The following is a 72,089-nucleotide window of genomic DNA, read 5'->3' as shown; positions in this document are numbered from 1 at the left end:
AGATATGCCTTTACCCCGTTTTTGGCTTGCCTCTCAGAGGTCCTTTTGTTAGATCACCTCATACCACTGAGATAGGTGCGGCAATAACCAGCAGAATCATTCCCATAGATGAGTTACCCTATACTTGTGCAGCTTGTGAGGACTGCTTTTGTGACCATATGATGGACGGGCTTATGGAAGTGTAAAGAGTTCTTCTATCTTTACTGTATAAGTCCCGTGAATGAATAAAGTTTAAATCTTGTTCTTATTTTGAATCTTGCTCTCTTTAAGACTTTTCTTGGTGGTTAATCGTGATTAAAATTTTTCTCTAAGTCTCATATTCGTGCATCTTGCGAAATTATTCCAAGTTGCGAGATGAGGACATCTCGCGTTTTTTAAGTGGGGTAGAATGTAAGATTCCTCCCCCAACCCCTTTTTGATGTCTAGGATATTTCCCTGTAATCAATTCCTTTTCTAAAATATAAGAGATCTTGTTTGTGGCTGTTTTAACCTAGAGAGAGAAAATATTCTAGAGAGAGAATATTCAGATTTTGAATATTTTTGGATAGAAAAATATCTCTTATAATTCAGATGAGTTTTTCTGAAACAGAAATTTAAAAAGAATTTTCCAATGTGCAATTGGAATTAATTGGAAATAGGTATAAAGAACCTTAGCCTAAGGGTCTAGATTTTCAGAAATCTTTAGACTATGGTCCAATTAAGGTTTCTATGGGCCAATAGCATCAATCCATGTGTAGGGAGGAGATAAATCCAAATTGTAAAAAGAAAATACCCAAAAATGAGTAAATGCTCACATGAGGTGAAGAGTTGAAAATGTACAAGGTTTATTAGTAAAAAAACTATGAGCAATATTAAAAATATGAGATATTTTGGGAATAATGATTTTATTATGACACATATGTAAGGAAGGGGAGTCCCTTAAATGCTCACATAAGATGAAGAGTTGAAAATGTACAAGATTTATTAGTAAAAAACTATGAGCAATATTAAAATGATTCCATTATGACACATATGTAAGGAAGGAGAGTTCTTTAAAGGAGGTGCATATTTCACATAAGATGAAGAGTTGAAAATGTACAAGGGTTATTAATAAAAAACTATGAGCAATATTAAAAATATGAGATATTTTTGGAATAATGATTTTATTATGACACATATGTAAGGAAGGGGAGTCCCTTAAATGCTCACATAAGATGAAGAGTTGAAAATGTACAAGGCTTATTAGTAAAAAACTATGAGCAATATTAAAATGATTCCATTATGACACATATGTAAGGAAGGGGAATTCTTTAAAGGAGGTGCATATTTCACATGCTTGAATGAGTTTTAAACTCATAAAAATTAAGATATTTCATCTCTCCTCTCTCCTCATTCAAGTCTAGTTCCAAAAAGTTAGCTTAATTGACCTAAAAATGGTCAAAAAGTGACCAAACTGACTTGGAAAATTCTAGAATCAGTTTGTTTGGTTAGGAGCTCAAATTTTCCTATAAATAGAAGCCTCCCCTTGTTGAAAAAAAAAACATAGAGTCTTATGCTTTGTTACTCTACTCCACCTAAGCCAAATTAGATAGTGTCTTATGCTTTGTTACTCTACTCCACCTAAGCCAAATTAGATAGTATCTTATGCTTTGTTACTCTACTCCACCTAAGCCAAAGCATATAGAGTCTTATGCCTTGTTACTCTACTCCACCTAAGCCAAAGCATATAGAGTCTTATGCCTTGTTACTCTACTCCACCTAAGCCAAGAACTGTGAATTCTTTAATAATTCACTAGTTTTTGACACTTCTCTCTCTCTTCAATCCCCATTGGTGACTCCATCAACATACTAAACCAATTGATTGGTTGGGGGCCTCTACCGTGAATAAAGAATCAAGCAAATCATGAGGTAAGTATATTGAATTTTGATCTTTTCTATAATTACTCAATGATTCTCTCTTCTCAACCCCTCTCAAGCTTGAGAAGTTTAATTGGTATGGTTTTTTAAATGCTATTGAAGTTAATTGGTGAATAGTAGTGAAGAGTTACATAATTTAATAAATGCTATAGAAGTTAATTTCCATTTATATTTAAATTCTAATGGTTTTTATGTAATTTCTCTCTCTCACTCAAGAAATGGTCATACTCATGACCCATTCTCCATCCAAATGAAGCTTTTCATAAAGCTTTTCCTTAATCCAAGATTAAGCTATGCTTGAGGCCAAATTAATGGCTTTTTTCTATGCTTTTAGTTTATGTATGTTGATGATTCAATCCATTAGGGATTGATGATCCAATTAGAGACCATTCTAATTATTTTCTTAATGATCCAATTAGAGACCATTATGGATTGATGATCCAATTAGAGACCATTCTAATTATTTTCTTAATGATCCAATTAGAGACCATTATGGATTGATGATCCAATTAGAGACCATTCTAATTATTTTCTTAATGATCCAATTAGAGACCATTATGGATTGATGATCCAATTAGAGACCATTCTAATTATTTTCTTAATGATCCAATTAGAGACCATTATGGATTGATGATCCAATTAGAGACCATTCTAATTATTTTCTTAATGATCCAATTAGAGACCATTATGGATTGGTGATCCAATTAGAGACCATTCTAATTATTTTATTAATGATCCAATTAGAGACCATTACGGATTGATGATCCAATTAGAGACCATTCTAATTATTTCCTTAATGATAAGCCTTATCCCTTAGAAAAAAAATTGAGATTTATCAGTCATAGTAGCGGAACTATGGCAAAATTTTTATAGAAATTACGCATAAAATAATTTCATTCAAAGCCTAAAAAGAGGACTTCCTACCATATCCTAGGAACTATCATCCTAGATTAATTAAAAGAATATTATTATGCATGGAGATATGGATGTTTGCATGTAGATGTAGAGGTATGGATGTGAGTGTGAATGTGGAGGTGGATGTATGCATGTAGATGTAGATGTATAGATGTAGATGTGGATGTGGAGGTGGGTGGATGCATGTAGATGTAGATGTATAGATGTAGGTGAGAATGGAGATGTGGATGTATACATGTAGATGTAGATGTATAGATGTAGATGTGAATAGAGATGTGGATGTATGCATGTAGATGTAGATGTATAGATGTAGGTGAGAATGGAGATGTGGATGTATACATGTAGATGTAGATGTATAGATGTAGATGTGAATAGAGATGTGGATGTATACATGTAGATGTAGATGTATAGATGTGGATGTGGATGTGGAGGTGGGTGGATGCATGAAGATGTAGATGTATAGATGTAGATGAGAATGGAGATGTGGATGTATATATGTAGATGTAGATGTATAGATGTAGATGTGAATAGAGATGTGGATGTATACATGTAGATGTAGATGTATAGATGTAGATGGGAATGGAGATGTGGATGTATGCATGTAGATGTAGGTGTATAGACGTAGATGTGGATGTATGCATGTAGATGTAGATGTATAGATGTGGATGTGAATGTGGAGGTGGATGTATGCATGTAGATGTAGATGTATGGAGGTGAATGTGAATGTGGATGTGGATGTATGCATAGGGATGTAGATGTATGCATGTAGATGTGAATGTACGCATATAGTTGTGGATGTATGGATGTGAATATACGATTGTGATGTGAGGGAATCTGAAGTGATGAGATGGAAATGATGTGATGGGATGAGTATACATATAAATGGAATATGGAATAAGTAATGTAGATTGAGGAGGGATAATGTGGAAAAATGAAAGTTAAAATAGAAATTGTATTGTAAACTGTTTGTAAATGCTGTTTGTAAATGCTGTTTGTAAATGATTGTTTTATGTCAAGAATGCTGGGGGGAGCATTTTGACCGTCTTGTGATTAAGGTCGTGATGAGAAAGTTGCAACTGCTGACGGGGAGTCAATGAAGGATGTCTCGCGTAGCAAGGTCGGCCGAGGTCTTGACCAGCCTCGGTGCGATTAAAATGGTGAGCTTCCGGTACGGTGGATGAGGGGCCAAGGAAGCGGCCTATGCGTGAAGCGCTAGGTTACCTGCGAAGGATCCTAGAGGGTGCTGACCATACGGTGCTCGGGCTCTGGGTTGCCTAGGATACCCACGCGTGCGTCGAGGAAGATATTGGAACAGAGTTGGAGTTGTTTTCTGAAATCGAGCATGGATCTGGTTGATTGACCTTGCTGGTCTTCAATGGATGAGTCCATGGCTCCTTATATGGATCCGTTGGTTGATCTTGCTGATCTTCAACGAGAGTCCATCTTGATAAGTGATTATATTACCGAGTATTATGGGCTAGGAACTATCGAAACGGCTCCTGAGCGTTCTAGTTGCCAATGATGCCATAGATACTCTGATGAAGGAATGATGGAAAATTAAGAATCAATTGGATAAATTGGAAGATGGTGATCAATGATACTATGGTTTTATTAAAGGATTGTTTTAAACTGGTTGAATCTGGTTGAAAAAGGCAAATTCATATTGGTGGGTGTGTGAGTGGTGTGACTAGTTTTATTTTGCATGAACATCCGGCTAGGGGGCCTTGGAACTCTTTTCCTTGGTACCCGGGACAAAACCTAACCAAATTCTTAATTGGATCCCATCACTACAGTGGTTGGGCGGTTGGCTAACCCATGGGACTGGATGGGGTTAGGCTGGACTGATGGATCCGTAAATCGAGACTCAAACTTTTGTTTTTACGATAGAAAAAAAAAATCCCAGACAGTAACTGTTCTATGGATAGAAATCAACGGCTGTGCCTCTTGAATGGGGAAAAAAGCGTTGATCCCAATGATCCAAGTGCAAGTTTCTTCCTTGAACTGACTAAGTATTTTATAGATGTAATTGGATCATCTCGATCAGAAATGATCTTGACTACGTTAGAGTAAAAAGTTATCCTAGTGGAATCGCCCGTGTTTCCGGTTAAGAAAGTTTTTCCGGGTTCGGTTTTAGAACAACCGATGGATTAGTCTCTTATCCGGATATCCGTGGGCGAGGCCCCGAGTGTGGGACCCCTGTCCCGTGCGAGAAGTGCTACTTCCGCTGCCAGTATCCCGAATCCGTTGCTCGGTGGGAACAGGGATCTTACAAACACGATATTCTGCCTTTGAGGAGGATAATGCAATAGTGGGTTGCTTTTTACTACTCAAGGAAATAGCACCAGAACCAAGTGTAAACCAATAACATGCAGTCGATTGGTGAGTGTTGATATCACCAACCTAGTGAGAATCAGAATAGCCAACTAACCGATCCCCCTTCCACCAATAGAAGATACCCCGATCAAGAAAATTATTCAAATAGTGCAGGATGCACTGGCAGGTGGGATTTGTGAGGGTCAGCTGAAAATGAACTCAAGACACAAACAAAAAAGTAAACATCCAATCTAGAATGAGTAATCCAAATCAAAGATTTGACAATCTACCTTTATAGAGCATGATCACATGGTGGTGAAGCAAATCTTAGCATTAGGGTCCATCGAAGAAGAGATGGAACCATGCACCTTGAAATGCTATAAAATCTCCTTTGCAATACTTGCGTTGAGAGAGAAAAATACCCTGAGGAGTCTACCAAACTTCAAAACCAAGGAAAAATGAAGAACTCAAGGTTGATCAACTCAAACTCATGGCTAAGATCAGCCACCATGACAAATCAAATCCCACTCTTATGACTTCCTATAAAGATCAAGCCATCCACATACACAATGATAATGACAAATAAGACCATCTTTAACAAATAAGACCATCTTTAACAAAAATGTAAAGATTGGAACATGAATGTGATCACCAAAGACCAACCACCAATGACCAATCTTCAGAAAGAAGGTGTCAATGCACTAGTACCACACACGATGAGCCTACTTCAATCCATATAGATCTTTACAAAGTTGGTACACAATATGCTCTTTTCTTTTTGCAGCAACAATATCAAGTGGTTGCTCAACATAGACCTCCTCTTGAAGGTCACCATTAAGAAGAGCAGATTTGACATCCATCTACAAAATAGGCCACCCATGATGGGTAAGAAGAGCCAAAATAATCCTAATGGTAGTAATCGACACTCTAGGAATAAAAGCCTCATCAAAATCAACACGAACTCTCTAGGAGTAGCCCTTCACAACAAGATGTTCTTCGTGTTTGTCTAAAGTTCCATCGTCATAATACTTGCTCTTATAGACCCAACGAACTTTGATTACCTTGCATTGAGGTGGACGTGGTACAAGAACCCAAGTACTATTGTGCTTAATGGAATCAAGCTCTGTCTGCGCATAGTAATAATCCAAGGTGGAGAAGAAAGTGTCTCCTCAGAGAGGAAGGCTCAGTAGAGGTGAAGGAAGAATGGTAGACATCAAGGCAAAATTCAGAAAGTGATTATCCTCAACAGCATGCTTTTAGACCGAGTAACATGATGAGAATGGCTTCCACTAGATTTAGGAAATTGACGAAGGCCTGAATCTTTCATAGTCTCATATAACCAACGAGGAACCCTCTTGGTGAGGATCCTCCTCAATAACCTCTATATTTGAATCTAAAGAAGCCCCCTTTGAAACCAAAGGTGGTAGAGGAGCTGAGACAAGAGGCAGAGGAGCAGCCAAAGTAGAAGGCTGAGCTAAAGGAGAAGGACCCGGAGATAAAGTTGAAGGTAGAGGAAGAAGCTCACTCTTATAAGGTACATGAAGGACACTCATCAAAAATAACATCATAACATCATGATTGATGGTGGCTAGTAAGTTGTAGTTGCAGGATCCCAAAGTTCATAGGCCTTGGATATAGAATTATACCCAAGGAAAATGTGCGGCATGGATTTAGAATCCAACTTAGAGTGATGCTCTTTAGTTACATGCACATAAGCCTTGCAACCAAATATTGGGAGATAAGCACAAGAGGGTTTGATGCCCAATAATGCCTCATACGAGTTTTACCTATGGTACAACTGATGTAGGCAATCTATTCCAAATGTGAACTCCAATAGCTGATGCCTCAGCCTATAATTTCTTGGCCAAGCCACTATGCTCAAGTATAGTCCTCGACCCATCTCAATGACAGACTAATTCTTACATCCACAAAAAACCCATTCTAGGATGGAGGATAAGTTGTAGTAAACTAGCATCGTGAATGCAAAGATTCTTCAAATACTTGTCAAACTCATGTGAGAGAAACTCTCCCCCTTTATCAATACACAAAGATTTTGCCTTCTTGGAGTCCCATTGTTTTTCCCACTTTGACTTTCCAATCATGAAATATGGATAAAGATTGATCCTTAGAGTGAAGAAAGAAAGCCCAAGTATACTTGGAGTAGTCAGTCGTCGTCAACAATAATCATCATATGTAAAGAGCCTTATTCGAAGATTTTGTAGACATAGGACAACACAAGTCTACATGAACAAGCTCGAGTGGTTTGGTAGATATGTGCGATGCCTCCTTAGGGAAAGGTAATCGATGTTGCTTGCCATGGAGAAATGGTTGTGCACACACCAACTGGGGTACTGATGGATGATTAAGCATCAACCAAACCATGTTTATATGCCTATTGCAAATAAAAGAAGCTCAAGTGGCAAAAGCATGTATGCCATAACACAGAATCTGTAGACGTAGAATGCAAGGCCAAAGTAGAGGTGCATAAAATAGGAATAGTACCAGCACCTTTAATGGAAATTGTAAAAGAGTCATCGAGACTGATGTCCCTTGGTTGCTTAGAGAAGGAAGAACACCAATCATGATGATTAGTGTATGAGAAGTTGTGCTACTATCTATAATCCAAGCATGAAACCTGAAAGAGATGAAAGTTGATGAAAGTCAAAGTGGGGCTATCAATGTAGATAAACAACTGATCAATAGTAGTTGAAGTAGATGTAGACACCTCAAAGCCATATCACCTCAGTTTTTGCAGTAGAACAAACAACACGATATTCTGCCTTTGAGGAGGATAATGCAATAGTGGGTTGCTTTTTACTACTCAAGGAAATAGCACCAAAACCACGTGTAAACCAATAACATGCAGTCGATTGGTGAGTGTTGATATCACCAACCTAGTGAGAATCAGAATAGCCAACTAACCGATCCCCCTTCCACCAATAGAAGATACCCCGATCAAGAAAATTATTCAAATAGTGCAGGATGCACTGGCAGGTGGGATTTGTGAGGGTCAGCTGAAAATGAACTCAAGACACAAACAAAAAAGTAAACATCCAATCTAGAATGAGTAATCCAAATCAAAGATTTGACAATCTACCTTTATAGAGCATGATCACATGGTGGTGAAGCAAATCTTAGCATTAGGGTCCATCGAAGAAGAGATGGAACCATGCACCTTGAAATGCTATAAAATCTCCTTTGCAATACTTGTGTTGAGAGAGAAAAATACCCTGAGGAGTCTACCAGACTTCAAAACCAAGGAAAAATGAAGAACTCAAGGTTGATCAACTCAAACTCATGGCTAAGATCAGCCACCATGACAAATAAAATCCCACTCTTATGACTTCCTATAAAGATCAAGCCATCCACATACACAATGATAATGACAAATAAGACCATCTTTAACAAATAAGACCATCTTTAACAAAAATGTAAAGATTGGAACATGAATGTGATCACCAAAGACCAACCACCAATGACCAATCTTCAGAAAGAAGGTGTCAATGCACTAGTACCACACACGATGAGCCTACTTCAATCCATATAGATCTTTACAAAGTTGGTACACAATATGCTCTTTTCTTTTTGCAGCAACAATATCAAGTGGTTGCTCAACATAGACCTCCTCTTGAAGGTCACCATTAAGAAGAGCAGATTTGACATCCATCTACAAAATAGGCCACCCATGATGGGTAAGAAGAGCCAAAATAATCCTAATGGTAGTAATCGACACTCTAGGAATAAAAGCCTCATCAAAATCAACACGAACTCTCTAGGAGTAGCCCTTCACAACAAGATGTTCTTCGTGTTTGTCTAAAGTTCCATCGTCATAATACTTGCTCTTATAGACCCAACGAACTTTGATTACCTTGCATTGAGGTGGACGTGGTACAAGAACCCAAGTACTATTGTGCTTAATGGAATCAAGCTCTGTCTGCGTATAGTAATAATCCAAGGTGGAGAAGAAAGTGTCTCCTCAGAGAGGAAGGCTCAGTAGAGGTGAAGGAAGAATGGTAGACATCAAGGCAAAATTCAGAAAGTGATTATCCTCAACAGCATGCTTTTAGACCGAGTAACATGATGAGAATGGCTTCCACTAGATTTAGGAAATTGACGAAGGCCTGAATCTTTCATAGTCTCATATAACCAACGAGGAACCCTCTTGGTGAGGATCCTCCTCAATAACCTCTATATTTGAATCTAAAGAAGCCCCCTTTGAAACCAAAGGTGGTAGAGGAGCTGAGACAAGAGGCAGAGGAGCAGCCAAAGTAGAAGGCTGAGCTAAAGGAGAAGGACCCGATGATAAAGTTGAAGGTAGAGGAAGAAGCTCACTCTTATAAGGTACATGAAGGACACTCATCAAAAATAACATCATAACATCATGATTGATGGTGGCTAGTAAGTTGTAGTTGCAGGATCCCAAAGTTCATAGGCCTTGGATATAGAATTATACCCAAGGAAAATGTGCGGCATGGATTTAGAATCCAACTTAGAGTGATGCTCTTTAGTTACATGCACATAAGCCTTGCAACCAAATATTGGGAGATAAGCACAAGAGGGTTTGATGCCCAATAATGCCTCATACGAGTTTTACCTATGGTACAACTGATGTAGGCAATCTATTCCAAATGTGAACTCCAATAGCTGATGCTTCAGCCTATAATTTCTTGGCCAAGCCACTATGCTCAAGTATAGTCCTCGACCCATCTCAATGACAGACTAATTCTTACATCCACAAAAAACCCATTCTAGGATGGAGGATAAGTTGTAGTAAACTAGCATCGTGAATGCAAAGATTCTTCAAATACTTGTCAAACTCATGTGAGAGAAACTCTCCCCCTTTATCAATACACAAAGATTTTGCCTTCTTGGAGTCCCATTGTTTTTCCCACTTTGACTTTCCAATCATGAAATATGGATAAAGATTGATCCTTAGAGTGAAGAAAGAAAGCCCAAGTATACTTGGAGTAGTCAGTCGTCGTCAACAATAATCATCATATGTAAAGAGCCTTATTCGAAGATTTTGTAGACATAGGACAACACAAGTCTACATGAACAAGCTCGAGTGGTTTGGTAGATATGTGCGATGCCTCCTTAGGGAAAGGTAATCGATGTTGCTTGCCATGGAGAAATGGTTGTGCACACACCAACTGGGGTACTGATGGATGATTAAGCATCAACCAAACCATGTTTATATGCCTATTGCAAATAAAAGAAGCTCAAGTGGCAAAAGCATGTATGCCATAACACAGAATCTGTAGACGTAGAATGCAAGGCCAAAGTAGAGGTGCATAAAATAGGAATAGTACCAGCACCTTTGATGGAAATTGTAAAAGAGTCATCGAGACTGATGTCCCTTGGTTGCTTAGAGAAGGAAGAACACCAATCATGATGATTAGTGTATGAGAAGTTGTGCTACTATCTATAATCCAAGCATGAAACCTGAAAGAGATGAAAGTTGATGAAAGTCAAAGTGGGGCTATCAATGTAGATAAACAACTGATCAATAGTAGTTGAAGTAGATGTAGACACCTCAAAGCCATATCACCTCAGTTTTTGCAGTAGAACAAACAACACGATATTCTGCCTTTGACGAGGATAATGCAATAGTGGGTTGCTTTTTACTACTCAAGGAAATAGCACCAAAACCACGTGTAAACCAATAACATGCAGTCGATTGGTGAGTGTTGATATCACCAACCTAGTGAGAATCAGAATAGCCAACTAACCGATCCCCCTTCCACCAATAGAAGATACCCTGATCAAGAAAATTATTCAAATAGTGCAGGATGCACTGGCAGGTGGGATTTGTGAGGGTCAGCTGAAAATGAACTCAAGACACAAACAAAAAAGTAAACATCCAATCTAGAATGAGTAATCCAAATCAAAGATTTGACAATCTACCTTTATAGAGCATGATCACATGGTGGTGAAGCAAATCTTAGCATTAGGGTCCATCGAAGAAGAGATGGAACCATGCACCTTGAAATGCTATAAAATCTTCTTTGCAATACTTGTGTTGAGAGAGAAAAATACCCTGAGGAGTCTACCAAACTTCAAAACCAAGGAAAAATGAAGAACTCAAGGTTGATCAACTCAAACTCATGGCTAAGATCAGCCACCATGACAAATAAAATCCCACTCTTATGACTTCCTATAAAGATCAAGCCATCCACATACACAATGATAATGACAAATAAGACCATCTTTAACAAATAAGACCATCTTTAACAAAAATGTAAAGATTGGAACATGAATGTGATCACCAAAGACCAACCACCAATGACCAATCTTCAGAAAGAAGGTGTCAATGCACTAGTACCACACACGATGAGCCTACTTCAATCCATATAGATCTTTACAAAGTTGGTACACAATATGCTCTTTTCTTTTTGCAGCAACAATATCAAGTGGTTGCTCAACATAGACCTCCTCTTGAAGGTCACCATTAAGAAGAGCAGATTTGACATCCATCTACAAAATAGGCCACCCATGATGGGTAAGAAGAGCCAAAATAATCCTAATGGTAGTAATCGACACTGTAGGAATAAAAGCCTCATCAAAATCAACACGAACTCTCTAGGAGTAGCCCTTCACAACAAGATGTTCTTCGTGTTTGTCTAAAGTTCCATCGTCATAATACTTGCTCTTATAGACCCAACGAACTTTGATTACCTTGCATTGAGGGGGACGTGGTACAAGAACCCAAGTACTATTGTGCTTAATGGAATCAAGCTCTGTCTGCGCATAGTAATAATCCAAGGTGGAGAAGAAAGTGTCTCCTCAGAGAGGAAGGCTCAGTAGAGGTGAAGGAAGAATGGTAGACATCAAGGAAAAAATTCAGAAAGTGATTATCCTCAACAGCATGCTTTTAGACCGAGTAACATGATGAGAATGGCTTCCACTAGATTTAGGAAATTGACGAAGGCCTGAATCTTTCATAGTCTCATATAACCAACGAGGAACCCTCTTGGTGAGGATCCTCCTCAATAACCTCTATATTTGAATCTAAAGAAGCCCCCTTTGAAACCAAAGGTGGTAGAGGAGCTGAGACAAGAGGCAGAGGAGCAGCCAAAGTAGAAGGCTGAGCTAAAGGAGAAGGACCCGGAGATAAAGTTGAAGGTAGAGGAAGAAGCTCACTCTTATAAGGTACATGAAGGACACTCATCAAAAATAACATCATAACATCATGATTGATGGTGGCTAGTAAGTTGTAGTTGCAGGATCCCAAAGTTTATAGGCCTTGGATATAGAATTATACCCAAGGAAAATGTGCGGCATGGATTTAGAATCCAACTTAGAGTGATGCTCTTTAGTTACATGCACATAAGCCTTGCAACCAAATATTGGGAGATAAGCACAAGAGGGTTTGATGCCCAATAATGCCTCATACGAGTTTTACCTATGGTACAACTGATGTAGGCAATCTATTCCAAATGTGAACTCCAATAGCTGATGCCTCAGCCTATAATTTCTTGGCCAAGCCACTATGCTCAAGTATAGTCCTCGACCCATCTCAATGACAGACTAATTCTTACATCCACAAAAAACCCATCCTAGGATGGAGGATAAGTTGTAGTAAACTAGCATCGCGAATGCAAAGATTCTTCAAATACTTGTCAAACTCATGTGAGAGAAACTCTCCCCCTTTATCAATACACAAAGATTTTGCCTTCTTGGAGTCCCATTGTTTTTCCCACTTTGACTTTCCAATCATGAAATATGGATAAAGATTGATCCTTAGAGTGAAGAAAGAAAGCCCAAGTATACTTGGAGTAGTCAGTCGTCGTCAACAATAATCATCATATGTAAAGAGCCTTATTCGAAGATTTTGTAGACATAGGACAACACAAGTCTACATGAACAAGCTCGAGTGGTTTGGTAGATATGTGCGATGCCTCCTTAGGGAAAGGTAATCGATGTTGCTTGCCATGGAGAAATGGTTGTGCACACACCAACAACTGGGGTACTGATGGATGATTAAGCATCAACCAAACCATGTTTATATGCCTATTGCAAATAAAAGAAGCTCAAGTGGCAAAAGCATGAATGCCATAACACAGAATCTGTAGACGTAGAATGCAAGGCCAAAGTAGAGGTGCATAAAATAGGAATAGTACCAGCACCTTTGATGGAAATTGTAAAAGAGTCATCGAGACTGATGTCCCTTGGTTGCTTAGAGAAGGAAGAACACCAATCATGATGATTAGTGTATGAGAAGTTGTGCTACTATCTATAATCCAAGCATGAAACCTGAAAGAGATGAAAGTTGATGAAAGTCAAAGTGGGGCTATCAATGTAGATAAACAACTGATCAATAGTAGTTGAAGTAGATGTAGACACCTCAAAGCCATATCACCTCAGTTTTTGCAGTAGAACAAACAACACGATATTCTGCCTTTGACGAGGATAATGCAATAGTGGGTTGCTTTTTACTACTCAAGGAAATAGCACCAAAACCACGTGTAAACCAATAACATGCAGTCGATTGGTGAGTGTTGATATCACCAACCTAGTGAGAATCAGAATAGCCAACTAACCGATCCCCCTTCCACCAATAGAAGATACCCCGATCAAGAAAATTATTCAAATAGTGCAGGATGCACTGGCAGGTGGGATTTGTGAGGGTCAGCTGAAAATGAACTCAAGACACAAACAAAAAAGTAAACATCCAATCTAGAATGAGTAATCCAAATCAAAGATTTGACAATCTACCTTTATAGAGCATGATCACATGGTGGTGAAGCAAATCTTAGCATTAGGGTCCATCGAAGAAGAGATGGAACCATGCACCTTGAAATGCTATAAAATCTCCTTTGCAATACTTGTGTTGAGAGAGAAAAATACCCTGAGGAGTCTACCAAACTTCAAAACCAAGGAAAAATGAAGAACTCAAGGTTGATCAACTCAAACTCATGGCTAAGATCAGCCACCATGACAAATAAAATCCCACTCTTATGACTTCCTATAAAGATCAAGCCATCCACATACACAATGATAATGACAAATAAGACCATCTTTAACAAATAAGACCATCTTTAACAAAAATGTAAAGATTGGAACATGAATGTGATGCGGCATGGATTTAGAATCCAACTTAGAGTGATGCTCTTTAGTTACATGCACATAAGCCTTGCAACCAAATATTGGGAGATAAGCACAAGAGGGTTTGATGCCCAATAATGCCTCATACGAGTTTTACCTATGGTACAACTGATGTAGGCAATCTATTCCAAATGTGAACTCCAATAGCTGATGCCTCAGCCTATAATTTCTTGGCCAAGCCACTATGCTCAAGTATAGTCCTCGACCCATCTCAATGACAGACTAATTCTTACATCCACAAAAAACCCATTCTAGGATGGAGGATAAGTTGTAGTAAACTAGCATCGCGAATGCAAAGATTCTTCAAATACTTGTCAAACTCATGTGAGAGAAACTCTCCCCCTTTATCAATACACAAAGATTTTGCCTTCTTGGAGTCCCATTGTTTTTCCCACTTTGACTTTCCAATCATGAAATATGGATAAAGATTGATCCTTAGACTGAAGAAAGAAAGCCCAAGTATACTTGGAGTAGTCAGTCGTCAACAATAATCATCATATGTAAAGAGCCTTATTCAAAGATTTTGTAGACATAGGACAACACAAGTCTACATGAACAAGCTCGAGTGGTTTGGTAGATATGTGCGATGCCTCCTTAGGGAAAGGTAATCGATGTTGCTTGCCATGGAGAAATGGTTGTGCACACACCAACTGGGGTACTGATGGATGATTAAGCATCAACCAAACCATGTTTATATGCCTATTGCAAATAAAAGAAGCTCAAGTGGCAAAAGCATGCATGCCATAACACAGAATCTGTAGACGTAGAATGCAAGGCCAAAGTAGAGGTGCATAAAATAGGAATAGTACCAGCACCTTTGATGGAAATTGTAAAAGAGTCATCGAGACTGATGTCCCCTGGTTGCTTAGAGAAGGAAGAACACCAATCATGATGATTAGTGTGTGAGAAGTTGTGCTACTATCTATAATCCAAGCATGAAACCTGAAAGAGATGAAAGTTGATGAAAGTCAAAGTGGGGCTATCAATGTAGATAAACAACTGATCAATAGTAGTTGAAGTAGATGTAGACACCTCAAAGCCATATCACCTCAGATTTTGCAGTAGAACAAACAACACGATATTCTGCCTTTGAGGAGGATAATGCAATAGTGGGTTGCTTTTTACTACTCAAGGAAATAGCACCAGAACCACGTGTAAACCAATAACATGCAGTCGATTGGTGAGTGTTGATATCACCAACCTAGTGAGAATCAGAATAGCCAACTAACCGATCCCCCTTCCACCAATAGAAGATACCCCGATCAAGAAAATTATTCAAATAGTGCAGGATGCACTGGCAGGTGGGATTTGTGAGGGTCAGCTGAAAATGAACTCAAGACACAAACAAAAAAGTAAACATCCAATCTAGAATGAGTAATCCAAATCAAAGATTTGACAATCTACCTTTATAGAGCATGATCACATGGTGGTGAAGCAAATCTTAGCATTAGGGTCCATCGAAGAAGAGATGGAACCATGCACCTTGAAATGCTATAAAATCTCCTTTGCAATACTTGCGTTGAGAGAGAAAAATACCCTGAGGAGTCTACCAAACTTCAAAACCAAGGAAAAATGAAGAACTCAAGGTTGATCAACTCAAACTCATGGCTAAGATCAGCCACCATGACAAACAAAATCCCACTCTTATGACTTCCTATAAAGATCAAGCCATCCACATACACAATGATAATGACAAATAAGACCATCTTTAACAAATAAGACCATCTTTAACAAAAATGTAAAGATTGGAACATGAATGTGATGCGGCATGGATTTAGAATCCAACTTAGAGTGATGCTCTTTAGTTACATGCACATAAGCCTTGCAACCAAATATTGGGAGATAAGCACAAGAGGGTTTTATGCCCAATAATGCCTCATACGAGTTTTACCTATGGTACAACTGATGTAGGCAATCTATTCCAAATGTGAACTCCAATAGCTGATGCCTCAGCCTATAATTTCTTGGCCAAGCCACTATGCTCAAGTATAGTCCTCGACCCATCTCAATGATAGACTAATTCTTACATCCAAAAAAAACCCATTCTAGGATGGAGGATAAGTTGTAGTAAACTAGCATCGTGAATGCAAAGATTCTTCAAATACTTGTCAAACTCATGTGAGAGAAACTCTCCCCCTTTATCAATACACAAAGATTTTGCCTTCTTGGAGTCCCATTGTTTTTCCACTTTGACTTTCCAATCATGAAATATGGATAAAGATTGATCCTTAGACTGAAGAAAGAAAGCCCAAGTATACTTGGAGTAGTCAGTCGTCAACAATAATCATCATATGTAAAGAGCCTTATTCAAAGATTTTGTAGACATAGGACAACACAAGTCTACATGAACAAGCTCGAGTGGTTTGGTAGATATGTGCGATGCCTCCTTAGGGAAAGGTAATCGATGTTGGTTGCCATGGAGAAATGGTTGTGCACACACCAACTGGGGTACTGATGGATGATTAAGCATCAACCAAACCATGTTTATATGCCTATTGCAAATAAAAGAAGCTCAAGTGGCAAAAGCATGCATGCCATAACACAAAATCTGTAGACGTAGAATGCAAGGCCAAAGTAGAGGTGCATAAAATAGGAATAGTACCAGCACCTTTGATGGAAATTGTAAAAGAGTCATCGAGACTGATGTCCCCTGGTTGCTTAGAGAAGGAAGAACACCAATCATGATGATTAGTGTGTGAGAAGTTGTGCTACTATCTATAATCCAAGCATGAAACCTGAAAGAGATGAAAGTTGATGAAAGTCAAAGTGGGGCTATCAATGTAGATAAAAAACTGATCAATAGTAGTTGAAGTAGATGTAGACACCTCAAAGCCATATCACCTCAGTTTTTGCAGTAGAACAAACAACACGATATTCTGCCTTTGAGAAGGATAATGCAATAGTGGGTTGCTTTTTACTACTCAAGGAAATAGCACCAGAACCAAGTGTAAACCAATAACATGTAGTCGATTGGTGAGTGTTGATATCACCAACCTAGTGAGAATCAGAATAGCCAACTAATCGATCCCCCTTCCACCAATAGAAGATACCCCGATCAAGAAAATTATTCAAATAGTGCAGGATGCACTGGCAGGTGGGATTTGTGAGGGTCAGCTGAAAATGAACTCAAGACACAAACAAAAAAGTAAACATCCAATCTAGAATGAGTAATCCAAATCAAAGATTTGACAATCTACCTTTATAGAGCATGATCACATGGTGGTGAAGCAAATCTTAGCATTAGGGTCCATCGAAGAAGAGATGGAACCATGCACCTTGAAATGCTATAAAATCTCATTTGCAATACTTGCGTTGAGAGAGAAAAATACCCTGAGGAGTCTACCAAACTTCAAAACCAAGGAAAAATGAAGAACTCAAGGTTGATCAACTCAAACTCATGGCTAAGATCAGCCACCATGACAAACAAAATCCCACTCTTATGACTTCCTATAAAGATCAAGCCATCCACATACACAATGATAATGACAAATAAGACCATCTTTAACAAATAAGACCATCTTTAACAAAAATGTAAAGATTGGAACATGAATGTGATCACCAAAGACCAACCACCAATGACCAATCTTCAGAAAGAAGGTGTCAATGCACTAGTACCACACACGATGAGCCTACTTCAATCCATATAGATCTTTACAAAGTTGGTACACAATATGCTCTTTTCTTTTTGCAGCAACAATATCAAGTGGTTGCTCAACATAGACCTCCTCTTGAATGTCACCATTAAGAAGAGCAGATTTGACATCCATCTACAAAATAGGCCACCCATGATGGGTAAGAAGAGCCAAAATAATCCTAATGGTAGTAATCGACACTGTAGGAATAAAAGCCTCATCAAAATCAACACGAACTCTCTAGGAGTAGCCCTTCACAAAACAAGATGTTCTTTGTGTTTGTCTAAAGTTCCATCGTCATAATACTTGCTCTTATAGACCCAACGAACTTTGATTACCTTGCATTGAGGTGGACGTGGTACAAGAACCCAAGTACTATTGTGCTTAATGGAATCAAGCTCTGTCTGCGCATAGTAATAATCCAAGGTGGAGAAGAAAGTGTCTCCTCAGAGAGGAAGGCTCAGTAGAGGTGAAGGAAGAATGGTAGACATCAAGGCAAAATTCAGAAAGTGATTATCCTCAACAGCATGCTTTTAGACCGAGTAACATGATGAGAATGGCTTCCACTAGATTTAGGAAATTGACGAAGGCCTGAATCTTTCATAGTCTCATATAACCAACGAGGAACCCTCTTGGTGAGGATCCTCCTCAATAACCTCTATATTTGAATCTAAAGAAGCCCCCTTTGAAACCAAAGGTGGTAGAGGAGCTGAGACAAGAGGCAGAGGAGCAGCCAAAGTAGAAGGCTGAGCTAAAGGAGAAGGACCCGGAGATGAAGTTGAAGGTAGAGGAAGAAGCTCACTCTTATAAGGTACATGAAGGACACTCATCAAAAATAACATCATAACATCATGATTGATGGTGGCTAGTAAGTTGTAGTTGCAGGATCCCAAAGTTCATAGGCCTTGGATATAGAATTATACCCAAGGAAAATGTGCGGCATGGATTTAGAATCCAACTTAGAGTGATGCTCTTTAGTTACATGCACATAAGCCTTGCAACCAAATATTGGGAGATAAGCACAAGAGGGTTTGATGCCCAATAATGCCTCATACGAGTTTTACCTATGGTACAACTGATGTAGGCAATCTATTCCAAATGTGAACTCCAATAGCTGATGCTTCAGCCTATAATTTCTTGGCCAAGCCACTATGCTCAAGTATAGTCTTCGACCCATCTCAATGACAGACTAATTCTTACATCCACAAAAAACCCATTCTAGGATGGAGGATAAGTTGTAGTAAACTAGCATCGTGAATGCAAAGATTCTTCAAATACTTGTCAAACTCATGTGAGAGAAACTCTCCCCCTTTATCAATACAAAAAGATTTTGCCTTCTTGGAGTCCCATTGTTTTTCCCACTTTGACTTTCCAATCATGAAATATGGATAAAGATTGATCCTTAGACTGAAGAAAGAAAGCCCAAGTATACTTGGAGTAGTCAGTCGTCAACAATAATCATCATATGTAAAGAGCCTTATTCAAAGATTTTGTCGACATAGGACAACACAAGTCTACATGAACAAGCTCGAGTGGTTTGGTAGATATGTGCGATGCCTCCTTAGGGAAAGGTAATCGATGTTGGTTGCCATGGAGAAATGGTTGTGCACACACCAACTGGGGTACTGATGGATGATTAAGCATCAACCAAACCATGTTTATATGCCTATTGCAAATAAAAGAAGCTCAAGTGGCAAAAGCATGCATGCCATAACACAAAATTTGTAGACGTAGAATGCAAGGCCAAAGTAGAGGTGCATAAAATAGGAATAGTACCAGCACCTTTGATGGAAATTGTAAAAGAGTCATCGAGACTGATGTCCCCTGGTTGCTTAGAGAAGGAAGAACACCAATCATGATGATTAGTGTGTGAGAAGTTGTGCTACTATCTATAATCCAAGCATGAAACCTGAAAGAGATGAAAGTTGATGAAAGTCAAAGTGGGGCTATCAATGTAGATAAACAACTGATCAATAGTAGTTGAAGTAGATGTAGACACCTCAAAGCCATATCACCTCAGTTTTTGCAGTAGAACAAACAACACGATATTCTGCCTTTGAGGAGGATAATGCAATAGTGGGTTGCTTTTTACTACTCAAGGAAATAGCACCAGAACCAAGTGTAAACCAATAACATGTAGTCGATTGGTGAGTGTTGATATCACCAACCTAGTGAGAATCAGAATAGCCAACTAACCGATCCCCCTTCCACCAATAGAAGATACCCCGATCAAGAAAATTATTCAAATAGTGCAGGATGCACTGGCAGGTGGGATTTGTGAGGGTCAGCTGAAAATGAACTCAAGACACAAACAAAAAAGTAAACATCCAATCTAGAATGAGTAATCCAAATCAAAGATTTGACAATCTACCTTTATAGAGCATGATCACATGGTGGTGAAGCAAATCTTAGCATTAGGGTCCATCGAAGAAGAGATGGAACCATGCACCTTGAAATGCTATAAAATCTCCTTTGCAATACTTGCGTTGAGAGAGAAAAATACCCTGAGGAGTCTACCAAACTTCAAAACCAAGGAAAAATGAAGAACTCAAGGTTGATCAACTCAAACTCATGGCTAAGATCAGCCACCATGACAAACAAAATCCCACTCTTATGACTTCCTATAAAGATCAAGCCATCCACATACACAATGATAATGACAAATAAGACCATCTTTAACAAATAAGACCATCTTTAACAAAAATGTAAAGATTGGAACATGAATGTGATCACCAAAGACCAACCACCAATGACCAATCTTCAGAAAGAAGGTGTCAATGCACTAGTACCACACACGATGAGCCTACTTCAATCCATATAGATCTTTACAAAGTTGGTACACAATATGCTCTTTTCTTTTTGCAACAACAATATCAAGTGGTTGCTCAACATAGACCTCCTCTTGAAGGTCACCATTAAGAAGAGCAGATTTGACATCCATCTATAAAATAGGCCACCCATGATGGGTAAGAAGAGCCAAAATAATCCTAATGGTAGTAATCGACACTCTAGGAATAAAAGCCTCATCAAAATCAACACTAACTCTCTAGGAGTAGCCCTTGACAACAAGATGTTCTTCGTGTTTGTCTAAAGTTCCATCGTCATAATACTTGCTCTTATAGACCCAACGAACTTTGATTACCTTGCATTGAGGTGGACGTGGTACAAGAACCCAAGTACTATTGTGCTTAATGGAATCAAGCTCTGTCTGCGCATAGTAATAATCCAAGGTGGAGAAGAAAGTGTCTCCTCAGAGAGGAAGGCTCAGTAGAGGTGAAGGAAGAATGGTAGACATCAAGGCAAAATTCAGAAAGTGATTATCCTCAACAGCATGCTTTTAGACCGAGTAACATGATGAGAATGGCTTCCACTAGATTTAGGAAATTGACGAAGGCCTGAATCTTTCATAGTCTCATATAACCAACGAGGAACCCTCTTGGTGAGTATCCTCCTCAATAACCTCTATATTTGAATCTAAAGAAGCCCCCTTTGAAACCAAAGGTGGTAGAGGAGCTGAGACAAGAGGCAGAGGAGCAGCCAAAGTAGAAGGCTGAGCTAAAGGAGAAGGACGCGGAGATGAAGTTGAAGGTAGAGGAAGAAGCTCACTCTTATAAGGTACATGAAGGACACTCATCAAAAATAACATCATAACATCATGATTGATGGTGGCTAGTAAGTTGTAGTTGCAGGATCCCAAAGTTCATAGGCCTTGGATATAGAATTATACCCAAGGAAAATGTGCGGCATGGATTTAGAATCCAACTTAGAGTGATGCTCTTTAGTTACATGCACATAAGCCTTGCAACCAAATATTGGGAGATAAGCACAAGAGGGTTTGATGCCCAATAATGCCTCATACGAGTTTTACCTATGGTACAACTGATGTAGGCAATCTATTCCAAATGTGAACTCCAATAGCTGATGCTTCAGTCTATAATTTCTTGGCCAAGCCACTATGCTCAAGTATAGTCCTCGACCCATCTCAATGACAGACTAATTCTTACATCCACAAAAAACCCATTCTAGGATGGAGGATAAGTTGTAGTAAACTAGCATCGCGAATGCAAAGATTCTTCAAATACTTGTCAAACTCATGTGAGAGAAACTCTCCCCCTTTATCAATACACAAAGATTTTGCCTTCTTGGAGTCCCATTGTTTTTCCCACTTTGACTTTCCAATCATGAAATATGGATAAAGATTGATCCTTAGACTGAAGAAAGAAATCCCAAGTATACTTGGAGTAGTCAGTCGTCAACAATAATCATCATATGTAAGGAGCCTTATTCGAAGATTTTGTAGACATAGGACAACACAAGTCTACATGAACAAGCTCGAGTGGTTTGGTAGATATGTGCGATGCCTCCTTAGGGAAAGGTAATCGATGTTGCTTGCCATGGAGAAATGGTTGTGCACACACCAACTGGGGTACTGATGGATGATTAAGCATCAACCAAACCATGTTTATATGCCTATTGCAAATAAAAGAAGCTCAAGTGGCAAAAGCATGCATGCCATAACACAGAATCTGTAGACTTAGAATGCAAGGCCAAAGTAGAGGTGCATAAAATAGGAATAGTACCAGCACCTTTGATGGAAATTGTAAAAGAGTCATCGAGACTGATGTCCCCTGGTTGCTTAGAGAAGGAAGAACACCAATCATGATGATAAGTGTGTGAGAAGTTGTGCTACTATCTATAATCCAAGCATGAAACCTGAAAGAGATGAAAGTTGATGAAAGTCAAAGTGGGGCTATCAATGTAGATAAACAACTGATCAATAGTAGTTGAAGTAGATGTAGACACCTCAAAGCCATATCACCTCAGTTTTTGCAGTAGAACAAACAACACGATATTCTTCCTTTGAGGAGGATAATGCAATAGTGGGTTGCTTTTTACTACTCAAGGAAATAGCACCAGAACCAAGTGTAAACCAATAACATGCAGTCGATTGGTGAGTGTTGATATCACCAACCTAGTGAGAATCAGAATAGCCAACTAACCGATCCCCCTTCCACCAATAGAAGATACCCCGATCAAGAAAATTATTCAAATAGTGCAGGATGCACTGGCAGGTGGGATTTGTGAGGGTCAGCTGAAAATGAACTCAAGACACAAACAAAAAAGTAAACATCCAATCTAGAATGAGTAATCCAAATCAAAGATTTGACAATCTACCTTTATAGAGCATGATCACATGGTGGTGAAGCAAATCTTAGCATTAGGGTCCATCGAAGAAGAGATGGAACCATGCACCTTGAAATGCTATAAAATCTCCTTTGCAATACTTGCGTTGAGAGAGAAAAATACCCTGAGGAGTCTACCAAACTTCAAAACCAAGGAAAAATGAAGAACTCAAGGTTGATCAACCCACACTCATGGCTAAGATCAGCCACCATGACAAACAAAATCCCACTCTTATGACTTCCTGAAAAGATCAAGCCATCCACATACACAATAATAATGACAAATAAGACCATCTTTAACAAATAAGACCATCTTTAACAAAAATGTAAAGATTGGAACATGAATGTGATCACCAAAGACCAACCACCAATGACCAATCTTCAGAAAGAAGGTGTCAATGCACTAGTACCACACACGATGAGCCTACTTCAATCCATATAGATCTTTACAAAGTTGGTACACAATATGCTCTTTTCCAAGTGGTTGCTCAACATAGACCTCCTCTTGAAGGTCACCATTAAGAAGAGCAGATTTGACATCCATCTACAAAATAGGCCACCCATGATGGGTAAGAAGAGCCAAAATAATCCTAATGGTAGTAATCGACACTGTAGGAATAAAAGCCTCATCAAAATCAACACGAACTCTCTAGGAGTAGCCCTTCACAAAACAAGATGTTCTTTGTGTTTGTCTAAAGTTCCATCGTCATAATACTTGCTCTTATAGACCCAACGAACTTTGATTACCTTGCATTGAGGTGGACGTGGTACAAGAACCCAAGTACTATTGTGCTTAATGGAATCAAGCTCTGTCTGCGCATAGTAATAATCCAAGGTGGAGAAGAAAGTGTCTCCTCAGAGAGGAAGGCTCAGTAGAGGTGAAGGAAGAATGGTAGACATCAAGGCAAAATTCAGAAAGTGATTATCCTCAACAGCATGCTTTTAGACCGAGTAACATGATGAGAATGGCTTCCACTAGATTTAGGAAATTGACGAAGGCCTGAATCTTTCATAGTCTCATATAACCAACGAGGAACCCTCTTGGTGAGGATCCTCCTCAATAACCTCTATATTTGAATCTAAAGAAGCCCCCTTTGAAACCAAAGGTGGTAGAGGAGCTGAGACAAGAGGCAGAGGAGCAGCCAAAGTAGACGGCTGAGCTAAAGGAGAAGGACCCGGAGATGAAGTTGAAGGTAGAGGAAGAAGCTCACTCTTATAAGGTACATGAAGGACACTCATCAAAAATAACATCATAACATCATGATTGATGGTGGCTAGTAAGTTGTAGTTGCAGGATCCCAAAGTTCATAGGCCTTGGATATAGAATTATACCCAAGGAAAATGTGCGGCATGGATTTAGAATCCAACTTAGAGTGATGCTCTTTAGTTACATGCACATAAGCCTTGCAACCAAATATTGGGAGATAAGCACAAGAGGGTTTGATGCCCAATAATGCCTCATACGAGTTTTACCTATGGTACAACTGATGTAGGCAATCTATTCCAAATGTGAACTCCAATAGCTGATGCCTCAGCCTATAATTTCTTGGCCAAGCCACTATGCTCAAGTATAGTCCTCGACCCATCTCAATGACAGACTAATTCTTACATCCACAAAAAACCCATTCTAGGATGGAGGATAAGTTGTAGTAAACTAGCATCGCGAATGCAAAGATTCTTCAAATACTTGTCAAACTCATGTGAGAGAAACTCTCCCCCTTTATCAATACACAAAGATTTTGCCTTCTTGGAGTCCCATTGTTTTTCCCACTTTGACTTTCCAATCATGAAATATGGATAAAGATTGATCCTTAGACTGAAGAAAGAAAGCCCAAGTATACTTGGAGTAGTCAGTCGTCAACAATAATCATCATATGTAAGGAGCCTTATTCCAAGATTTTGTAGACATAGGACAACACAAGTCTACATGAACAAGTTCGAGTGGTTTGGTAGATATGTGCGATGCCTCCTTAGGGAAAGGTAATCGATGTTGCTTGCCATGGAGAAATGGTTGTGCACACACCAACTGGGGTACTGATGGATGATTAAGCATCAACCAAACCATGTTTATATGCCTATTGCAAATAAAAGAAGCTCAAGTGGCAAAAGCATGCATGCCATAACACAGAATCTGTAGACGTAGAATGCAAGGCCAAAGTAGAGGTGCATAAAATAGGAATAGTACCAGCACCTTTGATGGAAATTGTAAAAGAGTCATCGAGACTGATGTCCCCTGGTTGCTTAGAGAAGGAAGAACACCAATCATGATGATTAGTGTGTGAGAAGTTGTGCTACTATCTATAATCCAAGCATGAAACCTGAAAGAGATGAAAGTTGATGAAAGTCAAAGTGGGGCTATCAATGTAGATAAACAACTGATCAATAGTAGTTGAAGTAGATGTAGACACCTCAAAGCCATATCACCTCAGTTTTTGCAGTAGAACAAACAACACGATATTCTGCCTTTGAGGAGGATAATGCAATAGTGGGTTGCTTTTTACTACTCAAGGAAATAGCACCAGAACCAAGTGTAAACCAATAACATGCAGTCGATTGGTGAGTGTTGATATCACCAACCTAGTGAGAATCAGAATAGCCAACTAACCGATCTCCCTTCCACCAATAGAAGATACCCCGATCAAGAAAATTATTCAAATAGTGCAGGATGCACTGGCAGGTGGGATTTGTGAGGGTCAGCTGAAAATGAACTCAAGACACAAACAAAAAAGTAAACATCCAATCTAGAATGAGTAATCCAAATCAAAGATTTGACAATCTACCTTTATAGAGCATGATCACATGGTGGTGAAGCAAATCTTAGCATTAGGGTCCATCGAAGAAGAGATGGAACCATGCACCTTGAAATGCTATAAAATCTCCTTTGCAATACTTGCGTTGAGAGAGAAAAATACCCTGAGGAGTCTACCAAACTTCAAAACCAAGGAAAAATGAAGAACTCAAGGTTGATCAACTCAAACTCATGGCTAAGATCAGCCACCATGACAAACAAAATCCCACTCTTATGACTTCCTATAAAGATCAAGCCATCCACATACACAATGATAATGACAAATAAGACCATCTTTAACAAATAAGACCATCTTTAACAAAAATGTAAAGATTGGAACATGAATGTGATCACCAAAGACCAACCACCAATGACCAATCTTCAGAAAGAAGGTGTCAATGCACTAGTACCACACACGATGAGCCTACTTCAATCCATATAGATCTTTACAAAGTTGGTACACAATATGCTCTTTTCTTTTTGCAACAACAATATCAAGTGGTTGCTCAACATAGACCTCCTCTTGAAGGTCACCATTAAGAAGAGCAGATTTGACATCCATCTATAAAATAGGCCACCCATGATGGGTAAGAAGAGCCAAAATAATCCTAATGGTAGTAATCGACACTCTAGGAATAAAAGCCTCATCAAAATCAACACTAACTCTCTAGGAGTAGCCCTTGACAACAAGATGTTCTTCGTGTTTGTCTAAAGTTCCATCGTCATAATACTTGTTCTTATAGACCCAACGAACTTTGATTACCTTGCATTGAGGTGGACGTGGTACAAGAACCCAAGTACTATTGTGCTTAATGGAATCAAGCTCTGTCTGCGCATAGTAATAATCCAAGGTGGAGAAGAAAGTGTCTCCTCAGAGAGGAAGGCTCAGTAGAGGTGAAGGAAGAATGGTAGACATCAAGGCAAAATTCAGAAAGTGATTATCCTCAACAGCATGCTTTTAGACCGAGTAACATGATGAGAATGGCTTCCACTAGATTTAGGAAATTGACGAAGGCCTGAATCTTTCATAGTCTCATATAACCAACGAGGAACCCTCTTGGTGAGGATCCTCCTCAATAACCTCTATATTTGAATCTAAAGAAGCCCCCTTTGAAACCAAAGGTGGTAGAGGAGCTGAGACAAGAGGCAGAGGAGCAGCCAAAGTAGACGGCTGAGCTAAAGGAGAAGGACCCGGAGATGAAGTTGAAGGTAGAGGAAGAAGCTCACTCTTATAAGGTACATGAAGGACACTCATCAAAAATAACATCATAACATCATGATTGATGGTGGCTAGTAAGTTGTAGTTGCAGGATCCCAAAGTTCATAGGCCTTGGATATAGAATTATACCCAAGGAAAATGTGCGGCATGGATTTAGAATCCAACTTAGAGTGATGCTCTTTAGTTACATGCACATAAGCCTTGCAACCAAATATTGGGAGATAAGCACAAGAGGGTTTGATGCCCAATAATGCCTCATACGAGTTTTACCTATGGTACAACTGATGTAGGCAATCTATTCCAAATGTGAACTCCAATAGCTGATGCCTCAGCCTATAATTTCTTGGCCAAGCCACTATGCTCAAGTATAGTCCTCGACCCATCTCAATGACAGACTAATTCTTACATCCACAAAAAACCCATTCTAGGATGGAGGATAAGTTGTAGTAAACTAGCATCGCGAATGCAAAGATTCTTCAAATACTTGTCAAACTCATGTGAGAGAAACTCTCCCCCTTTATCAATACACAAAGATTTTGCCTTCTTGGAGTCCCATTGTTTTTCCCACTTTGACTTTCCAATCATGAAATATGGATAAAGATTGATCCTTAGACTGAAGAAAGAAAGCCCAAGTATACTTGGAGTAGTCAGTCGTCAACAATAATCATCATATGTAAAGAGCCTTATTCGAAGATTTTGTAGACATAGGACAACACAAGTCTACATGAACAAGCTCGAGTGGTTTGGTAGATATGTGCGATGCCTCCTTAGGGAAAGGTAATCGATGTTGCTTGCCATGGAGAAATGGTTGTGCACACACCAACTGGGGTACTGATGGATGATTAAGCATCAACCAAACCATGTTTATATGCCTATTGCAAATAAAAGAAGCTCAAGTGGCAAAAGCATGCATGCCATAACACAGAATCTGTAGACGTAGAATGCAAGGCCAAAGTAGAGGTGCATAAAATAGGAATAGTACCAGCACCTTTGATGGAAATTGTAAAAGAGTCATCGAGACTGATGTCCCCTGGTTGCTTAGAGAAGGAAGAACACCAATCATGATGATAAGTGTGTGAGAAGTTGTGCTACTATCTATAATCCAAGCATGAAACCTGAAAGAGATGAAAGTTGATGAAAGTCAAAGTGGGGCTATCAATGTAGATAAACAACTGATCAATAGTAGTTGAAGTAGATGTAGACACCTCAAAGCCATATCACCTCAGTTTTTGCAGTAGAACAAACAACACGATATTCTGCCTTTGAGGAGGATAATGCAATAGTGGGTTGCTTTTTACTACTCAAGGAAATAGCACCAGAACCAAGTGTAAACCAATAACATGCAGTCGATTGGTGAGTGTTGATATCACCAACCTAGTGAGAATCAGAATAGCCAACTAACCGATCCCCCTTCCACCAATAGAAGATACCCCGATCAAGAAAATTATTCAAATAGTGCAGGATGCACTGGCAGGTGGGATTTGTGAGGGTCAGCTGAAAATGAACTCAAGACACAAACAAAAAAGTAAACATCCAATCTAGAATGAGTAATCCAAATCAAAGATTTGACAATCTACCTTTATAGAGCATGATCACATGGTGGTGAAGCAAATCTTAGCATTAGGGTCCATCGAAGAAGAGATGGAACCATGCACCTTGAAATGCTATAAAATCTCCTTTGCAATACTTGCGTTGAGAGAGAAAAATACCCTGAGGAGTCTACCAAACTTCAAAACCAAGGAAAAATGAAGAACTCAAGGTTGATCAACTCAAACTCATGGCTAAGATCAGCCACCATGACAAACAAAATCCCACTCTTATGACTTCCTATAAAGATCAAGCCATCCACATACACAATGATAATGACAAATAAGACCATCTTTAACAAATAAGACCATCTTTAACAAAAATGTAAAGATTGGAACATGAATGTGATCACCAAAGACCAACCACCAATGACCAATCTTCAGAAAGAAGGTGTCAATGCACTAGTACCACACACGATGAGCCTACTTCAATCCATATAGATCTTTACAAAGTTGGTACACAATATGCTCTTTTCTTTTTGCAACAACAATATCAAGTGGTTGCTCAACATAGACCTCCTCTTGAAGGTCACCATTAAGAAGAGCAAATTTGACATCCATCTATAAAATAGGCCACCCATGATGGGTAAGAAGAGCCAAAATAATCCTAATGGTAGTAATCGACACTCTAGGAATAAAAGCCTCATCAAAATCAACACTAACTCTCTAGGAGTAGCCCTTGAGAACAAGATGTTCTTCGTGTTTGTCTAAAGTTCCATCGTCATAATACTTGTTCTTATAGACCCAACGAACTTTGATTACCTTGCATTGAGGTGGACGTGGTACAAGAACCCAAGTACTATTGTGCTTAATGGAATCAAGCTCTGTCTGCGCATAGTAATAATCCAAGGTGGAGAAGAAAGTGTCTCCTCAGAGAGGAAGGCTCAGTAGAGGTGAAGGAAGAATGGTAGACATCAAGGCAAAATTCAAAAAGTGATTATCCTCAACAGCATGCTTTTAGACCGAGTAACATGATGAGAATGGCTTCCACTAGATTTAGGAAATTGACGAAGGCCTGAATCTTTCATAGTCTCATATAACCAACGAGGAACCCTCTTGGTGAGGATCCTCCTCAATAACCTCTATATTTGAATCTAAAGAAGCCCCCTTTGAAACCAAAGGTGGTAGAGGAGCTGAGACAAGAGGCAGAGGAGCAGCCAAAGTAGAAGGCTGAGCTAAAGGAGAAGGACCCGGAGATGAAGTTGAAGGTAGAGGAAGAAGCTCACTCTTATAAGGTACATGAAGGACACTCATCAAAAATAACATCATAACATCATGATTGATGGTGGCTAGTAAGTTGTAGTTGCAGGATCCCAAAGTTCATAGGCCTTGGATATAGAATTATACCCAAGGAAAATGTGCGGCATGGATTTAGAATCCAACTTAGAGTGATGCTCTTTAGTTACATGCACATAAGCCTTGCAACCAAATATTGGGAGATAAGCACAAGAGGGTTTGATGCCCAATAATGCCTCATACGAGTTTTACCTATGGTACAACTGATGTAGGCAATCTATTCCAAATGTGAACTCCAATAGCTGCCTATAGTTTCTTGGCCAAGCCACTATGCTCAAGTATAGTCCTCGACCCATCTCAATGACAGACTAATTCTTACATCCACAAAAAACCCATTCTAGGATGGAGGATAAGTTGTAGTAAACTAGCATCGCGAATGCAAAGATTCTTCAAATACTTGTCAAACTCATGTGAGAGAAACTCTCCCCCTTTATCAATACACAAAGATTTTGCCTTCTTGGAGTCCCATTGTTTTTCCCACTTTGACTTTCCAATCATGAAATATGGATAAAGATTGATCCTTAGACTGAAGAAAGAAAGCCCAAGTATACTTGGAGTAGTCAGTCGTCAACAATAATCATCATATGTAAGGAGCCTTATTCCAAGATTTTGTAGACATAGGACAACACAAGTCTACATGAACAAGTTCGAGTGGTTTGGTAGATATGTGCGATGCCTCCTTAGGGAAAGGTAATCGATGTTGCTTGCCATGGAGAAATGGTTGTGCACACACCAACTGGGGTACTGATGGATGATTAAGCATCAACCAAACCATGTTTATATGCCTATTGCAAATAAAAGAAGCTCAAGTGGCAAAAGCATGCATGCCATAACACAGAATCTGTAGACGTAGAATGCAAGGCCAAAGTAGAGGTGCATAAAATAGGAATAGTACCAGCACCTTTGATGGAAATTGTAAAAGAGTCATCGAGACTGATGTCCCCTGGTTGCTTAGAGAAGGAAGAACACCAATCATGATGATTAGTGTGTGAGAAGTTGTGCTACTATCTATAATCCAAGCATGAAACCTGAAAGAGATGAAAGTTGATGAAAGTCAAAGTGGGGCTATCAATGTAGATAAACAACTGATCAATAGTAGTTGAAGTAGATGTAGACACCTCAAAGCCATATCACCTCAGTTTTTGCAGTAGAACAAACAACACGATATTCTGCCTTTGAGGAGGATAATGCAATAGTGGGTTGCTTTTTACTACTCAAGGAAATAGCACCAGAACCAAGTGTAAACCAATAACATGCAGTCGATTGGTGAGTGTTGATATCACCAACCTAGTGAGAATCAGAATAGCCAACTAACCGATCTCCCTTCCACCAATAGAAGATACCCCGATCAAGAAAATTATTCAAATAGTGCAGGATGCACTGGCAGGTGGGATTTGTGAGGGTCAGCTGAAAATGAACTCAAGACACAAACAAAAAAGTAAACATCCAATCTAGAATGAGTAATCCAAATCAAAGATTTGACAATCTACCTTTATAGAGCATGATCACATGGTGGTGAAGCAAATCTTAGCATTAGGGTCCATCGAAGAAGAGATGGAACCATGCACCTTGAAATGCTATAAAATCTCCTTTGCAATACTTGCGTTGAGAGAGAAAAATACCCTGAGGAGTCTACCAAACTTCAAAACCAAGGAAAAATGAAGAACTCAAGGTTGATCAACTCAAACTCATGGCTAAGATCAGCCACCATGACAAACAAAATCCCACTCTTATGACTTCCTATAAAGATCAAGCCATCCACATACACAATGATAATGACAAATAAGACCATCTTTAACAAATAAGACCATCTTTAACAAAAATGTAAAGATTGGAACATGAATGTGATCACCAAAGACCAACCACCAATGACCAATCTTCAGAAAGAAGGTGTCAATGCACTAGTACCACACACGATGAGCCTACTTCAATCCATATAGATCTTTACAAAGTTGGTACACAATATGCTCTTTTCTTTTTGCAACAACAATATCAAGTGGTTGCTCAACATAGACCTCCTCTTGAAGGTCACCATTAAGAAGAGCAGATTTGACATCCATCTATAAAATAGGCCACCCATGATGGGTAAGAAGAGCCAAAATAATCCTAATGGTAGTAATCGACACTCTAGGAATAAAAGCCTCATCAAAATCAACACTAACTCTCTAGGAGTAGCCCTTGACAACAAGATGTTCTTCGTGTTTGTCTAAAGTTCCATCGTCATAATACTTGTTCCTATAGACCCAACGAACTTTGATTACCTTGCATTGAGGTGGACGTGGTACAAGAACCCAAGTACTATTGTGCTTAATGGAATCAAGCTCTGTCTGCGCATAGTAATAATCCAAGGTGGAGAAGAAAGTGTCTCCTCAGAGAGGAAGGCTCAGTAGAGGTGAAGGAAGAATGGTAGACATCAAGGCAAAATTCAGAAAGTGATTATCCTCAACAGCATGCTTTTAGACCGAGTAACATGATGAGAATGGCTTCCACTAGATTTAGGAAATTGACGAAGGCCTGAATCTTTCATAGTCTCATATAACCAACGAGGAACCCTCTTGGTGAGGATCCTCCTCAATAACCTCTATATTTGAATCTAAAGAAGCCCCCTTTGAAACCAAAGGTGGTAGAGGAGCTGAGACAAGAGGCAGAGGAGCAGCCAAAGTAGACGGCTGAGCTAAAGGAGAAGGACCCGGAGATGAAGTTGAAGGTAGAGGAAGAAGCTCACTCTTATAAGGTACATGAAGGACACTCATCAAAAATAACATCATAACATCATGATTGATGGTGGCTAGTAAGTTGTAGTTGCAGGATCCCAAAGTTCATAGGCCTTGGATATAGAATTATACCCAAGGAAAATGTGCGGCATGGATTTAGAATCCAACTTAGAGTGATGCTCTTTAGTTACATGCACATAAGCCTTGCAACCAAATATTGGGAGATAAGCACAAGAGGGTTTGATGCCCAATAATGCCTCATACGAGTTTTACCTATGGTACAACTGATGTAGGCAATCTATTCCAAATGTGAACTCCAATAGCTGATGCCTCAGCCTATAATTTCTTGGCCAAGCCACTATGCTCAAGTATAGTCCTCGACCCATCTCAATGACAGACTAATTCTTACATCCACAAAAAACCCATTCTAGGATGGAGGATAAGTTGTAGTAAACTAGCATCGCGAATGCAAAGATTCTTCAAATACTTGTCAAACTCATGTGAGAGAAACTCTCCCCCTTTATCAATACACAAAGATTTTGCCTTCTTGGAGTCCCATTGTTTTTCCCACTTTGACTTTCCAATCATGAAATATGGATAAAGATTGATCCTTAGACTGAAGAAAGAAAGCCCAAGTATACTTGGAGTAGTCAGTCGTCAACAATAATCATCATATGTAAAGAGCCTTATTCGAAGATTTTGTAGACATAGGACAACACAAGTCTACATGAACAAGCTCGAGTGGTTTGGTAGATATGTGCGATGCCTCCTTAGGGAAAGGTAATCGATGTTGCTTGCCATGGAGAAATGGTTGTGCACACACCAACTGGGGTACTGATGGATGATTAAGCATCAACCAAACCATGTTTATATGCCTATTGCAAATAAAAGAAGCTCAAGTGGCAAAAGCATGCATGCCATAACACAGAATCTGTAGACGTAGAATGCAAGGCCAAAGTAGAGGTGCATAAAATAGGAATAGTACCAGCACCTTTGATGGAAATTGTAAAAGAGTCATCGAGACTGATGTCCCCTGGTTGCTTAGAGAAGGAAGAACACCAATCATGATGATAAGTGTGTGAGAAGTTGTGCTACTATCTATAATCCAAGCATGAAACCTGAAAGAGATGAAAGTTGATGAAAGTCAAAGTGGGGCTATCAATGTAGATAAACAACTGATCAATAGTAGTTGAAGTAGATGTAGACACCTCAAAGCCATATCACCTCAGTTTTTGCAGTAGAACAAACAACACGATATTCTGCCTTTGAGGAGGATAATGCAATAGTGGGTTGCTTTTTACTACTCAAGGAAATAGCACCAGAACCAAGTGTAAACCAATAACATGCAGTCGATTGGTGAGTGTTGATATCACCAACCTAGTGAGAATCAGAATAGCCAACTAACCGATCTCCCTTCCACCAATAGAAGATACCCCGATCAAGAGAATTATTCAAATAGTGCAGGATGCACTGGCAGGTGGGATTTGTGAGGGTCAGCTGAAAATGAACTCAAGACACAAACAAAAAAGTAAACATCCAATCTAGAATGAGTAATCCAAATCAAAGATTTGACAATCTACCTTTATAGAGCATGATCACATGGTGGTGAAGCAAATCTTAGCATTAGGGTCCATCGAAGAAGAGATGGAACCATGCACCTTGAAATGCTATAAAATCTCCTTTGCAATACTTGCGTTGAGAGAGAAAAATACCCTGAGGAGTCTACCAAACTTCAAAACCAAGGAAAAATGAAGAACTCAAGGTTGATCAACTCAAACTCATGGCTAAGATCAGCCACCATGACAAACAAAATCCCACTCTTATGACTTCCTATAAAGATCAAGCCATCCACATACACAATGATAATGACAAATAAGACCATCTTTAACAAATAAGACCATCTTTAACAAAAATGTAAAGATTGGAACATGAATGTGATCACCAAAGACCAACCACCAATGACCAATCTTCAGAAAGAAGGTGTCAATGCACTAGTACCACACACGATGAGCCTACTTCAATCCATATAGATCTTTACAAAGTTGGTACACAATATGCTCTTTTCTTTTTGCAACAACAATATCAAGTGGTTGCTCAACATAGACCTCCTCTTGAAGGTCACCATTAAGAAGAGCAGATTTGACATCCATCTATAAAATAGGCCACCCATGATGGGTAAGAAGAGCCAAAATAATCCTAATGGTAGTAATCGACACTCTAGGAATAAAAGCCTCATCAAAATCAACACTAACTCTCTAGGAGTAGCCCTTGAGAACAAGATGTTCTTCGTGTTTGTCTAAAGTTCCATCGTCATAATACTTGTTCTTATAGACCCAACGAACTTTGATTACCTTGCATTGAGGTGGACGTGGTACAAGAACCCAAGTACTATTGTGCTTAATGGAATCAAGCTCTGTCTGCGCATAGTAATAATCCAAGGTGGAGAAGAAAGTGTCTCCTCAGAGAGGAAGGCTCAGTAGAGGTGAAGGAAGAATGGTAGACATCAAGGCAAAATTCAGAAAGTGATTATCCTCAACAGCATGCTTTTAGACCGAGTAACATGATGAGAATGGCTTCCACTAGATTTAGGAAATTGACGAAGGCCTGAATCTTTCATAGTCTCATATAACCAACGAGGAACCCTCTTGGTGAGGATCCTCCTCAATAACCTCTATATTTGAATCTAAAGAAGCCCCCTTTGAAACCAAAGGTGGTAGAGGAGCTGAGACAAGAGGCAGAGGAGCAGCCAAAGTAGACGGCTGAGCTAAAGGAGAAGGACCCGGAGATGAAGTTGAAGGTAGAGGAAGAAGCTCACTCTTATAAGGTACATGAAGGACACTCATCAAAAATAACATCATAACATCATGATTGATGGTGGCTAGTAAGTTGTAGTTGCAGGATCCCAAAGTTCATAGGCCTTGGATATAGAATTATACCCAAGGAAAATGTGCGGCATGGATTTAGAATCCAACTTAGAGTGATGCTCTTTAGTTACATGCACATAAGCCTTGCAACCAAATATTGGGAGATAAGCACAAGAGGGTTTGATGCCCAATAATGCCTCATACGAGTTTTACCTATGGTACAACTGATGTAGGCAATCTATTCCAAATGTGAACTCCAATAGCTGCCTATAGTTTCTTGGCCAAGCCACTATGCTCAAGTATAGTCCTCGACCCATCTCAATGACAGACTAATTCTTACATCCACAAAAAACCCATTCTAGGATGGAGGATAAGTTGTAGTAAACTAGCATCGCGAATGCAAAGATTCTTCAAATACTTGTCAAACTCATGTGAGAGAAACTCTCCCCCTTTATCAATACACAAAGATTTTGCCTTCTTGGAGTCCCATTGTTTTTCCCACTTTGACTTTCCAATCATGAAATATGGATAAAGATTGATCCTTAGACTGAAGAAAGAAAGCCCAAGTATACTTGGAGTAGTCAGTCGTCAACAATAATCATCATATGTAAGGAGCCTTATTCCAAGATTTTGTAGACATAGGACAACACAAGTCTACATGAACAAGTTCGAGTGGTTTGGTAGATATGTGCGATGCCTCCTTAGGGAAAGGTAATCGATGTTGCTTGCCATGGAGAAATGGTTGTGCACACACCAACTGGGGTACTGATGGATGATTAAGCATCAACCAAACCATGTTTATATGCCTATTGCAAATAAAAGAAGCTCAAGTGGCAAAAGCATGCATGCCATAACACAGAATCTGTAGACGTAGAATGCAAGGCCAAAGTAGAGGTGCATAAAATAGGAATAGTACCAGCACCTTTGATGGAAATTGTAAAAGAGTCATCGAGACTGATGTCCCCTGGTTGCTTAGAGAAGGAAGAACACCAATCATGATGATTAGTGTGTGAGAAGTTGTGCTACTATCTATAATCCAAGCATGAAACCTGAAAGAGATGAAAGTTGATGAAAGTCAAAGTGGGGCTATCAATGTAGATAAACAACTGATCAATAGTAGTTGAAGTAGATGTAGACACCTCAAAGCCATATCACCTCAGTTTTTGCAGTAGAACAAACAACACGATATTCTGCCTTTGAGGAGGATAATGCAATAGTGGGTTGCTTTTTACTACTCAAGGAAATAGCACCAGAACCAAGTGTAAACCAATAACATGCAGTCGATTGGTGAGTGTTGATATCACCAACCTAGTGAGAATCAGAATAGCCAACTAACCGATCTCCCTTCCACCAATAGAAGATACCCCGATCAAGAAAATTATTCAAATAGTGCAGGATGCACTGGCAGGTGGGATTTGTGAGGGTCAGCTGAAAATGAACTCAAGACACAAACAAAAAAGTAAACATCCAATCTAGAATGAGTAATCCAAATCAAAGATTTGACAATCTACCTTTATAGAGCATGATCACATGGTGGTGAAGCAAATCTTAGCATTAGGGTCCATCGAAGAAGAGATGGAACCATGCACCTTGAAATGCTATAAAATCTCCTTTGCAATACTTGCGTTGAGAGAGAAAAATACCCTGAGGAGTCTACCAAACTTCAAAACCAAGGAAAAATGAAGAACTCAAGGTTGATCAACTCAAACTCATGGCTAAGATCAGCCACCATGACAAACAAAATCCCACTCTTATGACTTCCTATAAAGATCAAGCCATCCACATACACAATGATAATGACAAATAAGACCATCTTTAACAAATAAGACCATCTTTAACAAAAATGTAAAGATTGGAACATGAATGTGATCACCAAAGACCAACCACCAATGACCAATCTTCAGAAAGAAGGTGTCAATGCACTAGTACCACACACGATGAGCCTACTTCAATCCATATAGATCTTTACAAAGTTGGTACACAATATGCTCTTTTCTTTTTGCAACAACAATATCAAGTGGTTGCTCAACATAGACCTCCTCTTGAAGGTCACCATTAAGAAGAGCAGATTTGACATCCATCTATAAAATAGGCCACCCATGATGGGTAAGAAGAGCCAAAATAATCCTAATGGTAGTAATCGACACTCTAGGAATAAAAGCCTCATCAAAATCAACACTAACTCTCTAGGAGTAGCCCTTGACAACAAGATGTTCTTCGTGTTTGTCTAAAGTTCCATCGTCATAATACTTGTTCTTATAGACCCAACGAACTTTGATTACCTTGCATTGAGGTGGACGTGGTACAAGAACCCAAGTACTATTGTGCTTAATGGAATCAAGCTCTGTCTGCGCATAGTAATAATCCAAGGTGGAGAAGAAAGTGTCTCCTCAGAGAGGAAGGCTCAGTAGAGGTGAAGGAAGAATGGTAGACATCAAGGCAAAATTCAGAAAGTGATTATCCTCAACAGCATGCTTTTAGACCGAGTAACATGATGAGAATGGCTTCCACTAGATTTAGGAAATTGACGAAGGCCTGAATCTTTCATAGTCTCATATAACCAACGAGGAACCCTCTTGGTGAGGATCCTCCTCAATAACCTCTATATTTGAATCTAAAGAAGCCCCCTTTGAAACCAAAGGTGGTAGAGGAGCTGAGACAAGAGGCAGAGGAGCAGCCAAAGTAGACGGCTGAGCTAAAGGAGAAGGACCCGGAGATGAAGTTGAAGGTAGAGGAAGAAGCTCACTCTTATAAGGTACATGAAGGACACTCATCAAAAATAACATCATAACATCATGATTGATGGTGGCTAGTAAGTTGTAGTTGCAGGATCCCAAAGTTCATAGGCCTTGGATATAGAATTATACCCAAGGAAAATGTGCGGCATGGATTTAGAATCCAACTTAGAGTGATGCTCTTTAGTTACATGCACATAAGCCTTGCAACCAAATATTGGGAGATAAGCACAAGAGGGTTTGATGCCCAATAATGCCTCATACGAGTTTTACCTATGGTACAACTGATGTAGGCAATCTATTCCAAATGTGAACTCCAATAGCTGATGCCTCAGCCTATAATTTCTTGGCCAAGCCACTATGCTCAAGTATAGTCCTCGACCCATCTCAATGACAGACTAATTCTTACATCCACAAAAAACCCATTCTAGGATGGAGGATAAGTTGTAGTAAACTAGCATCGCGAATGCAAAGATTCTTCAAATACTTGTCAAACTCATGTGAGAGAAACTCTCCCCCTTTATCAATACACAAAGATTTTGCCTTCTTGGAGTCCCATTGTTTTTCCCACTTTGACTTTCCAATCATGAAATATGGATAAAGATTGATCCTTAGACTGAAGAAAGAAAGCCCAAGTATACTTGGAGTAGTCAGTCGTCAACAATAATCATCATATGTAAGGAGCCTTATTCTAAGATTTTGTAGACATAGGACAACACAAGTCTACATGAACAAGTTCGAGTGGTTTGGTAGATATGTGCGATGCCTCCTTAGGGAAAGGTAATCGATGTTGCTTGCCATGGAGAAATGGTTGTGCACACACCAACTGGGGTACTGATGGATGATTAAGCATCAACCAAACCATGTTTATATGCCTATTGCAAATAAAAGAAGCTCAAGTGGCAAAAGCATGCATGCCATAACACAGAATCTGTAGACGTAGAATGCAAGGCCAAAGTAGAGGTGCATAAAATAGGAATAGTACCAGCACCTTTGATGGAAATTGTAAAAGAGTCATCGAGACTGATGTCCCCTGGTTGCTTAGAGAAGGAAGAACACCAATCATGATGATAAGTGTGTGAGAAGTTGTGCTACTATCTATAATCCAAGCATGAAACCTGAAAGAGATGAAAGTTGATGAAAGTCAAAGTGGGGCTATCAATGTAGATAAACAACTGATCAATAGTAGTTGAAGTAGATGTAGACACCTCAAAGCCATATCACCTCAGTTTTTGCAGTAGAACAAACAACACGATATTCTGCCTTTGAGGAGGATAATGCAATAGTGGGTTGCTTTTTACTAAAGGAAATAGCACCAGAACCAAGTGTAAACCAATAACATGCAGTCGATTGGTGAGTGTTGATATCACCAACCTAGTGAGAATCAGAATAGCCAACTAACCGATCTCCCTTCCACCAATAGAAGATACCCCGATCAAGAAAATTATTCAAATAGTGCAGGATGCACTGGCAGGTGGGATTTGTGAGGGTCAGCTGAAAATGAACTCAAGACACAAACAAAAAAGTAAACATCCAATCTAGAATGAGTAATCCAAATCAAAGATTTGACAATCTACCTTTATAGAGCATGATCACATGGTGGTGAAGCAAATCTTAGCATTAGGGTCCATCGAAGAAGAGATGGAACCATGCACCTTGAAATGCTATAAAATCTCCTTTGCAATACTTGCGTTGAGAGAGAAAAATACCCTGAGGAGTCTACCAAACTTCAAAACCAAGGAAAAATGAAGAACTCAAGGTTGATCAACTCAAACTCATGGCTAAGATCAGCCACCATGACAAACAAAATCCCACTCTTATGACTTCCTATAAAGATCAAGCCATCCACATACACAATGATAATGACAAATAAGACCATCTTTAACAAATAAGACCATCTTTAACAAAAATGTAAAGATTGGAACATGAATGTGATCACCAAAGACCAACCACCAATGACCAATCTTCAGAAAGAAGGTGTCAATGCACTAGTACCACACACGATGAGCCTACTTCAATCCATATAGATCTTTACAAAGTTGGTACACAATATGCTCTTTTCTTTTTGCAACAACAATATCAAGTGGTTGCTCAACATAGACCTCCTCTTGAAGGTCACCATTAAGAAGAGCAGATTTGACATCCATCTATAAAATAGGCCACCCATGATGGGTAAGAAGAGCCAAAATAATCCTAATGGTAGTAATCGACACTCTAGGAATAAAAGCCTCATCAAAATCAACACTAACTCTCTAGGAGTAGCCCTTGACAACAAGATGTTCTTCGTGTTTGTCTAAAGTTCCATCGTCATAATACTTGTTCTTATAGACCCAACGAACTTTGATTACCTTGCATTGAGGTGGACGTGGTACAAGAACCCAAGTACTATTGTGCTTAATGGAATCAAGCTCTGTCTGCGCATAGTAATAATCCAAGGTGGAGAAGAAAGTGTCTCCTCAGAGAGGAAGGCTCAGTAGAGGTGAAGGAAGAATGGTAGACATCAAGGCAAAATTCAGAAAGTGATTATCCTCAACAGCATGCTTTTAGACCGAGTAACATGATGAGAATGGCTTCCACTAGATTTAGGAAATTGACGAAGGCCTGAATCTTTCATAGTCTCATATAACCAACGAGGAACCCTCTTGGTGAGGATCCTCCTCAATAACCTCTATATTTGAATCTAAAGAAGCCCCCTTTGAAACCAAAGGTGGTAGAGGAGCTGAGACAAGAGGCAGAGGAGCAGCCAAAGTAGACGGCTGAGCTAAAGGAGAAGGACCCGGAGATGAAGTTGAAGGTAGAGGAAGAAGCTCACTCTTATAAGGTACATGAAGGACACTCATCAAAAATAACATCATAACATCATGATTGATGGTGGCTAGTAAGTTGTAGTTGCAGGATCCCAAAGTTCATAGGCCTTGGATATAGAATTATACCCAAGGAAAATGTGCGGCATGGATTTAGAATCCAACTTAGAGTGATGCTCTTTAGTTACATGCACATAAGCCTTGCAACCAAATATTGGGAGATAAGCACAAGAGGGTTTGATGCCCAATAATGCCTCATACGAGTTTTACCTATGGTACAACTGATGTAGGCAATCTATTCCAAATGTGAACTCCAATAGCTGCCTATAGTTGCTTGGCCAAGCCACTATGCTCAAGTATAGTCCTCGACCCATCTCAATGACAGACTAATTCTTACATCCACAAAAAACCCATTCTAGGATGGAGGATAAGTTGTAGTAAACTAGCATCGCGAATGCAAGGATTCTTCAAATACTTGTCAAACTCATGTGAGAGAAACTCTCCCCCTTTATCAATACACAAAGATTTTGCCTTCTTGGAGTCCCATTGTTTTTCCCACTTTGACTTTCCAATCATGAAATATGGATAAAGATTGATCCTTAGACTGAAGAAAGAAAGCCCAAGTATACTTGGAGTAGTCAGTCGTCAACAATAATCATCATATGTAAGGAGCCTTATTCCAAGATTTTGTAGACATAGGACAACACAAGTCTACATGAACAAGTTCGAGTGGTTTGGTAGATATGTGCGATGCCTCCTTAGGGAAAGGTAATCGATGTTGCTTGCCATGCTTAGTCGGATATATGTATCTTTGCTCAGTCGGAATTCTACTCAGTCGGATTATTGATCAGTCGGAGTTTGTTATGATCTGGTTAGTCGGATATCATCTGTTAGTGTCTTGTGACATTCTAGTTACAACCGTCTAAACTGTCTGAAGTCGCCTATTTATAGGGGCTTTGTAGTCGTCTTTTAGAAGAAGAAGAAGAAGAAGAAAGCAATGTACGATTCATCTTGATCAATCAAATATGGTATTTCAGTTTTGTTCTGTTATTCTCTATCTTGTTTAGCAAATCTCTGCTTAATCCGTGTTCTCTATGGAGGAAGATGTTTGTGTTTAGCCTGATGTGGGAATTGAAGTTAGTGTTACCTAATGGGAGTGTTTTTGCTGTGTCAGAAGTAGTTAGTTGTGTTGTGTTTGTAGAACCCTAAACACATTGGCGATCCCGCTGGTCCCGTTCTGTTACGAGAAGGGAAATGAATGTCAGAGGGGGACAGAAGAGTAGGAAGGGTTTACTATACCAGGGCTCAGGCCCGAATTGGTAACACTGACCCGTTTCATTATGCTGATGAGGGTGAAGATGATCAGGAACACCAAATCCCTGAAGAAATTGTTGTAGGCCAAGGGGGGGAAAGTTCAGTTGCACCAGAGAAGAGGCTAGTGGGGGGACTTCTAGGCGCCCTAATCCTGACAGGAAGGTCTGCAGGAGTTAGAAGGAGTCTTCAGTTCAACCCATTAAGGGGGGCTACCAGGCAAAGACCTAGGAAACCACCTCAGCCAAATCCGATGGCTCAACAACTACCCAACCCTAGGGTGAAAGCAGCTAAATTCAGTGGAGGATCTAAGGAGGATGCTGATTTTCATGTAGCTCAGTTTGAGACAAAATGGGAAGCAAATGGGTATACTGTGTTGTATAATGATGCAGTTAAATTGCAGCAATTTGCAGCAACTCTAGAAGGGAAGGCCATGAGTTGGTTTAGCCAATATGGGATACCACACTTCCCAACATATGATGATCTTAGAACAGCCTTTTTACAGAGATTCAGGAGGGAAAAGACTCCAACAGACATTTTAAGAAAACTCCGAGACATCAGACAGAAGAAGATGCTTGTAGAGGACTATGCTCAGAAATTCAGAATTCTGGTTGAAAGGTTACAGGGAAATGAGAGACCCACCAATGAGATGCTGGCAGGTTATTTTCTGAAAGGATTGAGAAGTGGGCTGAAAAATGCAGTGGCTAGTATTGATATTGCAGGTGGAATTAATGATTTGGTAATTGCAACAGCTAGAGTAGAGAAAAGACTTGGAAGCGGCAAGGGCAAACACACCAGAAAGAATGATTCGGATTCAGATGACCAGCCAGAGTCAGCATCAGATTCTGAGGAGGAGGATTCAGAAGCAGGATCCGACAGTGAGGAAGAAGAGGTGAAGACAAAGAAAAAGCACAAGACCAAAGCAAAGCAATCCAAAGAGGAGGATTTGGTAAGTAAATTGAGAAAGATAGGTTATTCTATTGCAGCACCAAAAGAAAAGAAGTTCTGTGAAATTTGTGACAAGGATGGGCATAAGACAGCTTTATGTTGGTATAATCCCAAGAACAGGGGTCAGACTACACCTTATGCAGGTAGAGGCAGGGGTGAGGTTGCAGCAAACCAGGCTGCTCCAACTAGGGGCAGAGGAGTATTTCAGAGAGCAAGATCTGATAGACCACCATGGAGGGAACAGGAAAACAATGAAGGAAGACAGGCAAGAGTCATGCCTTGTGTTTATTGTTCATCACCAGATCATTGGATAGGGCCAGGATGTGCCTTATGGGTGAAACATAGAGAAGAAAGAGGTGTCCCAGTGATTAGGTACAATCAGAATAACCAGCAGGGGCAGCAGCAACAACAGAATCAACCAGCAGCTCAAGCAAATGTAATCATGATTCAATTAGAAGATGAACAGGTACAGGTAACGCAAGGTCCAAACATACAGGAGCAGCAAAGCAAAGAGCATACAGAGGATATTGAGGATATTGAGGTATTGGCTGTTACCAGGTCTAAACAGAAAGGACCAATTGATTGGAAGGAACAAAAAGGCATCAGGGACCAGGTACAAAGAAGAATTTTGAAGAATCAGGACAAGCAAGAAGAGTCGGAGTTGGAGGATGAAGAAGAGTTAGTTCTGCATCAGCCAGAAAGCAATGTGAAGATGAAGGATGAAAGGGACAAAGATTGGTTTGAGGTACTCATAAATTCTCCCTTGCAATTGTCATTAGATCAGTTGTTAGCTTTGGTTCCAGCATTTAAGGAAAGATTGCTTAAAAGACTTCAGGATCAGCAGTCAGGAGATAATCCGACTTTGGTTCCAGCAGTTAATAGCATTGATCCAGCCGATGTTGACTTTGTGGTTCCTGTCATTAAGGTTGAGTACCAGGGCAGGGTGTTTGATGAAGTTCTTTTGGATGGAGGATCAGGGGTTAACATTCTCCCTGAAATTGTATACAAAGAAATGGGTGCAGCAAGTTTAGCCCCAGCACCATTTCAGGTGAAAATGGCAGATCAAACCAGGGTGCAACCATTGGGAATTCTGAAGCAGCAGGAAATTGAAGTTGCAGGTATGGGATTCTTGGTAAATTTTGTGGTAATCAGAATGTCAGAATCACTATCACCTTATGAAATGTTACTGGGTAGGCCTTGGTTTAGAATGGCTAAAGTTAAACAGGATTGGGGATTGAATGTGGTGGTTCTGACCAAGGGGAAAAAGAAGATTACTGTAACCATGAAGGGTAAGAGAAATATGTCTCTTAAAGAAAAGCCATTGTTTGCACAGACAATTAATCTTGCTGAAGAAATAGAAGATGATGAGGAGGAACAGTTTTTAATGGCTAATCCAACAGTGGTGCCACTATTTGATGTTGATGTAGAAAGAATATTGCAGCTTGTGGAATATCAGAATCAGGAAGAGTCTGAGTTCTTGCCAGGTCAAGAGATTGAAGGGACAGTGTTCAGACAGTTGTTGGAACAGCAAACAGAGATTGCTACCAAGGAACAGATGGAACAAGAGCAAAAGGAGGCAGGAGAGATGGCTGTAAGGATTTATGACAAGAAGTATGGCACGTCCAGTCGGGTTAAAGAAGATGATCTTAAGGAACTGAATTTGGGTACAGATGCAGAACCAAGGATGGTGAAAGTAAGTGTGCAGGTGGAAGGACAATTTTTGGAGGATCTTTTGCAGTTGTTACAGGACTATATAGATGTCTTTGCTTGGGAGTATTCTCAGGTGAAGGGTATAGATCCTGCATTACATTAGCATCGGATTAATTTAAGAACAGATGCAGTTCCAGTGGTGCAGCAAAGGTATAGGATGAATCCGAATTTTGCATTGCAGGTGAAGGAAGAAATAGATAAGTTGTTGGCAGTAGGGTTCATTAAACCTGTGAGCCAGGTGACATGGTTATCTCCAATAATTGTGGTGCCTAAGAAAAATGGGAAGCTGAGAGTATGTGTTGATTACAGGAAACTCAATGCAGCAACCATAACAGATCCTTTTCCAATGCCATTTTGTGATGCAGTGTTAGATGCTGTAGCAGGTCATGAAATGTATAGCTTTCTGGATGGCTTTTCAGGTTACAATCAGATTAGTGTTGCTGAGGAGGATCAGCATAAAACTGCTTTCATCACTGAGTTTGGTGCATATGATTTTACTGTCATGAGTTTTGGTTTGAAAAATGGACCACCATCCTTCAATTATGTGGCACATAAGGTTTTTGAGCCACACTTACAAGACTTCATGAGAGTATTTGTTGATGATTTCTCTGTTTTTGGTAAGAAGGACTTACATCTGATGCATCTGAAGTTGTGTTTGGAGAGGTGTAGGCAGTTCAGACTGGCCTTGAACCCTTACAAGAGTGTGATTGCTGTGAAGAGTGGGATTTTGTTGGGCCATGTGATCTCACAGGAAGGCATGGCAATTGATGTGAAGAAGGTTGAGGCTATTCAAACAGCAAAGTCTCCTACCAATGTGAAGGAAGTAATGAGGTTTGTGGGTCAGATCAAATGGCATGCCAGGTACCTCAGATATTTAGCCAATATTTGTGCACCATTGACACATTTAACTAAGAAGGATGTGGCTTTTGTGTGGGCTGAGCCTCAAGAGAAGGCATTTCAATTGTTGAAGAAGATGGTAGCTGTTGCACCAGTTTTGCAGTCACCAGATTGGACTCTACCTTTCCATATTTTTGTTGATGCCTCAGATGTAGCATTAGGGGCAATTCTGATGCAGGAGAGGGTGACAGGATGGTACAGGCCAGTATTTTATGGCAGTCGGATATTATCATCTGCAGAAAGGAATTATGCTGTGACTGAAAGAGAAGCTTTGGGTATGGTATATTCCTTGAATAAGTTCAGGCATTATTTGTTGGGGAACAGGGTAATATTTCATGTGGATTACCAAGCCCTGCTGTATCTGATTAAGAAGCCATTGTTGACAGGAAGATTATCCAGGTGGATGCTTTTGTTACAGGAATTTGACTTTGTGATTGTCCATACTCCAGGAAAAGAGCATGCTATTGCTGATTACTTTAGCAGGTTGGAAACTGGAGAAGCACCAAGTGGGGTGGATGATGATCTACCAGATGCCCCATTGTTTGAAGTTCAGGCTGCTGAGTCGGATTCCTGGTATGATCAGTTTCAGGAACCAGAAGTTCAGGTGGAAGTACCTATTATAAATTTGAGTGTGCAAACAGCAAGTCAGAGTGAGCAGCCAGTGGAGACTTCAGTGGAAGATAAATCAGCAGAGAAGACTGAAGTTTTGAAGGAGGTTCCAGTTGTTGAAGGGATGCAGGCTGAGCATCAAAGTGATATAGTACCTGACATTTGAAGAAGCAGCATCAAATTTTGTCATGTGGCCAGTCTTTTCTGATCAAGGGATTGTGAATTCAAGTCCGATTTCCTTGAAATCAACCACCGGGCTGTGCCATGTGTTGAACTACAGATAGAATAGCTAATAGTTACCTAATAGTTGCTTAGTCGGATATATGTATCTTTGCTCAGTCGGAATTCTACTCAGTCGGATTATTGATCAGTCGGAGTTTGTTATGATCTGGTTAGTCGGATATCATCTGTTAGTGTCTTGCGACATTCTAGTTACAACCGTCTAAACTGTCTGAAGTCGCCTATTTATAGGGGCTTTGTAGTCGTCTTTTAGAAGAAGAAGAAGAAGAAGAAGAAAGCAATGTACGATTCATCTTGATCAATCAAATATGGTATTTCAGTTTTGTTCTGTTATTCTCTATCTTGTTTAGCAAATCTCTGCTTAATCCGTGTTCTCTATGGAGGAAGATGTTTGTGTTTAGCCTGATGTGGGAATTGAAGTTAGTGTTACCTAATGGGAGTGTTTTTGCTGTGTCAGAAGTAGTTAGTTGTGTTGTGTTTATAGAACCCTAAACAGCTGAGCTAAAGGAGAAGGACCCGGAGATGAAGTTGAAGGTAGAGGAAGAAGCTCACTCTTATAAGGTACATGAAGGACACTCATCAAAAATAACATCATAACATCATGATTGATGGTGGCTAGTAAGTTGTAGTTGCAGGATCCCAAAGTTCATAGGCCTTGGATATAGAATTATACCCAAGGAAAATGTGCGGCATGGATTTAGAATCCAACTTAGAGTGATGCTCTTTAGTTACATGCACATAAGCCTTGCAACCAAATATTGGGAGATAAGAACAAGAGGGTTTGATGCCCAATAATGCCTCATACGAGTTTTACCTATGGTACAACTGATGTAGGCAATCTATTCCAAATGTGAACTCCAATAGCTGCCTATAGTTTCTTGGCCAAGCCACTATGCTCAAGTATAGTCCTCGACCCATCTCAATGACAGACTAATTCTTACATCCACAAAAAACCCATTCTAGGATGGAGGATAAGTTGTAGTAAACTAGCATCGCGAATGCAAAGATTCTTCAAATACTTGTCAAACTCATGTGAGAGAAACTCTCCCCCTTTATCAATACACAAAGATTTTGCCTTCTTGGAGTCCCATTGTTTTTCCCACTTTGACTTTCCAATCATGAAATATGGATAAAGATTGATCCTTAGACTGAAGAAAGAAAGCCCAAGTATACTTGGAGTAGTCAGTCGTCAACAATAATCATCATATGTAAGGAGCCTTATTCGAAGATTTTGTAGACATAGGACAACACAAGTCTACATGAACAAGCTCGAGTGGTTTGGTAGATATGTGCGATGCCTCCTTAGGGAAAGGTAATCGATGTTGCTTGCCATGGAGAAATGGTTGTGCACACACCAACTGGGGTACTGATGGATGATTAAGCATCAACCAAACCATGTTTATATGCCTATTGCAAATAAAAGAAGCTCAAGTGGCAAAAGCATGCATGCCATAACACAGAATCTGTAGACGTAGAATGCAGGGCCAAAGTGGAGGTGCATAAAATAGGAATAGTACCAGCACCTTTGATGGAAATTGTAAAAGAGTCATCGAGACTGATGTCCCCTGGTTGCTTAGAGAAGGAAGAACACCAATCATGATGATTAGTGTGTGAGAAGTTGTGCTACTATCTATAATCCAAGCATGAAACCTGAAAGAGATGAAAGTTGATGAAAGTCAAAGTGGGGCTATCAATGTAGATAAACAACTGATCAATAGTAGTTGAAGTAGATGTAGACACCTCAAAGCCATATCACCTCAGTTTTTGCAGTAGAACAAACAACACGATATTCTGCCTTTGAGGAGGATAATGCAATAGTGGGTTTCTTTTTACTACTCAAGGAAATAGCACCAGAACCAAGTGTAAACCAATAACATGCAGTCGATTGGTGAGTGTTGATATCACCAACCTAGTGAGAATCAGAATAGCCAACTAACCGATCTCCCTTCCACCAATAGAAGATACCCCGATCAAGAAAATTATTCAAATAGTGCAGGATGCACTGGCAGGTGGGATTTGTGAGGGTCAGCTGAAAATGAACTCAAGACACAAACAAAAAAGTAAACATCCAATCTAGAATGAGTAATCCAAATCAAAGATTTGATAATCTACCTTTATAGAGCATGATCACATGGTGGTGAAGCAAATCTTAGCATTAGGGTCCATCGAAGAAGAGATGGAACCATGCACCTTGAAATGCTATAAAATCTCCTTTGCAATACTTGCGTTGAGAGAGAAAAATACCCTGAGGAGTCTACCAAACTTCAAAACCAAGGAAAAATGAAGAACTCAAGGTTGATCAACTCAAACTCATGGCTAAGATCAGCCACCATGACAAACAAAATCCCACTCTTATGACTTCCTATAAAGATCAAGCCATCCACATACACAATGATAATGACAAATAAGACCATCTTTAACAAATAAGACCATCTTTAACAAAAATGTAAAGATTGGAACATGAATGTGATGAGCCTACTTCATTCCATATAGATCTTTACAAAGTTGGTACACAATATGCTCTTTTCTTTTTGCAGCAACAATATCAAGTGGTTGCTCAACATAGACCTCCTCTTGAAGGTCACCATTAAGAAGAGCAGATTTGACATCCATCTATAAAATAGGCCACCCATGATGGGTAAGAAGAGCCAAAATAATCCTAATGGTAGTAATCGACACTCTAGGAATAAAAGCCTCATCAAAATCAACACTAACTCTCTAGGAGTAGCCCTTCACAACAAGATGTTCTTCGTGTTTGTCTAAAGTTCCATCGTCATAATACTTGCTCTTATAGACCCAACAAACTTTGATTACCTTGCATTGAGGTGGACGTGGTACAAGAACCCAAGTACTATTGTGCTTAATGGAATCAAGCTCTGTCTGCGCATAGTAATAATCCAAGGTGGAGAAGAAAGTGTCTCCTCAGAGAGGAAGGCTCAGTAGAGGTGAAGGAAGAATGGTAGACATCAAGGCAAAATTCAGAAAGTGATTATCCTCAACAGCATGCTTCTAGACCGAGTAACATGATGAGAATGGCTTCCACTAGCTTTAGGAAATTGACAAAGGCCCGAATCTTTCATAGTCTCATATAACCAACGAGGAACCCTCTTGGTGAGGATCCTCCTCAATAACCTCTATATTTGAATCTAAAGAAGCCCCCTTTGAAACCAAAGGTGGTAGAGGAGCTGAGACAAGAGGCAGAGGAGCAGCCAAAGTAGAAGGCTGAGCTAAAGGAGAAGGACCCGGAGATGAAGTTGAAGGTAGAGGAAGAAGCTCACTCTTATAAGGTACATGAAGGACACTCATCAAAAATAACATCATAACATCATGATTGATGGTGGCTAGTAAGTTGTAGTTGCAGGATCCCAAAGTTCATAGGCCTTGGATATAGAATTATACCCAAGGAAAATGTGCGGCATGGATTTAGAATCCAACTTAGAGTGATGCTCTTTAGTTACATGCACATAAGCCTTGCAACCAAATATTGGGAGATAAGCACAAGAGGGTTTGATGCCCAATAATGCCTCATACGAGTTTTACCTATGGTACAACTGATGTAGGCAATCTATTCCAAATGTGAACTCCAATAGCTGCCTATAGTTTCTTGGCCAAGCCACTATGCTCAAGTATAGTCCTCGACCCATCTCAATGACAGACTAATTCTTACATCCACAAAAAACCCATTCTAGGATGGAGGATAAGTTGTAGTAAACTAGCATCGCGAATGCAAAGATTCTTCAAATACTTGTCAAACTCATGTGAGAGAAACTCTCCCCCTTTATCAATACACAAAGATTTTGCCTTCTTGGAGTCCCATTGTTTTTCCCACTTTGACTTTCCAATCATGAAATATGGATAAAGATTTATCCTTAGACTGAAGAAAGAAAGCCCAAGTATACTTGGAGTAGTCAGTCGTCAACAATAATCATCATATGTAAGGAGCCTTATTCGAAGATTTTGTAGACATAGGACAACACAAGTCTACATGAACAAGCTCGAGTGGTTTGGTAGATATGTGCGATGCCTCCTTAGGGAAAGGTAATCGATGTTGCTTGCCATGGAGAAATGGTTGTGCACACACCAACTGGGGTACTGATGGATGATTAAGCATCAACCAAACCATGTTTATATGCCTATTGCAAATAAAAGAAGCTCAAGTGGCAAAAGCATGCATGCCATAACACAGAATCTGTAGACGTAGAATGCAAGGCCAAAGTGGAGGTGCATAAAATAGGAATAGTACCAGCACCTTTGATGGAAATTGTAAAAGAGTCATCGAGACTGATGTCCCCTGGTTGCTTAGAGAAGGAAGAACACCAATCATGATGATTAGTGTGTGAGAGGTTGTGCTACTATCTATAATCCAAGCATGAAACCTGAAAGAGATGAAAGTTGATGAAAGTCAAAGTGGGGCTATCAATGTAGATAAACAACTGATCAATAGTAGTTGAAGTAGATGTAGACACCTCAAAGCCATATCACCTCAGTTTTTGCAGTAGAACAAACAACACGATATTCTGCCTTTGAGGAGGATAATGCAATAGTGGGTTGCTTTTTACTACTCAAGGAAATAGCACCAGAACCAAGTGTAAACCAATAACATGTAGTCGATTGGTGAGTGTTGATATCACCAACCTAGTGAGAATCAGAATAGCCAACTAACCGATCTCCCTTCCACCAATAGAAGATACCCCGATCAAGAAAATTATTCAAATAGTGCAGGATGCACTGGCAGGTGGGATTTGTGAGGGTCAGCTGAAAATGAACTCAAGACACAAACAAAAAAGTAAACATCCAATCTAGAATGAGTAATCCAAATCAAAGATTTGACAATCTACCTTTATAGAGCATGATCACATGGTGGTGAAGCAAATCTTAGCATTAGGGTCCATCGAAGAAGAGATGGAACCATGCACCTTGAAATGCTATAAAATCTCCTTTGCAATACTTGCGTTGAGAGAGAAAAATACCCTGAGGAGTCTACCAAACTTCAAAACCAAGGAAAAATGAAGAACTCAAGGTTGATCAACTCAAACTCATGGCTAAGATCAGCCACCATGACAAACAAAATCCCACTCTTATGACTTCCTATAAAGATCAAGCCATCCACATACACAATGATAATGACAAATAAGACCATCTTTAACAAATAAGACCATCTTTAACAAAAATGTAAAGATTGGAACATGAATGTGATCACCAAAGACCAACACCAATGATCAATCTTCAGAAAGAAGGTATCAATGCACTAGTACCACACACGATGAGCCTACTTCAATCCATATAGATCTTTACAAAGTTGGTACACAATATGCTCTTTTCTTTTTGCAACAACAATATCAAGTGGTTGCTCAACATAGACCTCCTCTTGAAGGTCACCATTAAGAAGAGCAGATTTGACATCCATCTATAAAATAGGCCACCCATGATGGGTAAGAAGAGCCAAAATAATCCTAATGGTAGTAATCGACACTCTAGGAATAAAAGCCTCATCAAAATCAACACTAACTCTCTAGGAGTAGCCCTTGACAACAAGATGTTCTTCGTGTTTGTCTAAAGTTCCATCGTCATAATACTTGTTCTTATAGACCCAACGAACTTTGATTACCTTGCATTGAGGTGGACGTGGTACAAGAACCCAAGTACTATTCTGCTTAATGGAATCAAGCTCTGTCTGCGCATAGTAATAATCCAAGGTGGAGAAGAAAGTGTCTCCTCAGAGAGGAAGGCTCAGTAGAGGTGAAGGAAGAATGGTAGACATCAAGGCAAAATTCAGAAAGTGATTATCCTCAACAGCATGCTTTTAGACCGAGTAACATGATGAGAATGGCTTCCACTAGATTTAGGAAATTGACGAAGGCCTGAATCTTTCATAGTCTCATATAACCAACGAGGAACCCTCTTGGTGAGGATCCTCCTCAATAACCTCTATATTTGAATCTAAAGAAGCCCCCTTTGAAACCAAAGGTGGTAGAGGAGCTGAGACAAGAGGCAGAGGAGCAGCCAAAGTAGAAGGCTAAGCTAAAGGAGAAGGACACGAAGATGAAGTTGAAGGTAGAGGAAGAAGCTCACTCTTATAAGGTACATGAAGGACACTCATCAAAAATAACATCATAACATCATGATTGATGGTGGCTAGTAAGTTGTAGTTGCAGGATCCCAAAGTTCATAGGCCTTGGATATAGAATTATACCCAAGGAAAATGTGCGGCATGGATTTAGAATCCAACTTAGAGTGATGCTCTTTAGTTACATGCACATAAGCCTTGCAACCAAATATTGGGAGATAAGCACAAGAGGGTTTGATGCCCAATAATGCCTCATACGAGTTTTACCTGTGGTACAACTGATGTAGGCAATCTATTCCAAATGTGAACTCCAATAGCTGCCTATAATTTCTTGGCCAAGCCACTATGCTCAAGTATAGTCCTCGACCCATCTCAATGACAGACTAATTCTTACATCCACAAAAAACTCATTCTAGGATGGAGGATAAGTTGTAGTAAACTAGCATCGCGAATGCAAAGATTCTTCAAATACTTGTCAAACTCATGTGAGAGAAACTCTCCCCCTTTATCAATACACAAAGATTTTGCCTTCTTGGAGTCCCATTGTTTTTCCCACTTTGACTTTCCAATCATGAAATATGGATAAAGATTGATCCTTAGACTGAAGAAAGAAAGCCCAAGTATACTTGGAGTAGTCAGTCGTCAACAATAATCATCATATGTAAGGAGCCTTATTCGAAGATTTTGTAGACATAGGACAACACAAGTCTACATGAACAAGCTCGAGTGGTTTGGTAGATATGTGCGATGCCTCCTTAGGGAAAGGTAATCGATGTTGCTTGCCATGGAGAAATGGTTGTGCACACACCAACTGGGGTACTGATGGATGATTAAGCATCAACCAAACCATGTTTATATGCCTATTGCAAATAAAAGAAGCTCAAGTGGCAAAAGCATGCATGCCATAACACAGAATCTGTAGACGTAGAATGCAAGGCCAAAGTGGAGGTGCATAAAATAGGAATAGTACCAGCACCTTTGATGGAAATTGTAAAAGAGTCATCGAGACTGATGTCCCATGGTTGCTTAGAGAAGGAAGAACACCAATCATGATGATTAGTGTGTGAGAAGTTATGCTACTATCTATAATCCAAGCATGAAACCTGAAAGAGATGAAAGTTGATGAAAGTCAAAGTGGGGCTATCAATGTAGATAAACAACTGATCAATAGTAGTTGAAGTAGATGTAGACACCTCAAAGCCATATCACCTCAGTTTTTGCAGTAGAACAAACAACACGATATTCTGCCTTTGAGGAGGATAATGCAATAGTGGGTTGCTTTTTACTACTCAAGGAAATAGCACCAGAACCAAGTGTAAACCAATAACATGCAGTCCATTGGTGAGTGTTGATATCACCAACCTAGTGAGAATCAGAATAGCCAACTAACCGATCCCCCTTCCACCAATAGAAGATACCCCGATCAAGAAAATTATTCAAATAGTGCAGGATGCACTGGCAGGTGGGATTTGTGAGGTTCAGCTGAAAATGAACTCAAAACACAAACAAAAAAGTAAACATCCAGTCTAGAATAAGTAATCCAAATCAAAGATTTGACAATCTACCTTTATAGAGCATGATCACATGGTGGTGAAGCAAATCTTAGCATTAGGGTCCATCGAAGAAGAGATGGAACCATGCACCTTGAAATGCTATAAAATCTCCTTTGCAATACTTGTGTTGAGAGAGAAAAATACCCTGAGGAGTCTACCAAACTTCAAAACCAAGGAAAAATGAAGAACTCAAGGTTGATCAACTCAAACTCATGGCTAAGATCAGCCACCATGACAAACAAAATCCCACTCTTATGACTTCCTATAAAGATCAAGCCATCCACATACACAATGATAATGACAAATAAGACCATCTTTAACAAATAAGACCATCTTTAACAAAAATGTAAAGATTGGAACATGAATGTGATCGCCAAAGACCAACCACCAATGACCAATCTTCATAAAGAAGGTGTCAATGCACTAGTACCACACACGATGAGCCTACTTCAATCCATATAGATCTTTACAAAGTTGGTACACAATATGCTCTTTTCTTTTTGCAGCAACAATATCAAGTGGTTGCTCAACATAGACCTCCTCTTGAAGGTCACCATTAAGAAGAGCAGATTTGACATCCATCTATAAAATAGGCCACCCATGATGGGTAAGAAGAGCCAAAATAATCCTAATGGTAGTAATCGACACTGTAGGAATAAAAGCCTCATCAAAATCAACACTAACTCTTTAGGAGTAGCCCTTCACAACAAGATGTTCTTCGTGTTTGTCTAAAGTTCCATCGTCATAATACTTGCTCTTATAGACCCAACAAACTTTGATTACCTTGCATTGAGGTGGACGTGGTACAAGAACCCAAGTACTATTGTGCTTAATGGAATCAAGCTCTGTCTGCGCATAGTAATAATCCAAGGTGGAGAAGAAAGTGTCTCCTCAGAGAGGAAGGCTCAGTAGAGGTGAAGGAAGAATGGTAGACATCAAGGCAAAATTCAGAAAGTGATTATCCTCAACAGCATGCTTTTAGACCGAGTAACATGATGAGAATGGCTTCCACTAGATTTAGGAAATTGACGAAGGCCCGAATCTTTCATAGTCTCATATAACCAACGAGGAACCCTCTTGGTGAGGATCCTCCTCAATAACCTCTATATTTGAATCTAAAGAAGCCCCCTTTGAAACCAAAGGTGGTAGAGGAGCTGAGACAAGAGGCAGAGGAGCAGCCAAAGTAGAAGGCTGAGCTAAAGGAGAAGGACCCGGAGATGAAGTTGAAGGTAGAGGAAGAAGCTCACTCTTATAAGGTACATGAAGGACACTCATCAAAAATAACATCATAACATCATGATTGATGGTGGCTAGTAAGTTGTAGTTGCAGGATCCCAAAGTTCATAGGCCTTGGATATAGAATTATACCCAAGGAAAATGTGCGGCATGGATTTAGAATCCAACTTAGAGTGATGCTCTTTAGTTACATGCACATAAGCCTTGCAACCAAATATTGGGAGATAAGCACAAGAGGGTTTGATGCCCAATAATGCCTCATACGAGTTTTACCTATGGTACAACTGATGTAGGCAATCTATTCCAAATGTGAACTCCAATAGGTGCCTATAATTTCTTGGCCAAGCCACTATGCTCAAGTATAGTCCTCGACCCATCTCAATGACAGACTAATTCTTACATCCACAAAAAACCCATTCTAGGATGGAGGATAAGTTGTAGTAAACTAGCATCGCGAATGCAAAGATTCTTCAAATACTTGTCAAACTCATGTGAGAGAAACTCTCCCCCTTTATCAATACACAAAGATTTTGCCTTCTTGGAGTCCCATTGTTTTTCCCACTTTGACTTTCCAATCATGAAATATGGATAAAGATTGATCCTTAGACTGAAGAAAGAAAGCCCAAGTATACTTGGAGTAGTCAGTCGTCAACAATAATCATCATATGTAAGGAGCCTTATTCAAAGATTTTGTAGACATAGGACAACACAAGTCTACGTGAACAAGCTCGAGTGGTTTGGTAGATATGTGCGATGCCTCCTTAGGGAAAGGTAATCGATGTTGCTTGCCACCATGGAGAAATGGTTGTGCACACAGCAACCGGGGTACTGATGGATGATTAAGCATCAACCAAACCATGTTTATATGCCTATTGCAAATAAAAGTAGCTCAAGGGGCAAAAGCATGCATGCCATAACACAGAATCTGTAGACGTAGAATGCAAGGCCAAAGTAGAGGTGCATAAAATAGGAATAGTACCAGCACCTTTGATGGAAATTGTAAAAGAGTCATCGAGACTGATGTCCCCTGGTTGCTTAGAGAAGGAAGAACACCAATCATGATGATAAGTGTGTGAGAAGTTGTGCTCTTATCTATAATCCAAGCATGAAACCTGAAAGAGATGAAAGTTGATGAAAGTCAAAGTGGGGCTATCAATGTAGATAAACAACTGATCAATAGTAGTTGAAGTAGATGTAGACACCTCAAAGCCATATCACCTCAGTTTTTGCAGTAGAACAAACAACACGATATTCTGCCTTTGAGGAGGATAATGCAATAGTGGGTTGCTTTTTACTACTCAAGGAAATAGCACCAGAACCAAGTGTAAACCAATAACATGCAGTCGATTGGTGAGTGTTGATATCACCAACCTAGTGAGAATCAGAATAGCCAACTAACCGATCCCCCTTCCACCAATAGAAGATACCCCGATCAAGAAAATTATTCAAATAGTGCAGGATGCACTGGCAGGTGGGATTTGTGAGGGTCAACTGAAAATGAACTCAAGACACAAACAAAAAAGTAAACATCCAATCTAGAATGAGTAATCCAAATCAAAGATTTGACAATCTACCTTTATAGAGCATGATCACATGGTGGTGAAGCAAATCTTAGCATTAGGGTCCATCGAAGAAGAGATGGAACCATGCACCTTGAAATGCTATAAAATCTCCTTTGCAATACTTGCGTTGAGAGAGAAAAATACCCTGAGGAGTCTACCAAACTTCAAAACCAAGGAAAAATGAAGAACTCAAGGTTGATCAACTCAAACTCATGGCTAAGATCAGCCACCATGACAAACAAAATCCCACTCTTATGACTTCCTATAAAGATCAAGCCATCCACATACACAATGATAATGACAAATAAGACCATCTTTAACAAATAAGACCATCTTTAACAAAAATGTAAAGATTGGAACATGAATGTGATCACCAAAGACCAACCACCAATGACCAATCTTCAGAAAGAAGGTGTCAATGCACTAGTACCACACACGATGAGCCTACTTCAATCCATATAGATCTTTACAAAGTTGGTACACGATATGCTCTTTTCTTTTTGCAACAACAATATCAAGTGGTTGCTCAACATAGACCTCCTCTTGAAGTTCACCATTAAGAAGAGCAGATTTGACATCCATCTATAAAATAGGCCAGCCATGATGGGTAAGAAGAGCCAAAATAATCCTAATGGTAGTAATCGACACTGTAGGAATAAAAGCCTCATCAAAATCAACACTAACTCTCTAGGAGTAGCCCTTCACAACAAGATGTTCTTCGTGTTTGTCTAAAGTTCCATCGTCATAATACTTGTTCTTGTATACCCAACGAACTTTGATTACCTTGCATTGAGGTGGACGTGGTACAAGAACCCAAGTACTATTGTGCTTAATGGAATCAAGCTCTGTCTGCGCATAGTAATAATCCAAGGTGGAGAAGAAAGTGTCTCCTCAGAGAGGAAGGCTCAGTAGAGGTGAAGGAAGAATGGTAGACATCAAGGCAAAATTCAAAAAGTGATTATCCTCAACAGCATGCTTTTAGACCGAGTAACATGATGAGAATGGCTTCCACTAGATTTAGGAAATTGACGAAGGCCTGAATCTTTCATAGTCTCATATAACCAACGAGGAACCTGTTGAGATTCAAGCTCAATGTCAGTGTGAGCCAGCTATGCTATGTGCTGGCAGATTAGGTAGGAACATGTGTGAGACATAAATGACCGCGTGTCCAGCTGGTCATAGTGTGTGGACATTAGCTAGGGTTAGTAGAGTGTGGACACAACTCATTGTGTGTTGTGTGGATTATGGATTAGTGCATTATGCTTTGTGTGAGAGTGGACATGGCTTCCCTCTATGGTTAGGGTTTGCAATATACATTAGGGTTTGCTCCTGTGTGTGTGTCTCCTCCTCCTCTACCGTTCTTTCAACATGGTATCAGAGCCTTGTGCTGTTTATTAGGGTTTATGAGTGAGTGAGTGAAGAGGGAGAAGAAGCTGTGAAAAGAAGCTGTGAAGCTTGCCATTGGAGCTGTGAAGCTTGGAGCACACCGAATACTATCAGATCTGAGAGCTTGGCCTACCGGGTAAGGTCTTCTAAACATCCTTGAGCGGATTGCAGGTGAAACAGGCAAAAGCAAAGCAAAATAGAGCAAATCAAAGCAAAGAAAAATTCTGGTTTTTGAAGCTTTCCATTAAAGCTTGGGAACATTGATGTATGGTGGAAATACGTGTGATTCTGGCAAAAGACATATGCATTTGTCACAGAGGGATGTATTGGCAACCCATATGCAAGCCTTGAACAAATTCTGAAGCAATTTGAATGCATTTCAAAGAGTGAAAATCTCTGGTTTTTGAGCTCTCACAAAATAGAGAAAAGGAAGCCAAAAATTGATGAAATTGGAGCATGTATTTGGTAAAAATCAAAGCATTGATGGGTCACACACCTACCTAGGAGTGTTAGGGACTTGATTACATCATCAAATAGCATTACAACCACTCCCAAAGAGCCCTACAGTAGGCGGCACAGCCAGACATAGAAAACAGGGCAGATTTTGTACTTTTTTGCCTACGAGGAGATTGATTTCTCACTTGGTGCTTGATATCTTCCACAATTTCTTTAGCAATTGGATTCTTTACACTTTGGAGAAGAGGGCTATGTGATTTGTTTGGTCAATGATGCTTAATTGAGTGGGAATGAGCTGATTAAAACAGGCTGTCCACTGGTTGCAGAGAAACAGGGTCATTTTAATTGAGCAATTAATCCTTGGTGTTTTACAATTGGACAAATTCCTCTTATATGAAGTTGCTGGACACTATTGCTAAGCTAATGAATGCCTGGTTGCCCAATTTGGACAAATATTGAAGGAATTACTAAAACAGAGAAAGGGGTTTTCAAAAATTGATATGTACACATGTCAGATGATGTTGATACTCAACATTGAGGTTGATTAGGTGTCAATGCAAGTTGCCCATACTTGATTGCACCATTACATTGTGATTTGGAGCCTTGGAAGGCGTGTCAATTCAGGGTATCCCGCACTGCGTGAGTCAGTTCATCTTGAATGATTACAGGTTGATTTTCTACATCAAAATTGGAGTTTGTTGGCTACCTTGGAGTATCTGGAACATTCATTGCAGTGTGGTTGAGCTGAGGAAGGCCCATTTACAGATTTGAAGTGTGGGGAAGGTGTATGCATTGAGCAAACATGTCGGATAATCTAGTTCAGATTGTTGGTGAAAAGCTGGATAGGAAGAACTTCCAGGCATGGAAGTACAGGATAAAGAGTTTCTTGAAAGGGAAAGGATTTTGGAATCTCATTACAGGTGCTGAGCCAGAGCCTGAGCTACCTCGACAACCTACACAGCAGCAGCTTATTGCTCATAAGCAATGGTCCGAGAGAGCATTCAAAGTGCTGCATTATTTGTCTATATGTATTTCTGATGCTATGCTCATACACATTCAGGATGCTGAGAATCCCAAAGATGCATGGGATACTTTGGTCAAGATGTTTGATACAGATACGAGTGCTCGCAAATCTCAGTTGCGACAGCAGATACATAATGTGAAAAGGAATAAAAGGAGCATACATGATTATGTACAAGAAATCAAGAAGTTTGCAGATGCATTGGCCACAATAAATGCCCCCATGCCTGATGATGATTTGGTGGATATTACCTTGCGTGGTCTTGGCAAGGAATACAAATCTTTTGATACATCTATCTCAGTGAGGAGTACAGGTTTCCCGACTTCGATGAGTTGGTTTCACTCTTATTGGTTGAGGAAATCAAGCTCAGTGATTCATTTCTGGATGCATCTTCTAGCCATGATGACGGCAGAAATCAGGCTTTCTACTCGCAGAGAGGTTTTAGAGGCAGGGGGAGATTCGCATCACGTGGACGTGGTGGCAATGGTCGTGGATGGCAGGATAGGCCTCCACAACAGAATTTTCAGCCTTCATATGGTGCTCGAGGTGGTCGTGGATATACCCCTCAAAGAGGCAAAGGTAACCCTCGTGGTCGAGGACGTTGGCAAGGCCAACAAAATTCTATGCAAGATGTGGAATGCCATTATTGTGGCAAATATGGTCATATGGCGAGAGATTGTTTCCGCAAACAGAATGATTTGAGAGGGGGAAGAGCACAATGTGGTGGTCATTATGGTGGAAACTATGCACAACATGGTGGTAACTATGCATCAAGTAGCAATGATGGAACTGCAAATCATTTGTTTGCCATGAAGCATGTTGTGGGTTCAATGACAACAAATGCTGAGAATGATGATACATGGTATATGGACTCAGGAGCATCAAACCATATGACATGTCATGGTGAATGGTTTGAGCATATGAAGCCTATGGATGTAAAAGGCTATGTGGAAACAGGTGATGATACCCAGCATGTCATTACACATGTTGGAAGTGTACTGTTAGGGGTTAACTTTACCTAAGTTGGAATATCCGAATTCCATGTATGTGAATGATCCTTTTGGGTAGTTGCTTAGGAATTCGTGAGAAGGGAGAGATATGAAGAGATGTAGTTAGTTGATCAGGGGGAGACGGATAACGGATATTCAGTATTGTAGAAGATGAAGAAGCGGAAATGTAATCCCTTACATGATTATGACATGAATGAATTCTGATCACCTGTTCAAGGTTATTGTGTGTAGTGGATTTTCTGTATGATGTTTTGTATTCCGTTTTACTGCTATGATTTTCTGCTAAAGGGAAATGTCTTTGTGCTAGTGTTTGTTCTTTTATGATATTTCCATTACCAAGTATCAGGCATTTAGTGCCCAGATACACATTGGCGATCCTGCGGTGTTCACATACTCAGCATTGTCTTGTCTTGTTGGGTATGGGGTTGTGTTGTGCTGTGCTGTTTGGGTCTTGCATGAATGTCAGATAGGGAGAGGCAAACTAGTCCCATTCATTTCACGAGGGCACAAGCCAGGAAGCGCAGATATGACAGGTCGGAAGCTTCTAGCAGTGGAAGTGGTGATGCTGCGGAAGGGCCACCTGTGGCAGTTACGTCGGTTTCTGCTGGCGTAATTGAGGACCAATTGGCGCAGGCCGGCGTGGACGAGGCGGCCGCTGTCGAGCATACAACACCACTTGCAGAAGGGCCGGGGCAGAATGTCATTAGCCCGGAGCAAGCCCGGCGGCATTTGCATCAATTTGTTGGTGCCCTATTTCTGTCTAGACCGCCTGTTTGGAGTCAGAGACGGTTGCAATTTGATCCATTGAAAAATCCGCCACCAGCTAATCCACTCCCCGGAGTTGTGAACATGGCTGCACCACCACCCAATCCAACGGTTAAGGCTGCCAAATTTAAGGCAAAGCCTAAGGAAGACCCAGACTGTCACGTGGCTCAATTTGAGACCCGATGGCAAGCCAGTGGGTACCCTGCCCATTTTGGAGATCCGGTGAAATTACAGCAGCTTGCCGCAACCCTGGAGGGGGTAGCAATGAGTTGGTTTAGCCAATATGGCTTGGCCCACTTTGCAGATTTCAATGCTTTGAAGGATGCATTTTTGGCCCGGTTCAGGAAGGAGAAAACTCCGACTGATATCGTCAAAAAGATCAAGGGCATGGAACAGAAGCATTTGTTAGTGGAGGATTATGCTCAGAAGTTTCGGGGATTAGCTGCCCGACTGCAGGGTAATGAAAGACCCTCGGATGAAATGCTTGCCAGTTATTTTGTCAAAGGATTGCGGAGGAACTTGAAGAGTGCTGTGGCAAATGTCAACCTTTGGGGATTCTCAAGAATCAATCTATTAAGGTGGGTGGTCTGTCGTTTCTTGTGAATTTTGTGGTGCTCCGGATGCAGGATAGCGGGTCTGCCTATACCATGTTGCTCGGCCGCCCCTGGTTTAAAATTGCCCGTGTCAAGCAGGATTGGGAGGATAATACTGTGGTGATCAGGCAGGGCAAGAAGACAACTCGCTTGTCCATGCTATCCAAAGTTCTCTTGAAGCAGGGGCAGAAGCCTTTATGTGCTCAGGGCATTCATTTGGCAAGTGATGTAGGTGAAGATGAGGAGGAGGCATATATGCAAGCAAATCCAACGGTAGTACCGGTCTTTGATGTAGATGTGGAAGCTATTGTCACCAGCTATCAGAATACTGGACACCCTGTATCGGCAGTTCCGCAGAGTGTCGAGGGTGTGGAACAATCATCGGATGTTCCGACTGAAGACAGTGTGGTGCCCGAGCAGGAGATCCAGGTGGTTCCAGGCCAGATCATGGAAGGCCATACTTTTCAGAGGGCTGTGGAAGAAGCTTTAGCTGCCAAGGCTCAGCAGGTGCATTCTGTAACCGAGCAAGAAGCCATTATAGCAGCTGAACAGCAATATGAACGGCGTTTGCAGAAGTCCATCAGGGTGGAGGAAGATGAATTACAGGACATGAATTTAGGGACTGCATCCGATCCCAAGGTGGTCCGAGTTAGTGTGCATGTTGAAGGTCAATTTAAGGAGGACTTGCAGAAGCTGTTAGTGGAGTTTCGAGATGTATTTGCCTGGGAGTATTCTGATATGAAGGGCATTGATCCAGCTTTACATCAGCACCGCATCAATTTGAAGAATGATGTTGTTCCTGTTATCCAACAGCGGTATCGAATGAATCCAAATTTCGCCAAGCAGGTCAAGGAGGAGCTGGATAAGCTTTTACGGGTAGGGTTTATCAAGCAGGTCAATGAGGTGACTTGGCTGTCTCCCATTGTGGTCGTGCCAAAGAAGAATGGCAAGATCAGGGTGTGTGTGGATTACAGGAAGTTGAATGCTGCCACAATTACTGACCCGTTTCCGTTACCATTCTGTGATACCCTCCTTGATGCTGTGGCTGGTCATGAGATGTATAGTTTTTTGGATGGTTTCTCAGGGTATAATCAGATAAGGATGGCACCGGAGGATGTGGATAAGACGGCTTTTATCACTGAGTGGGGAGCATTTGCTTACACGGTGATGAGCTTTGGCTTAAAGAATGGTCCCCCATCATTTTCATTTGTGGCTCAGAAGGCATTTGAGCCATATCTGTTGGATTTTATGCGAGCCTTTCTTGATGATTTTAGTGTCTTTGGTACACGGGCTTTGCACTTACAGCACCTGAGGCTCTGTTTGGAGCGCTGTCGGATGTTCCGCATAGCTCTTAATCCCTTCAAATGTGCTATTGCAATAAGGCGTGGGATTCTCTTGGGCCATGTGGTGTCCCAGGAAGGCATCCTGATTGATGCTAAGAAGATTGAGGCCATTCAGAAGGCTTCCGCACCACGGACTCTTAAGGAGCTGAGCAGGTTTTTGGGGCAGGTTAAGTGGCATAGTAGGTTTTTGCGATATCTTTCAGATGTGTGTGCACCCCTTACTCATTTGACCAAGAAGGGAGTGGATTTTGTGTGGTCTCCAGTTCAAGAAAAGGCATTTCAAATTCTGAAGAAGATGTGGTGTTGGCACCGATCGTGCAACCTCCTGATTGGGGGTTACCGTTTCATGTTTTTGTAGATGCTTCGGACATTGCCCTAGGGGCTGTCCTCATGCAGGAGAAGATTAAGGGCTGGTTTCGACCAGTGTACTATGCTAGCAAGATGTTGACAAGTGCTGAAAGGAATTATGCCGTCACGGAGAGGGAAGCTTTGGGGATGGTGTATTCTCTTCACAAGTTCCGGCACTATTTGTTGAGCAATAAGCTGGTGTTCCATGTAGATCATCAGGCTTTATTGTATCTGGTAAAGAAACCACACTTGACGGGTAGGTTAGCTAGGTGGATGCTTCTACTCCAGGAGTTTGACTTTCTGATCATACATACCCCAGGAAAGGAGCATGTTGTAGCGGATTATCTGAGTAGGTTGGAGATTGGGGACGTAGCTGAAGGGGTGGATGATCACTTACCTGATTCATTTTTGTTTTCAGCTACTGTGGCGATATTGGATTCTTGGTATGATCAGATGTTGAGTTTCTTGACAGATGGCACCATGCCAGTGGAATTTTCCACTGATCAACGGAGAAAGCTGGTACTCAGGAGTAAACCTTTTTTGGTAATTGCAGGTGCTCTGTACAAGAGAGGGATAGATCAGATTATCCGTCGCTGTGTCCCAGAATTTGAGCAATCCGCAGTTCTGCAAGAGGCTCATGGTGGAATTGCAGGTGGGCATTTTTCTGGCGACATTACAGGTAAGAAGATTCTTCAATCTGGGCTTTGGTGGCCTACCATGCTGAAGGATGCACACAATCATGCTAGGAGTTGTTTGGTTCGTCAACAGTTGGGGCAGCTTGGCGCTTCAGACCGCATGGCGGATAATCCGATTCTGCCCTTGGATCCTTTTCAGAAGTGGGGTTTGGATTTTGTTGGGCCAATCAAGCCTAAGTCCAAGCGGACAGGTTGTCATTATATCTTGGTGGCTACTGATTATTGTACGAAGTGGGTGGAAGCTGTTGCTTTGAAAGATAATACTGCCAACAGTGTGGCTAGGTTTCTGTATCACAACATTATGACTAGGTTTGGGTGCCCAGTAGAATTGGTTAGTGATCGGGGTACTCATTTTCTCAATGCTGTCATTGCGGAGTTGACCAAGACTCATTTGATTATGCATAAGAAGTCTACTGCCTATCATCCTCAAGCCAATGGTCAGGCAGAGAGTTCCAACAAGATCTTGGTGAAGATTTTGAAGAAGATAGTAGCAGAGAATAGGGATGACTGGGATGTGAAGCTTGATTCTGCTCTATGGTCATTCCGTACAGCTTTTAAAGTCACTACAGGTCTGACACCCTTCAAGCTGGTGTATGGTTTGGAGGCGGTGGTTCCAATGGAATATGTAGTTCCTAGTTTGCGGGTGGCTATTGCTGATCAGTTATCACTGGAAGAATCTGTTCAGTTCCGACAGCGGATGCTGTGTCAGCTCGAAGAAGATCGGATTGTTAGTGGGTATATCACAGAGGTGATTCAGCAAAGGCGGAAGGCTTGGGTAAGTAGACAGATCAAATTCAAAGTTTTTCAGGTTGGGGATTGGGTTTTGCTGTATAATTCGAAGCTTGGTCCTCATCCGGGTAAATTAAAGCTGAGGTACATAGGGCCGTACAAGATCATGGAGGATTGTGGTCAGGGTACTTTCCGACTTGCTGATATGTTTGGGACTCTGGTCGAGAAACCGATTAATGGTTTCCGATTGAAGAAGTTTGTGGGTCAGCCACCAGTGGTCGGAGTAACCGCAGAGGTCGGAGTTTTAGCAGATGGAGGAATATCCGCACCAGTGGGCAAATTAGGCGAAGGTGTTAGTGGGGCAGTGTTAGAACATTTGGGAATGTCCGCTAGTGTACAAGTGGAGGATATTGATGGGGAGTCGGGCATGTGTGGTAGATTTGGCCGACTGGGTGACGTTGTGTTTTATATCACCACGTGTGGGGGTTTTTTCATGCACATTTCAATTTTGGCATGCTTGGAGGAGACTTTTTGCATGAATAACACAGAGCGCTTAGCGAAGCTGAATTCCCTGCGTCAAGCGCTGGCTGAGATGGGGCGTTCGATGCCGCTTAAGGTGGTTCCTGTGGAGCGCTCTTCTCCCCGGCGACTGCGTCAACAACCCGCCGCCAATAAGGAGCTTTCTGTTCGTGCGTCTGTGGAGGCTGATGAAGATTTCAAGCCTGAGGATGCGCTGTCTGCAGAGGTAGGGGGGTTGGAAGCTAATACTTTGCAGGCTTTAAAGGATCCTTTCTTGGATTTTTCTGTTCATTTGGATCTGTCAGAGGAGGCGACTACTCAGTGGTTGCAGACCATTGGGTTATGGGAGTTTGCATCTTTGCCGTGGGACAGATGGCGGGAGAATGTTAATGCCAAAACGCAGTTGGAGGTGATTCGTAAGAGGAATGGTTACCTCTCTGCGACTGTGGGTTTGACACCTCAATTGATAGCAGAAGTATTTCATCTCCATTATGAAGAAACTGTGGCTGTGGCAAAGTGTTCGGATGTGGCCATGAGGAAGGAATTTGGGCTTCCACAGGGGTCTCGAGCCTATTACATGGTGAAGAATGTCGCTGAACCCCGTCGTCAACATTTAAGATGGTACCTTGAGCGAATTTGTCAGGTAATTAAATTGGAATACATGTCAAAAGACAATTTTGCACCTTTGCTGTATGCTGAGAAAGGGGGGAAAGTTAGTTGGGCTTCTTTGGTGCACAATAGAATTCTGCAGGAGGTGGAAATCACTGATAAGAGGAAGTCTCAAGTCACTTCTCGGCTGTCGGCGTTCTTAGCAGCTTTGTTTGAGAAGGTTCCTATGATTTCTGCCAGCAAATTGCCTCTTTTGCCGCCTCAACCAGTGCCTGGTGGTCCTGAAGAATCGGGTCAGGTTGACGTTGTCCCGGAGGGGGCAGTGGATTCTCCATTGGGGTTTGAGCATCAGCCTGACAAGATGAAGGTGTTTCAGGATTTGTTGGAAGCAGGTTATACTCGCTCCGAAGCCAAGGAGGTGTTGGTCTCACCAGATGTTCCGAAAGGGCTAGATTTGTTGCATCAGGCCACAGAGTCTGTTGGTACTGATCCATCATTAGTTTCAGTGGGTAAGAAATTCACTTTTAGCAAGAAAAGAAAATTGGATGTGGATTCATCTGCGATCCAAGATGTGGTAAAGACGATGGATTTTACACCTGTTAAGTCAAATCAGTGGGATTCTGTTATAGTTATAGCCAAGGAAGCAGAACAGAGTGTTCAGAGTGGAGAGTTGCAGGATGTGCTCTGGTCTTTGAATAAGGTCCAAGAGTATGTTCGGAAGCAGGAGAGTAGTATTGCAGATTGGAAACACCAGGTTCGGGTTATCCAGGAGCAGTCGAGATCGGAAGCTACTTATCAGCTTAAAGTCAAGCATCAAGAGGAGGAGTTAGTGAAAACTCAGATGTTGTTAGTTCAGACTCAGGAGGCAGTGGTTAAAGAGAAAGACCAGTTAGCAGAGTGTCAGAGAAATTTGGTGAAGACAAAGATGTCATTGGGATTGTTTAAAGAATGGACACATCAATTACAGGAGAAGATGCAGATGGAGTTGACTGTGTTGTCTGAGCAAAATGTGGGTTTGCAGGTGGAGAATCAGATGTTAGCTCAACGTATTCAACCATTGTTGGCTATTGAAAGACAGATGTTATCTCAGAGTAATGAAGATGTAGAGGGAGTGTTAGTTTCAGAGTCTGATTTAGCAGTGATTAGGAGGAGCTTAACTGAGGTGGGAGTCAAACTGTGGCAAGGTATCCGAGATCGGATTGAAGCCTGGGTGATGAAGCCATTTAATACTTTAAGTGGAGCTTTCATTTCTGAATCTGAGCAGATATTGTTGGATCAAGTAGCAGGTTTACAGTCGGAAAAGGATGCTTTAATGTTGAAATTGTTGGAGTTTGAGAAGCAAGTTCAAGCCATGTGTTTTATGGAGTTGCCTAATGAGGGACAGTTGGATACAGAGCAGGCTACTGTGGGGGATCATGGACAAACTGTGGAGATTATGTCGGAGGTTGACAAGGAAGCAGTTGGCCAGGCTGAAGTCAGGCTGAAGTCATTCAGATGGTGTCACAGGATATAATGCCTGCAGATCAGATTACTGTTCCAGTTGTCAATCTGGAGCCGGTGGAAGATTCCAAGACTAAAGATGATCCGCCGAAGCCGTTGGAGCCGGTGGTGTTACCTCAGTAATTTATGCTTTTCTAGTGTTTTAGGATTTCTAGTTTCGTAGGATTTTGCTTTCAGTTTGTAGTTGTGTTTTCTTTTTGAAGCAATGTAAAGACAATGGATGGTTTGATCAGGGATTTGTGGGTCCGAGTCGGGTTTTCTTGAAAACCCAACCACCGGGCTGTGCCATGTGTTAGGGGTTAACTTTACCTAAGTTGGAATATCCGAATTCCATGTATGTGAATGATCCTTTTGGGTAGTTGCTTAGGAATTCGTGAGAAGGGAGAAATATGAAGAGATGTAGTTAGTTGATCAGGGGGAGACGGATAACGGATATTCAGTATTGTAGAAGATGAAGAAGCGGAAATGTAATCCCTTACATGATTATGACATGAATGAATTCTGATCACCTGTTCAAGGTTATTGTGTGTAGTGGATTTTCTGTATGATGTTTTGTATTCCGTTTTACTGCTATGATTTTCTGCTAAAGGGAAATGTCTTTGTGCTAGTGTTTGTTCTTTTATGATATTTCCATTACCAAGTATCAGGCATTTAGTGCCCAGATACATGTACCATTGGTCATGCATAATGGTCAGACAAAGTCTATGTCAGATGTATTGTACGTGCCTTCTATCACAAAGAGCTTGGCCTCAGTTGGTCAAATGGTGGAACAAGGATTACAGGTTCGCTTCAACGAGCATGGATGCTTCGTTGAAGATTTCAAACATGGATGTAGAGTGATTGCTAAAGGCAAGAAAGAAGGCAGATTGTTTAAGCTGGATGCTGGAATTCCTGAGCTAAAATCAGCCATGTTCTCAAAGAGCAGGAATGTGGTACAGGACATTGATATGTGGCACAAGAGGATTGGACATGTCAATATACAGAGATTAAAGAACATGCAAACAAGAGGCATTGTCAATGGATTGCCTAGGTTCAAATATGATGGACATATGCATGTTTGTGAAGCCTGTCAGTTTGGAAAGCAGGCAAGGTTGAGGTTTCCTAGAGAAGGAAATATGAGTAACAGGCCACTTGAGATCGTACACAGTGATGTATGGGGTCCTGCACAAAACCCATCTATCAAAGGCAGTTTATACTATGTTACATTCATTGATGACTTTAGCAGGATGACATGGATATACTTTTTGAGAGAGAAGAGTGAAGTGTTGGAAAAGTTCATGGATTTCAAAGCTTTTGCAGAAAAGCAATTTGGCTGTTGGATTAAATGTCTGAGGACAGATGGAGGTGGTGAATACACCTCAAAGGCTTTTGAGCATTTCTTGAGGAAGCATGGAATAAGAAGACAGTTGACTTGCAGGTATACACCTCAGCAGAATGGTGTGGCTAAGAGAAAGAATAGAGTCATATGTGAAGTGGCAAGGGCAATGCTTAATGAAAAGAGCATGCCAGATTACTATTGGGCAGAAGCATGTGCTACTGCAGTGTATATACTGAACAAAACACCTACAGCAGCCATTCATGGAAGCACGCCAGAGATGCGGCTTACAGGTTACAGGCCAGATATTGGACTGTAAGGTTCCTCCCTTTAAAAATGGGAGAAACACTTAAGATAGTCCGCTAAGTCTTATCTTGAGAAAAATTTCCTATTCATCGACACCTTGACCCTGTAGAGATTCAAGGATACGATTCATAGGTATGACCTAGCTCTATCCCGCAGGGGGAGCGTGATTTCCTAAACATCAAATCACCCATAGGGCAATTGATCAAAAAAAATTGGGCAACTACTTAGACTTGATTTCTAGGGACAACGCTTTTTTCCTCATCTTATGCAAGGCACAGCCGCTGACCTAGTCTTCTTGAATAGAGTTGCCCAAGAGCCTAACTATCTAACGTAGGGCTTTCACTTAATTTGTTGGAAAGCTACCCGACTAATCGGGTCCACCCATCCGTAGGATGGTGCCGTCAGGGCATTCCATCCTCCCACTTTCCACCCTACTCACGCATCAATTTGTTATCTAATTAATACTACCACACTGTTTGACATAAATAAGCATATTCCTTAATTAGGGCCCTTCTTCACAAGGTTCGTTATAACAGCCTTCTTACACAATACAACTATACCAAAGACAAGATGCAATTATATAAAAAGTTTATACATGAATCCATTTCCATACAAGCCAAACTGGCTCTCTTATTCTTTTCCTTTATACCGCCGATGATCTAGAATTCGGCCTTCCAGCCTCCACATGCTGGGCAAAACCCTACGGGACCATACACCTCATCGTCGGCCGCTGGCGAGGACTCAAGCCGGCCTGTCGCCCTCTCAGGCTCCATCGCTCGATCCTCCCGCCCCTCAGAGGGATGTCTGCGCACTAGGGTGGGCTTATTTACCGCACTAGCCTGGGCCCTCAGAACTAGGCAGCCTCATAATCTATCGCCTCAATCGGCGATCCTCATTCTTCCAAAGGTATGAGGGATACCTTGGACCATAACCGGGCTTTGCTATCGACGCCGCCCGGCTACACAAGCACGGAACGGAGTTAGCGTTGAAGCCAAAAAAAATCTTGAATTCCAAAGATAATAACTTCAATGCAATTTTCTAAGTATAGCATTCACAATTCATGAAGATAGCAACTTCAACGTAATTTATCGAAAACAACATCACATAATTCATAATTTCATATAATTTTTTTATGTCGTCATTTTAAGAGGAAAAGACACCATTCATTAATACTAATTTTAAGGAAAAAAAAAATCTCTTCTTTTGAAAATTAACCAATCTAACCTGGCCACCGTTTCCTTGAGCGGCTTGAAAAGGGCGGACTGGAGCCGCAATGGGCGCATCTCCCTCCATCTTGTTGTTACGTGCGCCTCTTGAGGCAATATTTTGCCGTCTCCGAGATGAGGCCATCTTAGGTGTCGCCTTGTAGAGCTCGCCGCTGCGATCGAAACGCTTCAGTCGGATCTGAATTCCGAGCTCGTTTGCTCATCGTGCGAGCAAAACAATATGGCGCACGAACCCTCGCTTGAGCCAAAAATCCCTTACTAAAGTCTACGCAAATGGGGGGGGGGGATTGTGAGGGTGTCCTTAAGGCCAAAGGCAAAAACGTGGAGAGGGCTGGGAGGGGTGGCTGCAAGCCTCTCTGTAAGTCTATTCACACGGGGGGGGGGGGGGGGGAGAAGAGTTAAGGACACTGGTCCATGGCAAGAGGAGGATGGAGGAAAATTGGCTTAGCAAGGGCGGCTGTACTTGCAGCAAGTACGCTACGGCGGTACGGACGGCGGCACAACAGGGCGTACGCTACACAGAAGTGCGTGCCGACTGAAGAGCACCCCGGGGGTTTATATAGCTGAGGGGTGAGGGTGCGGGCGCTGCGCAAAGGAAGGACGAAAGGACGGTGTACCTTCAAAGGCTATGGATCAGTGGCCTGCATGGGTCTACGGGAAAGGTACGGTGCTGGTTGCCTGGGAAAGGAGTGGTACGCATGTACCTTATCCGGTCTGGGTGTCCGGGTGTCCGCCCAAGGGTATGCGTGGACCAAACAGTGGGCGGCCGTCCTTTGGTACTTGGGCGGCCATTGTACGGGCGCCCTAGTAAGTGTGTACGGACCAAATTTTTGGGGCGGGGTACCCAAATTTGGGGCGCCCGTCTCGATTTGCGTGCCGGACCGCCCCGGGGGGCGAAAAATTTTTTTGTCCGGGAGGTTCTCCTGGTCGCAGGGGTTCAGACCGTTCGTCAAACGGACGTGCGGTCGTGCATTTATTAAGGTTTAAAGGTCGCCGTTTTATAACTAAAATGATTGAAATTAGCGTATAAGCTTGATCCGGTGTCCGTTTTGGATGCTGTAAAATCCCATATTAGGGTAAAATCG

Source organism: Cibotium barometz, chromosome 26 (assembly GCF_041138505.1).
Source record: "Cibotium barometz isolate CiBa-2024 chromosome 26, ASM4113850v1, whole genome shotgun sequence".
In the NCBI taxonomy this organism is placed as follows: Eukaryota; Viridiplantae; Streptophyta; class Polypodiopsida; order Cyatheales; family Cibotiaceae; genus Cibotium; species Cibotium barometz.
The sequence above is the reverse complement of the archived record's forward strand: the minus strand, read 5'-3'. Positions refer to the sequence as shown.